Source organism: Rattus norvegicus, chromosome 15, assembly GCF_021556685.1.
Source record: "Rattus norvegicus strain SHRSP/BbbUtx chromosome 15, alternate assembly SHRSP_T2T, whole genome shotgun sequence".
NCBI classification, from domain to species: domain Eukaryota; kingdom Metazoa; phylum Chordata; class Mammalia; order Rodentia; family Muridae; genus Rattus; species Rattus norvegicus.
In genome coordinates, this window is record NC_141548.1 from 8,071,557 (window position 1) to 8,143,645 (window position 72,089).

The following is a 72,089-nucleotide window of genomic DNA, read 5'->3' on the forward strand; positions in this document are numbered from 1 at the left end:
TTGTCCTGCTGAATTGTGCTGCTGTGTATGGGATAAGTGACATGGCAGGTCCTCACCAGGTCTTTTTTACCCCTAGGTCTGAACACTGCAGCAGAAGTTTTCCCAGGGCCCAGACCAGGACTACAGCTCTCAGAGACAGGACTGTCCACCAGGAGCACTGAGGGTGCAAAGATTGACACCACCTCCCGCATCTCAGTCCTTGTAACCATAGCAATCCTGGGCTGAATTTGAAAGACCTTGAGATGTGGCCTGGAACACGCCTCACGTTTAACCTGTTGACGATTTGTCCATCAACAACCAACCACTCCGAGTGAGGCAGGTCTACATTCCTCTTGAGGAGATTTTTACCATCTTACCTGCCGTTCTGCTGTGTTTGCAAGGCCAGCAACAGGCTGGAGTTATATGTTGAAGAATCAGCAGGAATTGAATGCTGACTAATTTACTTGTTATATTTGTTTTTAGTTTGAAGTTTGGTTTTATGCATTTGGTTTTATTTGTTTACGTTTGAAGTTTTGTTATTTATTTGTTAACTTTAGTTTTTTAATTAGTATGCTATATTCCTAATGATATATACATTGAGCTCATTGACTCCCAACTTAAAAGTGTTCTTGAATAAATTAATGTTTGCCTAAAAATAACAATGTGACCTTTAACCCTTCACTCACAAGACCGTCCTGAGTCGTGTGTGGTTCTTCCTCCTGTAACAGCACAAGTGTAAGGCAACAGTGGTTTTCTGCAAGTCTCATGCAGCTTAGGCTTCACCATCAGTTCACAGCCAGCCAGAGCTGCACAGGAAACTGTGCTCTTGATATAGACAGTTTGTCATGCTCTGTGGAACCTACATACATGACGAAAATTATCCTTGCTTTATCCCTGTGCTCACAAATTTAGCTTCCTTTATAATGACAAACAAAGGAGACACACAGAAGTATTTCTCTAATACATTAGAGGAAATAAAACCATTCAGTATAGGAATATAAAAAGCGATCAGGACACACAGAGCTGTATGCCTCTGCATTCCTTGTAATATAGCATCGGTTATTACTGCACATTTATTGAATTCCACCAATTTTGGAGGAACGACATTTTTAAATTTTTTTATTAGATATATTTCTTTACTTACATTTCAAACGTTATTCCCCATCCTTGTTTCCTTCCTTAAGCCCCCATTCCCTTCCCTCTCCCTTCCCCATATGTGTATCCCCTATACATCCCCCTTATTGTTCACCCATATTCCCCTGCACTGCCCCTGGAACATTTTCTTTATTGTTTTGTTGGTTTGTTTGTTGTTATTCTTTTTCTCCCATTTTTATTAAATTGGGCATTTCTTATTTACATTTGATAGGTTATCCCTTTTCCCGGTTTCCTGTCCATCAGCCCCCTAACCCCTCCCCTCCCCTTCTATATGGGTGTCCCCTCCCCATCCAACCCCCATTACTGCCCTCTCCAACATTCCCTACACTGGGGGTTCAACCTTGGTAGTACCAAGGGCTTCCCCTTCCACTGCTGCCCCAACAATGCTATTTACTGCTACCTACGCAGGGTCAGTCCATGTGTAGTCTTTGGGTAGTGGTTTGGTCCCTGGAAGCTCTGGTTGGTTCTTATGGGGTTGCAAGCCCCTTCAGCTCCTTAGGTCCTTTCCCTAATTCCTCCAATAGGTGTCCCGTTCTCAGTTCAGTGGTTCGCTTCTGGCATTTGACTCTGTATTTGACATGTTCTGGCTGTGTCTTTCAGGAGAGATCTATATCCGGTTCATGTCAGCCTGCACTTCTTAGCTTCATCCATCTTATCTAGTTTTGGTGGAGATGATATAGATATAGATATAGATATAGATATAGATATAGATATAGATATAGATATAGATATAGATAGATATAGATATATATAGAGAGAGATGGACCACATGTTGGGCAGGCTCTGAATGACCGTTCCTTCATTCTCTGCTCTAAAATTTGCTTCCTTAGCCCCTCTTATGGATATTTTTGTTCCCCCTTTAAAGAAGGAGTGAAGCATCCACATTTTCGTCATCCTTCTTGAGTTTCATGTGGTCTGTGCCTTAGATCTTGTGTATTTCGGGAATAACGAAGAGGCGAGGATGCAAAAGAATCAAATGGATAGCTTGACGCCAGAGGTTGCTGGTGAACACCAGAGGGAAAGATCATTCTTCCAGAAACAATTGGCAGGTTTCTGGTAACTCAGCTTTACCAGACTACTTGTCTTGGGTCCACAGAACTCTCTGAGTTGCCAAGAACAAGGTATGTTATACCCACATACACTGGACAGTGTAGAAGATGTCAAAGCCAGATGTCACATTTACACCTATGTAAATAAAAAACAGAGATCATTTACCCAGAAAGGATTGCATACAGGTAGCTATGATAAATCATGGGAACCTGAATTAACTGACACTTGGACTCCTAGAGTAAGATAAAAGTACCTGCTTGTTTTTATTGATACCTTTTCTGGGTGAGTATAAGCTTACTACATTGGACTGAAACTGATCATAGAGCAACTAGAAAGCTCTGCTAGGAACTTTCCCCTAATTTTGCCACTCACTGGGAATTCTGTCATATAATAGCCCAGATCTCACTGCCAAAGCCTCTGAATAACAGTCAAAGATTTATGCATAGTTTGGAGTCTTTGTTGTGCAGAATTCTGGGCAGGTGGAAATAATGAACAAGACATTAAAGGAAACACTATGGAAACTCTCACTAGAGTCCAGGAAGGGTGGAAAGGCTCTTTTCTTATTTTGGGCCTGCTGTACTCCATACAAGGAGGGATTGAACCATATAATATTATGTTTAGAATATACTCCCCATTCCTTCTAAGTTTTAGAGATCAGCAGTTGGCAGAATTCTTCAACTATTTTATTCTTGAAATCTTGTCCTTCCAGTTCTCCGTAAAGTCTATTACTTTGACTATCAGAGAGACCCAGTGAACCTCTAAATCTAACAAAAATATCCCCTAATTTGGACCTGATGGTAGTGAAACTACATGAGCCAAGTGGGCATCGAAAAGGACAATGAAAGCAATTTGCAAAGGACCTACGTGGTGATGTTTTACACTCTTACAGTTATGAGGTTAGGTGGAATTTTAACATGGATTCCTCACAACTAGGTCAAGAACGTAGAAGCCACAGATGGCAATGCCAAATAGACTCCCTCCAGAACTTCTGGACCTATTAAAGTTGAGCTTTCACCTGACCTCAAGCCCTTCCACTCCCTGCCCAACCTCCTAAATCTTATGTTTGGCATGAATACAGGGTCATGGTCCAAACTCTAACACCCTCAGGCCTGGCCCTGGGAACTCAGGAAGGTGGACACTAGAGAAGTGATATCTAATGGACCCGCGGAAGAGCAATCTCTGTCCATGTTGCCCTTTGCTCACTGATATCTGGTTATTCTTTGGAGAAAGGATTTGGAAGTTTATCATTTGAAGTAGGTGCACAACATTTAAAGTTTTATATTCACTGTGTAACTGGGTTCACTATGTTACCAAGATCATTGCAACAGAGGGATGCAAAACAGAGACTTTGTGAGTACACATCCATGAATATATAAAAAGAAAGCCCGCTTTGAAGGAATGCACAATAAGAAAATGAAATCCAATATCCAATAAATTAAAAGTCTGGAGGGAAATACTGCCTTTTGGGAAACAGGAAAACCTAGGAAATTGGAATGTATGTCACAGGACTGGATCTGGGAATAAAATTATTATGCAGAAGAATCTTCCACCCCATGTCCCTTGATGTTTTCTCCCCATGCCAAGCCCCTGACGCAATCTGCCCTTTCAGAGCATGTAACTACTAATGGAGCAAAGCGAAATCTCTAGCTTTAGAGGGAGGAGATATGGAAAGGGTTCCAGTGTGTCACTGGAGAGCCTCCTGGAGATGGCACCTCAGAATCTGGTCACCATAAGGAAAGCTGGTTAGCAGGAGGCCCTGGCAGTTCCCAGTGACGTCGTCAGTAGACCCTTCCCTGAACAATCTCTTGTATCCAGGAGAGCCCTGGCATCTTCTATGATGCCACAAGTGTTGTGGTGGCACCAACTGCCTGTGGGATATTCCTTCAATGCCTCCAGATTTCACTAATCAACCTGTTGTCCAGGCTAAGCAGCCGTTTGGGAGAAAGAGCAAAGAGCATGAATCGGTGAGAGTTGGGGAGAAGGAAGCTGGCCTTCTGTCTTGTTGTAAAAAAGGAAGAAATAAATGGTCCTTGGGAAAGCTCAGTGAGCTCTGGGCGAAGGGTGAGAAGGTTCCTTGAGGAGATGGCCTTGAGCTGAGCCTTCCAGGTATGGAAACCCAGAGCCGGGAGCCTATAAGAAGCAGCTGGACTTCCCTGCTTGTTATGGTTCCTGGAAGTCAGAGACTTTACATCATTAATTTCTCTGTTTCAGAAGCCAGTTGTTGGGAAGGGCACCACTGTTTTCCTGAGAGATTAGGGCTTTTACTCCTTTTACTTAGAAGACAAAGGTCCTTAGGAAGAAGGGAGAGACTAGTGTGGTATCCTCAGGGTTGACTCTTCCCCCTTTGGATTGGTTCAGTTTGTGTCTGACACTAATATCTGGGAGAGAGAAGAACTTCTAGATGAGACCTCATCATCTCAGGCTTTCCACTAGAGTTATTCTGACTGCCATTCCCTGATAGTGGTTCCCTTAGATTTCTGAGTCAACACGTGTGAGTGTCATGCAGTTTTCTAGTGCAGTGAAGAACTGTTAGTCAGTGAACCAGAACCAGGACTGGCTCCTTCCTGACTTCTCTAGGTGTCCTGAGCAGTAAGTAGGGGAACTAAACGACTATGTTCTACCAATACAAGGCATCTATTACTACAGTCCTGGGATCTAGAGAGATCTATCCATGATTCTGGGCATCTCCATAGCAACTGAGTGCTGATGGAGTTTTCATCCTGGCTTCTATACCTCAGACTAGGGTGTTCTGAAGTCAAGTTCCATCCTGTGCAGCTGTGAATAGGCCTGAGGAGGCTGTCTCCTTGGTTTTCTGAAGCATTGCTAAGGGAGCCAGAGGAAATCAGCACCCACTGCTCAACAGAGCTCTGGGGATGTTGACATTCTCAGCCTCAGCTACATATTAAACTGGGTCAAAAGATCACCTATCAGGTCCATTCTTAAATATCCTTCAGGGTGCTAGGGGTGGACTGTAATGAAGTAGTATGCAAGAGAGGTGCTGGCCCTCAGCTGCTACATATCAGTGAGTGTGGGAAACACCTGAACGCTTCTATTACAGATCAGAGAGATGAGCTGCAATCTCATTCAATAGACTTGTGCATTCCTGGGGTTTGGCTTTGACCATGCAGGTCTGTTGTCTCATACTTCATTGTTCATGTGGCCAAGTTCTGGGAAAGCACCACTCACAATTGTTTCCCATCCTCCATCCTAGGGTCTTAGATTTTAGCACAACACTTCACATCTTACCTTCTAGATCCACTGTCCTAACTTTACTTCAACATGCGCGTCTCCATTATCCTTGCACCGGGTGTGTGTGTGCGTGTGTGTGCGTGTGTGTGCGTGTGTGTGTGTGTGTGTGTGTGTGTGTGTGTGTGTGTGGTTAGTTTGCATACAACTTTAGGGAAACTTGCCACTGAAATCCTCTAGGAGTCTATGTAAGTAATCTGTAAACTGTGGATGGGGCAAAATCCAAATTCTCTCCCGAAACGTGGCCTTCTAGAAAAAGTAGCATAAACTGCAATAAAAGGATACACTTGAAAGTAAAACTTGGAGGAAATGCCCTGGCATATCTACATTATCACTGTGAACTGTGACATGGCTCTCTTGGCTTCTGTGCCCAGACATGAGGGCTCTGAAGCTATGCTGCCTCCTGTGAACTGTGAATGAGCTTGTGTCACACGAAGCATATGAATGGAGTGAGAAGACAGTAGGAGGACATTGTGACACTGCCCTCCCAATGGAGACATGGAAGTGTTGACAATCACAGTGGGTGAGTCTCAAGCTGCACTTTGAGACCCAGCCAGGCTACGTTTCACCTGTCAGCTCACTTCCTGCACATCCACCACAGGCCAAGGGCAGGCTCAGATGAAGCCCTGTTGAAGACAGGTGCTGTCCCTTGTGAGCTGCGTCTCAGGGTATGCGGAAGACCATTCAGCCTCCTGTGATGTGGGAGAGCAGAGTAGTAAGAGGCAGACAAAGGGGACAGTTCTGTGTTTGCTTTTCTTGGCTACCATAACTACATCTTCCAGGCTAAGGGTTTGCTCATGGAAGTCTGCTGTGTCACTTTTGTAAAGGCCAAGCTGTCTGAAGTCTCAGTAACACAACTGGCTCCAGGCTGCTTTCTCAGTTACTGGAATTTACACACAGTCCTTCGTACCTTGTCTTCTAGAACCACAAATTCTTGTCTGGCCTCATATGGACAAGGCATATTTTCTCACTGTCTCTTTCTAGGGACCAGTAGGAACACACATATTGGATAGCCATGCTTATTGTCTAAACTGCCAGGCGTCCATGTAGGGCATTAGTGGATACAGCATCATATCTCAGCATCTCTTACTGTACGGGTTGGAACAGAACTCCCCCATCTCATCCTGGGTGACGATGTAGATTAGACCCATCAGATTAAGTAAAGAATTGAAAAATATTTCCTGGGGGGGTGAAGTGGTAAGGAAACCATGTTGCCGTCCCATAAATGCACTGCTATGAACAAGCTTCAGACAGCCTGGGGGGATGCAGCCTGCAGCAGAGACCACAGGCCTTTGGTGGAGAATGATTCAGTTCAACACTGGGAAGGGAGAAGGATGGTTGATATTGTTCCAGAAGATCTCACTGCCTATAAAAAGAGTTTCTTCCAGATCAGTGAATGATTCTTGTAAAGCAGCTCCTGGACTGGACTACTGAGACCAACTATGAGCCCTCCAGACCGGTGCTTTCCAACCAACAAACAAAAGTATCCACTCTACGAATGATACATAGATATATACACAGAATACGAGATGGATACAGAGTTTCTTCAGTTCCATGAATGAGGGATTCAGCAGGTGAGATGGCTCAACAGATAAAGGTAATTGTTGCCAACTCCCTACACCTGAGCTCCTTCCTAGGACCTACATGATTGAAGGAAAGAACAAACCTCTCACAACTTGTCCTCAGATTTTTATGTAGTTGGGTTTTTCCAGATCTCGGTCCACAGAAGCAAAGACATCAGGTTTTCCAATCCCATTTGACACGGGACCAGTACCTTCAACCGAATGTTCCTTCCTGGAAAGCTGCAGCCTGTCAGCGTGGCTCAGTGGTTTGTGAACTGCAAGTGTCCGTCTGGGAAGGTGGTCGTGTTCATCCAGCCCACCTGCCCCTATTGCAGAAAGACCCAAGAAATCCTCAGTCACCTGCCTTTCAAACCTGGTCTTCTGGATTCGTGAACATCACAGCCACTAACAACACCAATGAGATTCAAGATTATTTACAACAGCTCACTGGATGGAGAACAGTTCCTCGGGTCTTCATAGGTAAAGAAAGACAGCATAGGCAGACGCAGCGATCTGATCTCCATGCCACAGAATGGAGAGCTGATGACCCAGCTGAAGCAGATTTGAGCTCTGCAGTTAGGAAAGGGGTGCAGGCAGAGCCCATGCCGAGAGCCATCATCCAGCCATTCCGACGGCCAGTGCCCCTGAGAGATGATGTGCATCACAGAGGATGTCACTACTTTTTGGTGATGGGGATTTTCAAAAAATTGGCTTTTATTTCTTCTTTTCCTCAGTGCTAAAACCTGTTGCCGTTTGCCTTTAACCATGGGGGTGAGCAGCTTAACAGACAACACTGGCTTTTCCACTCTTCATGTGCTGACATGTCTCTGCCTCTAAGCCCATGTTTCCCATCCAGTTGATCTAAATCCCCATTGAATCTGTCTCTGGTTTCCTGCCATGCTGGTCAGCTGAAGTCATTTTGCAGAAGTCCACTTCCTGAATGGTTATTAAATCAATGGATATTGTGAATTTGTTTATGAGCCACACTCAGGCCTTTCCCTCCCTCCTGCATGCACCGTCCCACTTCTGCATTCACAGCTCTCAGCCAGTGTTGTCAACCTTGCCCTCCCACAACCCACAGAAGTCCACACTCGTATGAGGATGCTGTTTGGAAAATCAGATGAAGAGCTTTAGCATACTTGGTCCTCACTGTAGCCATAGTAACATAGATGACAGAGCAGATGGTACATTCATCTCTATTCGTAAAGGAGATTAAGAAAATCCCAAGAAGTTTTATGTTGGTCCTAGTCAGAGTACCAGCAAAGTCAAATATGACTTTAGTCAAGGTGACTTTGGATTCGCTCCTTAATGCCCATGGATTGCTCACATAGAACTCTGTAGAGTGTTGTTTCTACTGCCTCACTTTAAGCTCTAGGCAGACCAAGCTATCAGGTTTCTTTGGATTGCACATAAAAGACACAAACATTAAGATACTTTTGATGAGATGGCTCAGTGGCCAGGTTCTTCTAAGTCTCCTCCAAATAGGATGCCCTCCTTTTTACTCCCAGCTCAGCACCTCTAAATCTGCCCTCAGCTCAGTTGCTCAGGTGCCTTTAGTCATAGCTCAGCTCCCCAAATCAGCTTATTGTGTTTCTAACCTCCTGCCTGCTACACCAAGCCCAGTCTGGGAGGCCACCAATTGCCACTCAGCCCTAGATCTCAAATGGCTGGTAGTTTTTACTCCCTCTGAAGTATTAAATCCATTCTCCTCCCTTGTGTCTCCTAGCCTGCCTGGAGGAAAACTAGAAGACCTGCCTATGCCACCCAGCTGGTTGGCCAACAGCATCTTTATTGAACTCTCAAGAATCAGTGTTCACAGGAAGATTCCTGATCTAAGCATCAAAACCACACCCTACAGGACTCAATGCCTTTCTCTGGTTTGGAGTGGGAGATAGAGTAGTTAGAATTGGATAATTGAAATTCAAATAATAATGATATATATGTTACTAATTATGCCTTGATAAAAGGCTCCTAGATAGTGGAAATGGGTAACATTTAAGGCAAAAGGGAAAAAGCCCTAATGCAGCAAACACAGTGGACCTGCCAGAAATGCTGGGGGCTTTCTGCACATCTGAATTTGGACTTGAACTTCTTCAGACAACTTCTTGATCACTCCATGCATCCTGAGAAGAATAGAACAAATAGAAAAACAAAACAAAACAAAATAAAATAAAAAAATCACCAAAATGGAAAAAAAGCAAAAGCAAAAGCAAAAAACAAAACAAAACAAAAAACAAAAAACTTAAAACAGGAGGACTGAGGGAAGATTGCTTGAGGTCTTCATTGTTAACTACAACTACAAGCTACCAATGGCTTTCAATGCAAAAATTATTTATTATTTTACTTGAAGCTTCTGTCTGGGTCAAAGAAACAGTATTTGGAAGCAGCACCACCAGGAAACTGGAACAAATAATACTATAGAGCTCACCACTGATTATTACCGTGGTGACTGAGGGCACAGCAGAGAATACTGGTGTGAGACAATGGGTCTTTTGGTGTTCTAGATGCTTGCAATATCTATGACTCTGAAATGAGTTAGAGCCATCCTGAAATCATGACTAAATGGACTCTTCCATTTCTTTGGAGCACAAAATCTGTCATCCAATTGACTGACTATGATTAGTACTTGGGACCTGGCCTCTGTACTAAGGCTAAGGCTTCTGATGGAAAATCCTTCACCAAAACAGTGAATGGGCCATGGCAGTGCCAGCCAACAACCATGCCCTGCATCCACCCTGCAGCCTCCAGAAGAGGTTTGAAGAGGTCAAAGTTACCAACATTTTATTTGTGGCTTTGACTTGTTGTCACTTTTTATTTTAAATAAAGTTCGATTTCTGTCATAATTCCTTCTAATTTCTTCCTCACATGAAACTTCACTTGTGACCTCAAATTCTTTTTTTTTCCAAATCTATGAATTTATTTTCCTCCAAAGTACCTTCTTTTTTTAATTTAATTTTATTTTTTAAATTTAGAGAATACTTTATTAGTTTTTGTAATCAAACCCACGTAGATAAGACCTTACATATTTAATACAGTGTGTTACCCCTGTACAAATGGAAAAAACTTAAGTTCAACATTTCTAGACCAATATGGTTGTTAATTTCTGTACAGTGCCAACTCAACACAGTAAACGGGGATACTTTTTTCCAAAGTTGACAGCACAGCTAAAGTTTCAAAAAAATCAAATTATATATCTGTATATATATTTTTATATTTATATAAAAAGACCAATAATAGCAGTGTGTTATGCATCAACAGCAGCAACAGCTTTTCCAGGTTCTGCAGTCATCTGAACAAAACTGTAGAGACATCCAGCACACTCCATTAAAAAAAAAAAGTAAAAAAACAAAACCCGAGAAAACAGCACAGTTCTGTTACTCTTGTGGTACCTGGCACCATTTTTTTTAAATTAGCTTCTCAATCATCATCTGGAAAGAAAACATTCTGAGCAACATCATTAAAAACAGCTCTGATAAAGCACGTGACCTCAAATTCTATTCATGAAGTGTTACTTTTCTCTGGAGTAGGCTAAGGTTTGTATTTTCCTTTTATACCTTGCTGTGATGGCTAATTGTAGCTGTCTAAATGGTGCATTCTTGAGCAATTGACGCCATCAGAATGGCTGGCAGGCTGTGTCTTTGGCATTTTCTTGATGGCAATTGATGCATGGGGACTTAGCCCACTGTGGGTGGTACCAGCCCTAGTAAGGTGAGGAGAGGTCATAGAGAAAGGTAGCTGAGCAGATGAGTAAGCAGAGTTCCTCTCTGTTGTCAAGCTGCTACCTTGTGTTCTTATCTTGTATTCCATTGATGATGAACTGTAATTTATGGGGTGAATAAAACCTTCACTTTCCCACAGTGGCATTTTTATGTTTCCTATAACAATAGGAAACTAATTTGAACATTCGGAATTTTCTTGAGATCTGCTCTGATAGTCCCTCCTCCTGCAGGTTTTTAAATCAATACACACAGTTCCTGGACACTCTAATCTGTTGAAATATTCGCTCTGCCAACCACATCACACTGCTTAGGTAACTATCACATTTTTTTCTCATGACAATTTTTCCTTCCTCTTTTTTTCTCTTTAAAATTATCTTTCTAAACATGTTAGCTCTTTGTACTTTAAAAGTTGTCCTTTTTCCCATAGTAGAATATTTATATTCAAATTCATGCGTTTCAGAAAAGTGGGTGATTTATTGTAGTAAAATTTTCTGATCACTATTTATTGTATTAATTTTATTAATTCATCAAAAACTGACCTTATTATATTATCTACTTATCCATAAAGATATAAAACTTTGATTTATTCAAGTCTTTAAGGTCTTTCAGAACATCAGCTGGAAAGTTCTTATATGTGTTCAGGATGGATCATGGGTACTTCCTATGTCTTCTTACTAATAGTATGCTTTATAAGTGTGCTTATCCAGGGTGTTTTGTTATATATTTTAAGACTATTTTGATTAGAATATTTCCCTGATTTCTTTCCCATGGTTTGTTTTTGGTATACAGGAAAGATAATGAGTTTTGTGTGTTATTTTGCATTCTACTACTTTAATGAATGTATTTTCAGCTTTAAGAAACTTAATTTTTTAGAGACAACTTGTCTGTTTAGCATCACCTCTAGCTAATTCATAGTTGTCTTTGCATTAAATATTTTAATCCACATCATTTTATTTTATATTTTCAAATTATTATGAGGGGAATTTTCCCCAGATTTTTTCCTGGTATGATTTAGATTGGCATAAAGGAAGGCTAAGAAATTTTGTGTGTTCACATTGTATTGTGCTTTTATGAATGTATTTATCAGTCTTAAGAGACAGTGATACATTTTTAGAGTTTTTAAAATAGTATCAGGTCATCTGTAAATGAGGACATTTTGACTTCTTCATTTTTCATTTGGGTTACCCAAGTTCACCACCCACCACTGATGCTTATTGTTATTTATTCCACTTTTCCTCTGGGTTTCTCTCTTGTCTCTTTTCATTGAGGCTAATCCCCCCACCCCTTGTCCATCCTTCCCTGCCTCTACCTAGGTCCCTCCATCCCTCTGCCTCCCATGATTATTTTCTTCCCCCTTGTACGTGGGTTTCAAGCATCCACAATTTGGCCTTCTAACATGTTAACCTTCATGTGATCAATGAATTGTATAGTGGGTCTTCTGAACTTTTGGGCTAACATCCATTTGTCACTAAATACATCCCATGTTATGTCCTTTTCAATCTCTGCTACTTCACTATTTTCCAGTTCCATCCCTTTGCCTACAAAGGTCCTGCTGTATTCATCTTTGATACCCGAGTACTGTTCCTCTATTTGAATAGAGCACACTTTCTAAACTCATTGAGTTGAGGTCTATCGTGGTTGTTTCCAGCATTTGACTAATATAAGTAAGGCTGCTATGAACATATTCAACCACACGTCCTTGTCATATGTGGATCAGGTTTGAGTATATGCGCTGAAGTGAGTGGTAAAGCTGGGTCTTCAGGTAAAGCTATTTGCATTGTTCCCATTATCCTCCACATTGATATCCAGAGTGGCTATACAGCGAGTAATCACACAAACAATGGAGGAGTGTTCCACTTTCTCTACATCCTAGCCCAATCTGCTACTGCCTCAGTTTTCTATCTTAGCCATTCTGATTGGTGTAATGAAGGATCTCAGGTTCGTTTTGATTTGCCTTTTTCTGATAACTAAGGATGTCGAACGTTTCTTGATGAGTTTCTCAGGCATTGAGATACCTCAGGTGAGAATTCTTGGTTTAGCTCTCTATCCCAGTTTAAAAGTCGGGTTGTTTGGTTGTCTGGGAGTTTACCTATTTGAGTACTTTGTATATTTGGAATGTTGGCACTCTCTCAGATGTAGGGTTGGTAAAACTCTTTTCTGAATCTGTAGCTTGCTGATTTGTCCTATTGGTAGTGTCCTTTGCTTCAAAGAAAGTTTTCAGATTGTTGAGATTTTATACATTTACTGTTGATCTTAGAACCTGACCCTTTGGTATTCTGTCCTGACAACTTTCTCCTGTGCAAATGTGTTCTAGGCAATTTGTGACACTTTCCCTTCTATTAGCTTCTGCATGTTTGGTTTTATGTGGATTTCCTTGATTCACTTGGATTTGAACTGTGTAGAAAGAGATATTTATGGATCCATTGGCACTCAACTACATGCAGACCACCAGTTAGGGTAGCATCATTTCTTAAAATGCTTTCTGTTATGTTCAAAGTCCTCAGTCATCAGGGAAATGCAAATCAAAGCAACCCTGAGATTCCACTTCACACCAGTCAGAATGGCTAAGACCAAAAACTCAGGTGTTAGCAGATGCTGGCGAGAATGCGGAGAAAGAGGAACACTCCTCCACTGTTGGTAGGATTGCAAACTGGACAACCTCTCTGGAAATCAGTCTGGAGTTTCTTAAAAAATTGAACATTGCACTGCCTGAGCACCCAGTATACCCCTCCTGGGCATATAACCAAAAGATGCTCCAACATGCAATGAAGGCACATGGTCCACTAAGTTCATAGCAGCCACATTCATAACAGCCAGAAGCTGGGAAAAACGCAGATGCCCTTCAACAGAGGAATGGATACAGAAAATGGGGCACATCTACACAGTGGAGTACTACTCAGCTATTAAGAACAATGACTTCATGGAAATTTTACGTCAATGGAAGGAACTAGAAAATATAATCCTGAGTGAGGAAACCCAATCACAAGAAAACACACATCGTATGCACTCACTGATAAGTGGACATTAGCACAAATCTCAGATTACCCAAGATGCAATCCACAGACCACATGAAGCTCAAGAAGGATGACCAAAGTGTGGAAGCTTCAGTCCTTCTCAGAAGGGGAAACAAAAATATTCACATGAGGAAGTATGGAGATGAAGTTTGGAGCAGAGACTGAGGAAACTCTACCCAGGGACTGCCCTAACTGGGCATCCAGTCTATATACATCCACCAACCTCAGACAATATTGGTGATGCCAAGAAGTGTGAGCTGACAGGAGCCTGATATAGCTGTCTTCTGAAAGGCACTGCCAGAGCATGACAAATACAGAGGCGGATGTTTGGAGTCAACCATTGAACTGAGAACAATGGAGGAGGCAGAGAAAGGATTGAAGGAGCTGAAAGGGTTTGCAATCCCATAACAACAATAATACCAACCAACTATAGCTCCAAGAGACTAAACCACCATTCAAATGGTACACATGGACAGACCCAGGGCTCCAGCAGCATATGTAGAAAACGAGTGGCTTGTTGGGCTTCAATGAGAGAAGAAGCCCTTGTTCCTGCGAAGGCTCTATGCCCCAGTGTAGGAGAATGTCAGGGCAGGGTGGCAGGAAGGGTTGGGTGGGTAGAAAAACACCCTCAGAGAAACAGGGTGAGGGGGATGAGGTAGGGGGATATGTGTGTGAAACAGAGAAAGGCTTTAACATTTGTATGTAACTAAAAACAAATAAAGAATAAAAAATTTAAAAGGCATAACAAATGCAAAAGATTGGGGTGCCATTCCATAGTCGTGATGTGTTTCTTCTGTGAGAGCATACTGATTAACTCACTTCTCTATGACTGTCTTCTTATTTGAAAGGAAATAATGGGATCATCTGTGGAGTGGTTAGTAAGAATAAAAGCATCGCCTAACATGAATAGGTCCCTCCAGAGCGTGTGCTTAATATTCTAGGTATAGAGCAATTAGCTTGGGGGATTAAAAACAAAAAACAAACAAAAAACAACATCAACGATTAAAATAAATTTTGAATGCTGGGATTAAGGCGTGTGCCAACAAACACAGGTCCTGTCACAATTCTAGCAGTCGCCAGCAGAGAGAGCTGTGAGGTAGTGTGTGCTTCTTCCTTTCCAAGATACCCCGTGGCCTCAGGCCTGCATCCAGTGAGCTGGAATGTAGAGCAGCCTAGTTGAAAGTCCTGTTGTGGGCAGATCCCGGCCCGCAGCAGCTCTCTGCTCCCAGACCCGGTGAGAGAGAGACCCAACCGCCTGGTCAGGTGGGCACTCCTGAGGCTGCAGAGCGGAAGAGACCACCAACACTGCTCACCCCTGCCCACATCCCTGGCCCAAGAGGAAACTGTATAAGGCCTCTGGGCTCCCGTGGGGGAGGGCCCAGGAGCGGCAGGACCCCTGCCAGAGACACCGCCGGACCCTGAAGGAAACAGACCGGATAAACAGTTCTCTGCACCCAAATCCCGTGGGAGGGAGAGCTAAACCTTCAGAGAGGCAGACAGGCCTGGGAAACCAGAAGAGACTGCTCCCTGCACACACATCTCGGACGCCAGAGGAAAAAGCCAAAGACCATCTGGAACCCTGGTGCACTGAAGCTCCCGGAAGGGGCGGCACAGGTCTTCCTGGTTGCTGCCGCTGCAGAGAGCCCCTGGGCAGCACCCCACGAGCGAACTTGAGCCTCGGGACCACAGGTAAGACCAAATTTTCTGCTGCAAGAAAGCTGCCTGGTGAGCTTGGGACACACGGAAGCAGAATTTCTCTAGAACCGGGCACGTTCTGTGTTTACCGGAAGTCCCACACCCGCGGATCCCGGCCCGCAGCAGCTCTCTGCTCCCAGACCCGGTGAGAGAGAGACCCAACCGCCTGGTCAGGTGGGCACTCCTGAGGCTGCAGAGCGGAAGAGACCACCAACACTGCTCACCCCTGCCCACATCCCTGGCCCAAGAGGAAACTGTATAAGGCCTCTGGGCTCCCGTGGGGGAGGGCCCAGGAGCGGCAGGACCCCTGCCAGAGACACCGCCGGACCCTGAAGGAAACAGACCGGATAAACGGTTCTCTGCACCCAAATCCCGTGGGAGGGAGAGCTAAACCTTCAGAGAGGCAGACAAGCCTGGGAAACCAGAAGAGACTGCTCCCTGCACACACATCTCGGACGCCAGAGGAAAAAGCCAAAGACCATCTGGAACCCTGGTGCACTGAAGCTCCCGGAAGGGGCGGCACAGGTCTTCCTGGTTGCTGCCGCTGCAGAGAGCCCCTGGACAGCACCCCACGAGCAAACCTGAGCCTCGGGACCACAGGTAAGACCAAATTTTCTGCTGCAAGAAAGCTGCCTGGTGAACTCAAGACACAGGCCCACAGGAACAGCTGAAGACCTGTAGAGAGGAAAAACTACACGCCCGAAAGCAGAACACTCTGTCCCCATAACTGACTGAAAGAGAGGAAAACAGGTCTACAGCACTCCTGACACACAGGCTTATAGGACAGTCTAGCCACTGTCAGAAATAGCAGAACAAAGTAACACTAGAGATAATCTGATGGCGAGAGGCAAGCGCAGGAACCCAAGCAACAGAAACCAAGACTACATGCCATCATCGGAGCCCAATTCTCCCACCAAAACAAACATGGAATATCCAAACACACCAGAAAAGCAAGATCTAGTTTCAAAATCATATTTGATCATGATGCTGGAGGACTTCAGGAAAGACCTGAACACACTTAGGGAAGCACAGGAAAACATTAATAAACAAGTAAAAGCCTACAGAGAGGAATCGCAAAAATCCCTGAAAGAATTCCAGGAAAACACAATCAAACAGTTGAAGGAATTAAAAATGGAAATAGAAGCAATCAAGAAAGAACACATGGAAACAACCCTGGATATAGAAAACCAAAAGAAGAGACAAGGAGCTGTAGATACAAGCTTCACCAACAGAATACAAGAGATGGAAGAGAGAATCTCAGGAGCAGAAGATTCCATAGAAATCATTGACTCAACTGTCAAAGATAATGTAAAGCGGAAAAAGCTACTGGTCCAAAACATACAGGAAATCCAGGACTCAATGAGAAGATCAAACCTAAGGATAATAGGTATAGAAGAGAGTGAAGACTCCCAGCTCAAAGGACCAGTAAATATCTTCAACAAAATCATAGAAGAAAACTTCCCTAACCTAAAAAAAGAGATACCCATAGACATACAGGAAGCCTACAGAACTCCAAATAGATTGGACCAGAAAAGAAACACCTCCCGTCACATAATTGTCAAAACACCAAACGCACAAAATAAAGAAAGAATATTAAAAGCAGTAAGGGAAAAAGGTCAAGTAACATATAAAGGCAGACCTATCAGAATCACACCAGACTTCTCGCCAGAAACTATGAAGGCCAGAAGATCCTGGACTGATGTTATACAGACCCTAAGAGAACACAAATGCCAGCCCAGATTACTGTATCCAGCAAAACTCTCAATTAACATTGATGGAGAAACCAAGATATTCCATGACAAAACCAAATTTACACAATATCTTTCTACAAATCCAGCACTACAAAGGATAATAAATGGTAAAGCCCAACATAAGGAGGCAAGCTATACCCTAGAAGAAGCAAGAAACTAATCGTCTTGGCAACAAAACAAAGAGAATGAAAGCACACAAACATAACCTCACATCAAATATGAATATAACGGGAAGCAATAATCACTATTCCTTAATATCTCTCAATATCAATGGCCTCAACTCCCCAATAAAAAGACATAGATTAACAAACTGGATACGCAACGAGGACCCTGCATTCTGCTGCCTACAGGAAACACACCTCAGAGACAAAGACAGACACTACCTCAGAGTGAAAGGCTGGAAAACAACTTTCCAAGCAAATGGTCAGAAGAAGCAAGCTGGAGTAGCCATTCTAATATCAAATAAAATCAATTTCCAACTAAAAGTCATCAAAAAAGATAAGGAAGGACACTTCATATTCATCAAAGGAAAAATCAACCAAGATGAACTCTCAATCCTAAATATCTATGCCCCAAACACAAGGGCACCTACATACGTAAAAGAAACCTTACTAAAGCTCAAAACACACATTGCACCTCACACAATAATAGTGGGAAATTTCAACACCCCACTCTCATCAATGGACAGATCATGGAAACAGAAATTAAACAGTGATGTAGACAGACTAAGAGAAGTCATGAGCCAAATGGACTTAACGGATATTTATAGAACATTCTATCCTAAAGCAAAAGGATATACCTTCTTCTCAGCTCCTCATGGTACTTTCTCCAAAATTGACCATATAATTGGTCAAAAAACGGGCCTCAACAGGTACAGAAAGATAGAAATAATCCCATGCGTGCTATCGGACCACCACGGCCTAAAACTGGTCTTCAATAACAATAAGGGAAGAATGCCCACATATACGTGGAAATTGAACAATGCTCTACTCAATGATAACCTGGTCAAGGAAGAAATAAAGAAAGAAATTAAAAACTTTTTAGAATTTAATGAAAATGAAGATACAACATACTCAAACTTATGGGACACAATGAAAGCTGTGCTAAGAGGAAAACTCATAGCGCTGAGTGCCTGCAGAAAGAAACAGGAAAGAGCATATGTCAGCAGCTTGACAGCACACCTAAAAGCTCTAGAACAAAAAGAAGCAAATACACCCAGGAGGACTAGAAGGCAGGAAATAATCAAACTCAGAGCTGAAATCAACCAAGTAGAAACAAAAAGGACCATAGAAAGAATCAACAGAACCAAAAGTTGGTTCTTTGAGAAAATCAACACGATAGATAAACCCTTAGCCAGACTAACGAGAGGACACAGAGAGTGCGTCCAAATTAACAAAATCAGAAATGAAAAGGGAGACATAACTACAGATTCGGAGGAAATTCAAAAAATCATCAGATCTTACTATAAAAACCTATATTCAACAAAATTTGAAAATCTTCAGGAAATGGACAATTTCCTAGACAGATACCAGGTATCGAAGTTAAATCAGGAACAGTAAAACCAGTTAAACAACCCCATAACTCCTAAGGAAATAGAAGCAGTCATTAAAGGTCTCCCAACCAAAAAGAGCCCAGGTCCAGACGGGTTTAGTGCAGAATTCTATCAAACCTTCATAGAAGACCTCATACCAATATTATCCAAACTATTCCACAAAATTGAAACAGATGGAGCCCTACCGAATTCCTTCTACGAAGCCACAATTACTCTTATACCTAAACCACACAAAGACACAACAAAGAAAGAGAACTTCAGACCAATTTCCCTTATGAATATCGACGCAAAAATACTCAATAAAATTCTGGCAAACCGAATTCAAGAGCACATCAAAACAATCATCCACCATGATCAAGTAGGCTTCATCCCAGGCATGCAGGGATGGTTTAATATACGGAAAACCATCAACGTGATCCATTATATAAACAAACTGAAAGAACAGAACCACATGATCATTTCATTAGATGCTGAGAAAGCATTTGACAAAATTCAACACCCCTTCATGATAAAAGTCCTGGAAAGAATAGGAATTCAAGGCCCATACCTAAACATAGTAAAAGCCATATACAGCAAACCAGTTGCTAACATTAAACTAAATGGAGAGAAACTTGAAGCAATCCCACTAAAATCAGGGACTAGACAAGGCTGCCCACTCTCTCCCTACTTATTCAATATAGTTCTTGAAGTTCTAGCCAGAGCAATCAGACAACAAAAGGAGATCAAAGGGATACAGATCGGAAAAGAAGAGGTCAAAATATCACTATTTGCAGATGACATGATAGTATATTTAAGTGATCCCAAAAGTTCCACCAGAGAACTACTAAAGCTGATAAACAACTTCAGCAAAGTGGCTGGGTATAAAATTAACTCAAATAAATCAGTTGCCTTCCTCTATACAAAAGAGAAACAAGCCGAGAAAGAAATTAGGGAAACGACACCCTTCATAATAGACCCAAATAATATAAAGTACCTCGGTGTGACTTTAACCAAGCAAGTAAAAGATCTGTACAATAAGAACTTCAAGACACTGAGGAAAGAAATTGAAGAAGACCTCAGAAGATGGAAAGATCTCCCATGCTCATGGATTGGCAGGATTAATATGGTAAAAATGGCCATTTTACCAAAAGCAATCTACAGATTCAAAGCAATCCCCATCAAAATACCAATCCAATTCTTCAAAGAGTTAGACAGAACAATTTGCAAATTCATCTGGAATAACAAAAAACCCAGGATAGCTAAAGCTATCCTCAACAATAAAAGGACTTCAGGGGGAATCACTATCCCTGAACTCAAGCAGTATTACAGAGCAATAGTGATAAAAACTGCATGGTATTGGTATAGAGACAGACAGATAGACCAATGGAATAGAATTGAAGACCCAGAAATGAACCCACACACCTATGGTCACTTGATTTTTGACAAAGGAGCCAAAACCATCCAATGGAAAAAAGATAGCATTTTCAGCAAATGGTGCTGGTTCAACTGGAGGGCAACATGTAGAAGAATGCAGATCGATCCATCCTTATCACCCTGTACAAAGCTTAAGTCCAAGTGGATCAAGGACCTCCACATCAAACCAGACACACTCAAACTAATAGAAGAAAAACTAGGGAAGCATCTGGAACACATGGGCACTGGAAAAAATTTCCTGAACAAAACACCAATGGCTTATGCTCTAAGATCAAGAATCGACAAATGGGATCTCATAAAACTGCAAAGCTTCTGTAAGGCAAAGGACACTGTGGTTAGGACAAAATGGCAACCAACAGATTGGGAAAAGATCTTTACCAATCCTACAACAGATAGAGGCCTTATTTCCAAAATATACAAAGAACTCAAGAAGTTAGACCGCAGGGAAACAAATAACCCTATTAAAAAATGGGGTTCAGAGCTAAACAAAGAATTCACAGCTGAGGAATGCCGAATGGCTGAGAAACACCTAAAGAAATGTTCAACATCTTTAGTCATAAGGGAAATGCAAATCAAAACAACCCTGAGATTTCACCTCACACCAGTGCGATTGGCTAAGATCAAAAACTCAGGTGACAGCAGATGCTGGCGAGGATGTGGAGAAAGAGGAACACTCCTCCATTGTTGGTGGGATTGCAGACTGGTAAAACCATTCTGGAAATCAGTCTGGAGGTTCCTCAGAAAATTGGACATTGAACTGCCTGAGGATCCAGCTATACCTCTCTTGGGCATATACCCAAAAGATGCCTCAACATATAAAAGAGACACGTGCTCCACTATGTTCATCGCAGCCTTATTTATAATAGCCAGAAAATGGAAAGAACCCAGATGCCCTTCAACAGAGGAATGGATACAGAAAATGTGGTACATCTACACAATGGAATATTACTCAGCTATCAAAAACAACGAGTTTATGAAATTCGTAGGCAAATGGTTGGAACTGGAAAATATCATCCTGAGTGAGCTAACCCAATCACAGAAAGACATACATGGTATGCACTCATTGATAAGTGGCTATTAGCCCAAATGCTTGAATTACCCTAGATCCCTAGAACAAACGAAACTCAAGACGGATGATCAAAATGTGAATGCTTCACTCCTTCTTTAAATGAGGAAAAAGAATACCCTTGGCAGGGAAGGGAGAGGCAAAGATTAAAACAGAGACTGAAGGAACACCCATTCAGAGCCTGCCCCACATGTGGCCCATACATATACAGCCACCCAATTAGACAAGATGGATGAAGCAAAGAAGTGCAGACCGACAGGAGCCGGATGTAGATCGCTCCTGAGAGACACAGCCAGAATACAGCAAATATAGAGGCGAATGCCAGCAGCAAACCACTGAACTGAGAATAGGTCCCCTATTGAAGGAATCAGAGAAAGAACTGGAAGAGCTTGAAGGGGCTCGAGACCCCAAAAGTACAACAATGCCAAGCAACCAGATCTTCCAGGGACTAAGCCACTACCTAAAGACTATACATGGACTGACCCTGGACTCTGACCCCATAGGTAGCAATGAATATCCTAGTAAGAGCACCAGTGGAAGGGGAAGCCCTGGGTCCTGCTAAGACTGAACCCCCAGTGAACTAGTCTATGGGGGGAGGGCGGCAATGGGGGGAGGGTTGGGAAGGGAACACCCATAAGGAAGGGGAGGGGGGAGGGGGATGTTTGCCCGGAAACCGGGAAAGGGAATAACACTCGAAATGTATATAAGAAATACTCAAGTTAATAAAAAAATAAAAAAAAAATAAAAAATAAAAAAAAAATAAAAACCTGGTAAAATTCTGCACTAAAAAAAAAAAAAAAAAAAAAAGAAAGTCCTGTTGTGTTGATTACCTGAGACCATATGAGTTAACTCTCTTCTTCATGCCTTTTTTTCTTATTTGAAAGTAAATAATGTGATCATGTGTGGTGTGGGTGGTGAGAGTAAAATCTTTAACATGAAGAATAGGGCCATGAAGAGTGTGGGTAACATTCTAGGTACAGAGCAAATAGAGGGAATTACCAAAGAAAGCAATGGGAATTCTAACAACAATTACAAAAAAAGAAGAGAAAAAAAAGAGAAAAAAACCCTTATGGGTGCTGGGATTAAAGGCATGTCTCAACTCTGACCAGCATTGTAGGTATTTCCAATAAAATATTTAAAAAAACAAACAACCCTATTATTATTTTAGCAATTGCAGCAGAGAAGACTGAGAGATCGTGTGCTGCTGCTGCCATGCCATGATCCTGTAACAACAACTGCCTTGGTGATAGGAGCCTGTATGCAGCAGGCCCCTTGGTGGGCCTGTCATCTCAGACAGATGCTTCAGTCATCTAAAAGAGTGGACTCCAGTATACTTCAGGCCAGGAAAGAAGCCAGCCACCATGAGTGAAAGAACAAAGGAAAAATTACATTGGAAAAATGTGTGCCTTATTTGGAAGAAATGACCCTAAACTTCTGAGGCGTCCACCATCTCCACCCCTCTTTTCTGAGTTTTGCATAGCGATGTTGTACAACTCCAGGTGGGAGTCAAAGGCAGAGCCCTTCCCAGAGAAGACAGACGTGATTTTCACTCTTATGTCTGTGAGGTTAGGAGGCATCATAGCACAGATTGAGCGCACCTAGGAGAGAAGAACACAGAAGCCACACATGACAATGCCAAATGGACTTTCCCCTGAACTTAGGGACCCACTAAAATTGAGGTTTAACCTGACCTCAGGCCATTCGACTCCCTCCCCATCCTGCTGATTCTTATATTTGCTAGGAGTAAAGTATCAAGGGGCAACCCCCGATATCCTCGTGCCTGGACTTGGAAATGAAGGAAGACAGATATTGGAGAAGTGATGGCTGTTGGGCTACAATGTAGGAACACGCAGTCCAGGTTGACCTTTGCTCACTGATGACCAATTTAATTGTCTGGCTATATTTGAGAAAGGAAGATGTCCAACTTAATATGTAAAAGAAGGGACAGAAATTTATGATTTTGTATTTGCCCTGTAGTTAATCCCTCTATATTCCCAAGAAAAGGAAGTTTTTATTGCAAAAAGTAAGATTGTAAACCATTGACTTTGTGAAATACATGGACGTTTATGTGGAAATACTGCTGGCTATCAAGGAATACCCAGTAAGCAAATATTATTCAGGTTTTATAAAATTAAAAGTATAGGAGAAATATATTGGCCTCTAGGAAACAGGGAAACTTTGGGAATTGGACTGTATGTATGTGCATTGTCTCAGGTGTAGATTTATGATTAAGAGAAATCTCCCTCATTTATGGTCCCTAGGGATTTGGGTGCTAACAAAAATCTCTTATCCAATTCAGGGTTGTAACCAACTCTCCCCATCACGAGAATTGATGACACCCGATGAAGCAGAGAGAAATATCTAACTTTGGAGGAGAAGTTGCCAAAGGATATTCCCTGGGTCACAGGAGAGGCTGCAGAAAAGGGCCCCATAGAAATTGGTTGCTTTTGGGAGAGCTGGGTAGCAGGGAGGCCATAGAACTTCCCAGTGACGTCATCAGTAATCTCTTCCTTGGACAATCTCTTGTATCTAAGAGAGCACTAGAATCTTCTGTGACGTCACCAGTGTTGTGGTGACACCAACTGCCTGTGGGATTCCTTCAGTGCCTTTTGGGTTCACAAACAGGCATGTTTCACCAGCTGCTCAAGCTCATTCAGAAGGAGAGGGGAGACCAAGGAGAGACCAGACCGAGGCAGAAGAAAGCTGGCCTTCTGTCTTGTAAGTACGGAAGAATGAAATCATTCTGGGGAAGGCACAGTGAGTACTGGGTAGAGTCGGGGAACTTCCTCCAGGAGGCAGGTTTGAGCTGAGCCTTTCAGGAGTCGGCCTTACAAGCAGGAGCCTTGGAATTTGTCAATTGCAGACCAAGAGTCAAGAGTCCTGATGATTAATTTGACAGAGAGCCAGGAATTGGCAGCCCTGCAGTTTCTTTTCTATGAGCCTTTTAATTTCTACTGCCAAGGAATGGCAGGAGGAAGCCCTATGAGGATAACAATGTGCCCATTCATGGTTGGGTGCTGAAGCACTTCATCCTCTAGATTACTGTAGGTTACCTAAGTCTGTGGTGACAACAACAAGGAAGGATGAACCCCCTAGTCATAAATTGAGGTCGCAGACACTTTAAGCTTGAACACACGATTAGGGTTTGATGGTGCTGTGAACTCCAGGATTTACCTGCTCCACGTCTGATATCTGCTGACAATGTCCCAAATCTTTATGTCTGAGGTAGATTCTATCTTTCAGTATGAGGGATCATGTAATAGTGAGTGAGGCTTATGTATGGCAATGGAGGTTGGGAAGAGGGAAATAGCTTAAGAGTCCACATTAGAGATAGCTTTTCTTCTCTTTCAGGGATTCAACAAGTCTCCAGCCTTTCTTCTTCCTCAACCTCCTTTTTGAGATTCAGAATGGTCTTTTCTACCCATGGGCTATCAAATATGTACATTCACTTGTGTTTATCTATCTACAGGGTTTATTCGGAAGGCATCATCAGAAAATTTCATCAGTAACCATGAAAAACGTATAAAGAAATTAGAGGAACTAAAATCTGAAATCCAGAAGTGTAAAATCGAGCGGGATGAACTTTCTCAAATCCTGGACCTTTATGTCAATGATGGTTTGAACTACAGGTAGTCATTATGCCCTGTAACCTACTGACTGTCTTGTGCTCTCTCTGCTAAGCCAAGATTTCCTCACATCCAGAAAGTGTTTCACCTCTCATCCTGGACTTTAAGGAGCCTTGGCAGGTGCTGGCCTGTGAGAGAAGCTAGGTGCTGTGTGTTTAGGGTCAACCTCTCTTGTACTTGACCCTGAGCTCCTTGGAGTTGGATTGGATTTTTTTCAACAGCTGGAAGGACCTGGTCACACTTGCTGCATCTAAGTGTGTGAATGAAATGCCTGAATGTCATCACTCTTACTCTGATTTTGGTCGTTATACACTGATTCTATGGCACCTCCATGATAAAGTTGGCATTCTAATTATGTTTGTATATGGGTTGGTATGTATGGATGGATGTGAAAGTATTTGTGTGTGTTTTGCTCAGGATCAGGGAGTCTGGGACCTTTGATTGGGTCTGAGGATTTGTTTGATGAACAGTTTGCAGGTCATGATAGTGATGAGTCTGTGGAGGCCGTCATTGATCAACAGAGCACTTTGCTCCTTCTGTTTACCTTGCTGGCACATAGGGCTCTCCTGAGGGGAGGAGGTGTTATGAATCCTCTTCCCTGTAAAAAGTAGTTACGGCCTCTGGGAGTCATGTAACAAGGATTGAGAATCTCTGCTTTCAAAACAAGAGAAATGTCATCACACATCTTTCTGTTGGACCCAAGGCTGTGGCACAGACTGGAGGAAACATCTTATATTTCTTACACAACTGTTCAATTCCTTCATGCTGACCTGACCAGATCTTGAAAGTCGGCTCCATTTGGTCCCCTGGCTCTGCCGTCCAATGCCCAGGATAATGAGTTTAACCAGCACCAATAGGAAGGAGCAAGTTTGTGTTATATAAATGGGCCTAGGTAGTCCAGAGAACACTCTGATTTCATTTATTTATTTATTTATTATTTATTTATTTATTTATTTTCCTGCTTTGAACTTTATTTTCTTTTTTTTAATTATCCAAGGATGGTTTATTGTGACCTAGAAAAGGTCACTGTGGGAATAAATTCTTGGCACTTGTTATTCCCAAAGATGCAGCTCTCAGACTTTCCCTCCTCCTATACAGAGGGTCTTTATAGGACCATATCTCACCAGCCTTTTAAGGAGCCCTTATTTCAAAACAAATGTGTGCTGATTTGCAGAGAAATATTTTCTATGGGAGAGTGAGGGTTTGAGTCTCACTGTTGTGTTTTTGCTGTGGTCTTTGAGTTTTCCACTTTCTTCCCTAGCCCCCATTCCTTGAATTTGAATTTTTTATTGGCTATTTTTTATTTACACTTCATCTAATTCTGAAATCATGAGTTCAGACAGTTATTGTTCCTTGGGTCATGTTCTAACACAGGCTGAGTGTTGAATTGCCAATGCTTAAATCCCAACATGAGATGAGAATGATGGATATGCATAAGATGACCAACTGGATAAGTGATGCCATGGAGAAGTACAAGGAGCTCACACAAGAGAACAATTCCTACCGGTGAGTCACTGACAGAAAGGAGACCCCAGCACTAGGCAGGAAATACTTCTGTCCAGCTATGACTTTGAAAAAAGATCTGTGGTCCATGAGAAACACATGGAAAGTTTGTATAGCTGCTGGGTCTTCTATCATCCCTCAGAGGGGATTGGCCCTCCACCTGCCAATGGTTTTAGAATACCATGAACACATAAGCACCCATATGCACCATTTCCTCTTCTTTGATGTGCATATACCCTCTTAGTGTCAGGATTTTCTGAAGTACTTTGATTCCCATGGAGTGCGGACTCGGGATTTGACCTGCCTCTAATTGGTGCTATCATGCAAACTGTGGCTGTAGTCTGGAGATGCCTGGGGATGGGGCCCTTGAAGGGATGATTGTACTTGCAGGAGTGGCAGGCAAATAGAAACTGCCTGGGATTTACCATTATTTGTTTTTGATTCAGCATCAGAAACTTCCACCTCCTGAATGAACGCAATGAATTGAAGAAGAATATAAGGATTTTGATGAATGAGAACAGAAAACTGCTGGTGGAGCAGACTGAACTGCAAGCATCCTGTGAGGAGGGAAAGAGGTTGTGTGAGGAGGCCAGCAAGACCATCTACACCGCAGATATTGAATCCTTGTGTCCTGTTACTTTTGAGTAAATGGAATGTATCCTTGTGAATCAAACAGTGATCTCGAACTCGTCACTCTTAAGAACCTTCTTTATTGAAGTGTGATGTAACCATCTGAAATCCCACAGCTCTCAGGCAGAGATGGATCTCTGCATTCTCACAGGGATTGGGCATCATAATTACTTCCCAGTCAGACTGAGATACAAAGAAAATTGTACTTTCAGTGTAGATTGTGTGTCCAACTCTGAATACCAACTTCATGATGAAAAAATTATCAATGCTGTATCCTTATCAAGTATTTAGCCACCGCTAAAATATACTCTTTTGTGGATGAGAGTGTTGAATATATTAATGGGATATTCCTCAGGTTTTCTGTAGTATCTCCCAGGAAATAAAACAATATTATAGGGAGTATAGATGCAGTCATGAAACAGAATTGCTTGCTTTTGGTTTCCTTCAAACATGATATCAATTGTAACTGCACAGAAGAGATAATAAATTGCAAGAGCTTTCAGGGGATAGGGTTTTTATGGTTGGTTGTTTTCTTGTTCTTCTTGATTAGGATGGTGACTTTTGTTCTTGACAATGTACTATGTTCCATTTGGGATTTCAACTCAAGCAGACCACATAGTTTACAATTCAGTTTCTAGATTTCTTTAAAAGCTGGACAAAATATCCAGGCAAAGGTGTCCTATGAGTTTTCTCCTTTGTTTTTCCCTCCTTTTGGCGCTTTTGTTTTTGTTTGTTGTTGTTGTTGATTTATTTTATATTTATGAGTGTTTTGCCTTCTGTAGGTCTGTGCGTGCTGTTCCCCAAAGGCCAGAAGGGGTCATTGGGTTTCACCTGGAACTTAAGTGACAGAGGATTGTTAGGTGCCCTGCAGGTCTTTTGAGAAACAAATTCTCAAATGATGAGCCATCTCTCCAGCCCCTACCGTGGACGTTTGTCCTTCATCGTGTTCCATATTTGTGGCAATGGATCATACCTGAACAAAGTGTTTCTTGAGATATGTAGGGACACATTTATGGGGTCTGCATGCTAATTATCTAAACTTCCAGGCATCTATGTGAAGTTTTTAGTTAGGGTTTCACTGCCGAGAACAGATACCATGACTAAGACAAATGTTATAAAGGGCAGCATTTAATTGGAGCTACTTAAAGGTTCAGATCTTCAGTTCTTTATCATCAAGGTGGGAGCCTGGCAGCATCTAAGCAGATATGGTGTCGTAGGAGCTGAGAGTTCTACATCTTCATGTGATGTTTGCTAGCAGAATACTCAGTTTGAGGCAGCTATGATGAGGGTCTTAAAGGCCAGACCCACAGCGAAACACCTGACCCAACAAGCAAATACCTACTCCAAAGAGCCATACCTCATAATAGTACCACTCCCTGGGCCAAGCGTATACAAACCTGCACATTCCACTCTGAGGCTTCCAGAGGCTTGTTCAAACATATGAGACTATGGGGGCCACATCTAAACATAGCACAATGCAAAATCCATTAGGTCAACTTCCAGAATTCCTATAGTTCATAGCAGTCTTAAAAATGTTCAGTGTAAAGTTGAACGTCTCATCTGAGATTGATCCAAGCACTTACCTGTAACACCCACGCTAGAGAGGAACCCAGCTGGGTAAACTTTAAACTCTGCATCTCCATGTCTGATGTCAACGTGGTCTTCAGATCTCCAACTTTCTTTTGATCTTCGTTGATTGCAAGAAAAGTTTCCTGCTGTGCTCTTTGCACTCCCTGTTAGCAGCTTTCCTCAGTAGAGAGTCCATGGCTCTGGCGTCTCAAACATCTGTATGTCTCCAAGGCGACTTCAATGTTCCAGCTTCTTCCTTCAATATCTGGGACCCACACATGATCTGGGCTCCTCCGAAGAGTTGGGGTCACATCTCCAGCTCTGCCCTCTGTAGCACTCTAACCTCAGGTTGATCCATACCACTGATGCTTCTGTTCTTGGTGATCATCCAGTGGCACTGGAATTTCCAATGTACTGGGGTCTTTCACTGCAACTAAGCTTCACCAGAGCCTTCCATAGGCTCTTTTCATGGTGCCCAGTCCCAGATTCTTTGCATGACCTCTTAAGTCCTGGGCCATCAAGAAAAATGGAGTCATCACCTTCACTAATGGCCTTCCATGGCATCTCACAGTGTCAAGCCTCACCTCCTCTTCATGACCCTTTCGTGTCTTCAAAACCAGTACTAACTGGGTGACTGTTAGACTTTACCAAGGAGAGCTGTAGCACCAGCTTCAGCCTTGGCTCTTTCTATAACACAGCTTCTTTGTGCTCTCAAAAAGGACTCCCCGTAAGATTTTACCACTTTGATTCTGGTCTCATTTTAATCAGCACTAATTTCTTAGTTCCAGTGAACCAGCACCAATTGTCCAGTAGTCCCTTCTATTCTGTACACTAAAGTCAGGGCTTTGTGGGCAAATCTGCTGACTTCTGCTGCTCGGAGGTGCTGGAATTGCTCACCTCATTCTATTCCATTATCACTAGCTTCCTCTTTTCCACTCCTTCCCTGCCTCAGCTTGCCTGTCCTGGATCTTCCTGTGTAGATTGACCTTGAACTCAGATCTTCATGCCTGTCTCAACGCCCTGGCAGTCCCCTACATTGGGGAAATGATCCTTCAGAGGACGGTGAAGTTAGGGTTTTACTGCTGTGAACATATAGCATGACCAGTGAAAGTCTTATAAAGGACAGCATTTAATTGCAGTGGCTTACAGGTTAAGATGTTTAGTCCAATATCTTTAAGGTGGGGGCGTGTCACCCTCTAAGCAAGTATGGTCCAATAGGAGTTGTGAGTTCTACATCTTCATCAGAAGTCTGCTAGCAGAATACTATCATTCAGGCCTTTCTCTAACCCCAGATATCTTAATCAAGCAACTGGCTTTTGAAAATGCTAATACAGTAGAGAAATGCTGTCTCAAAAACCAACCAACCAACCAACCAACCAACCAACCAACCAACCAACCAACCAGACAAAGACATATTAAAAACAGCAACAACAAATGAAAGAAAGAAAACACCAATGCATACTCTTATGTGACCTTACCACCAAGTTATTTCTGAATTGTAAATAAAAATGCCTATAGTCAAAAGCTGTGCAGAATTAAGACAGGTGTTCCCTGGTGATCCCAACTTGGGGGTGGGAGGAGACCATTACAGACAGGGGTAGAAAGAAGAACGTAAATAGAGGAGAAGCCACCATGAGGTAAGAATCTTTAAATAATGGCCGTGTGAGTGGTCTAATTGGAGTGAAAAGCAGCCCAGACAAAACCATGGCAAATTATACAATGGAATTATTGGAGAAATATGCATAATAGTATAGAGGATAGCTATCTGCCCAGTTCTTGTGCTAATTAAGGATTATCATAGACCTTTTATCCAGAAACTAAATGGACAAAGGATGGGCAGAAATCCATGGTTGGGATCAAATACTCTCCACCACACAAAACCAGATCCAGCCCCTAGAATTACAATTTTCCCAAGCCCAGATACCTACAGACCAGCATAGAAACACAACCAGTCACAGCCATGACATTAAAATCTTTATTAGAGCCCATCAACACTATCACAGAAGGCCCTGAATATGTCAACATGACAGAAGAACAGGAATAAAAAAGACTGTAAAACAGAATTTGCACATATCATAGAGGTCTTTAAAGAGAAAAATAAAGAAATCTGTGAAAACACTAACTGTGAAAGGAAATGAATGAAGGAAACAGAAAGGGAGAGATGTGGATGAGTAAAATGTAGGAACTCAAATAGTCTCTCAGAGGCAGACCTTAATAACAGACTCCAACAGATGGAATAGAGAACCTCAGGCATTGAAGAGATGATAGAAGGAATGGATACGTAGATAGAGGGAATCTTAAATCCAAAGGGAGGAAAAGAGTGGAGGGGGGAAGGAATAAAGGAAAAGCAAAGGAAGAAAGGAAGGAAGGAAGGAAGGAAAGAGGGAAGGAAGGAAGTCAACCCTAGAAGAAAACATCCAAGAAATAAGATTTTTCTGCAAAATAACAAATATAATAATAAAATGATAAAGAGAATAAAGTATATAGGACGGATGAAAATACACTCGGGGCAAAGGCAAATAAAAGAAAAACAAAACAAAAAAACACCATTCTCAACAAAATCATAGAAGAAAATGTCCTTAGCTTAAATGAGAGACTTATGAAAGTAAAAGGAGCACACAGTATGAAATAGACTGTCCAAAAGAATTTCCCCTGGGCATATATTACCTAAGACAGTAAACATGGAGAAAAATAAGTGTAATAGAAGCTGTAAGGGAAAAAGGACTGTTCACATACACAGTCAGTCCTCCTATGAGAATTACACATGACTTCTCCCAGAGACTCTAAAAGCCAGAAGAGCCTGGATAGATGCACTGAAGACTAAGAGACCAGACTAATAAAGTTGGATTTTAGTTGACCCAAGTGCCTCTCTTCTTTTATCACATACGATATTTAGATACTTCCTAAAATTGCCTTCAGAGCTTCTTTGAGGAAGCCTGAGGAGCTTAAGACCTCTGATAAAGTATTCTGTACAAAAGGACCTGCTTGCTTTTTCCTTATTTCTACTACAGCAGGATGGAGGCAAAGTTTTTTGCAAACTACTTTTAATAAGTAGCCCACATCATAGTTAATGGAAGAGAAAAGTTATTAGGATGTGGGGAAACGAGCTTGTTTTCCTTTGGCAGCAGTTCAGTACACAGCAACAGCAAACATGACTCAGGAGGGGATTTCACAGGGGAGGAAAGCAGGAGTGAGGTAGAAACATTGTGGCAGCGGCTGTGCAGACTCAGGAGCTCCTGTTCAAGCTGCAACAAAGCACCCTGTGCTCTGAAGCACAGCAGCTTAGCCAGTTAGCTGGAGACCTGGCTCTCCCACTGCCCGCCTTACCTGGAATCTGCACAGAATACAAGAGGACAAACAACTGTGCCCAAGCTGAGCAGGTAGCGCAAAAGCACCTGTGAAGGACCTGCAGACACCGCCTTAGTCAGCTTCATCAGAGCAGAGAGTCTAAAGTCTTTTCCTCCTTCAAGCATGGCACCCCGCCCATTTTCTTTCATTCCCTGCCTTTATTTTGATGGCTTCTACTTCCCTTCATAAGTTTGTCATTTAGTTTCTTTTCTCTCTGTTTTTGCTTCGTTGTTTCTTTCTTTCTTTCAACTAATATAAAGGACCAGCAATTTGATATTTCTAACCTAATATTTGTTGTGGTTTATGCCATGCATACTTGCACATTAAAATTCTTTTTTCTTACATTTGCCACACTTTAATCGGACTCATTAGCTTTGCTCAATCTCGGTTCTTGGGTTTTCTGAGGTGAGTGAATGTTGGGGTGACCTCATTCCCAACTCCTGATCCTTGTGCCTCTGAAGTCAAATGCTTATGAATTTTCAAGGTTTTCTTTGCCTGTGGATATGTGCGTGTGTCTGGGCACATATGTGCCACAATTTTCAGTTCATGTTTCTTCTAGGAGTCCCAGGTATTGAACTCAGATAATCATACTAGGGCAGCAAGTCCTTTTACTGATAAGTACCTTGCTGCTATTGCACGTGTGTGTGTGTGTGTGTGTGTGTCTAATTTTCATATATGTATACATCATATATTGTGCCTATCTCTGCCTCTCAATACCATTGTCCTTCCTTTCCTCACCTCTTCTATCGTTTCTTTTTATCCCTCTGGACAGTTTCTCATTGTTCACATCAGTTTAAAATGTAGGAACACACACACACTGTTTGAAAGCAAATTAAAATGAAAAAATAAAAATATGCAGTCTTTTTGATCAGTACTCCTTAGCAATAGCTTTTCTTTGATTTTTTTATACAATTGATATATAATAATTAATGGGCAACCAGCTTGAAATTTTTCCTTAATGATTATATCCTTGGAATTTTCATAAATGTTTCATAAATGTTATACTATCTGCAGGTAAAAATGTCAACTTTTAATTCCTACTAGTTACAGGCCTTAAATTATCACGTTCCTCCATTCTGACCACCGCAGTCTGCTGTCTATAAGGGCGATCACCACTTAGTGCTCCATGAAAGGGGAACAGAAGAGTGGTGTTGTTCTGACCCCTTCTGGCCAGTGGCCCTTACATGGTTGTCCTGAAGAAATGCAGATATGGATTACTAGGTATGGGGTGCCACCTTGTGGAAGTGAGAATTTAGTGCACCTGAGCGATGTCTTCTCCCACAGTTGCCTTGGCTGGAGGATTCCTGAATCATCCTAGTCACAAGCACTCCTCTCTCAAAAGAAACTCAACCCAACTTTAAAGGAAACGGACACTTAATTTCCAGTGAGATTCGTGCACATCCCTCACTCTGGCATAAGTCCAAAGGACTTTCAGAAAAATGAAAGGGCACTTAGCGCCATTAGAAAATTCATGCCAGAGTCTTCTGTCCAGTCCAATGGGACAATGCCTCGAAATACCCAGCCATGCAGTGAACCATCTAAGGTGATAGCATATTTCATAATGCCCTCTTAGGCACTTAATTGCTTTTTTTTGTGGTTTTAGGACACAAAGAAGAAAGTGCCTTTCATGGTGGTGGTCCACTGTTAGTTCAAGAGTTGAAGCAGGAGGGCAGAGGCAGGGAGGAGAACATCCTTGTTTACATAGATAGTTCCATGCTAAATACAAACAAAAAGATCTTCGATTACAAAATACAAAACTCAAAATGAACATGTCGCTGCAGATGTGTGTCCCTTCTGAGTGCACAGGTGAAGATCAAACTTTATCATGCCGAGAGAACATTCATAAGAAAATTACTGGAGACACCAGGCAGATTAGAATAGAAGTAATGGGGGTTGGGGATTTAGCTCAGTGGTAGAGCGCTTGTCTAGCAAGCACAAGGCCCTGGGTTCGGTCCCCAGCTCCGAAAAAAAGAAAAGAAAAAAAAAAAAAAGAAGAAGTAATGGTGCTGGAGAGGTGGTTCCACAGTTAATACTGGCTACTGTTCCAGAGGTCCGAGTTCAATTCCCAGCAACCACATAGTGCCTCACAATCATCTATAGTGAGATCTGGCGCCCTCTTCTGGCCTGCAAGCATGCATGCAGGCAGAATGCTGTATACGTCATAAATCTTAAACAAACTAAATAAAAATAAATAGGTTTGGAAAACTATGTGTATAATTATATATAAGTATAAAAAGTGCAACTACATCTACTGCTATCCTGCATATATATCCAGTGGCCTGCAGCGTTCTTTTATTTCTGATAGTTTACCCATCACTTCAATACTGAGACCACTGTCACTTATGAAATAACTTCATCTAAGTTATAAATGTACCATTGTCATTCAAGCCTGGAAATAATAACCATTTGATGGAATGTACAAAGAGTTTTAGTCAGTATGTTGCCACAGGATCTGTCAAGGGTTGGAGAGATGGTTCAGTGATTAAGAGCACCAACCGCTCTCCCAGAGATCCTGAGTTCAAATCCCAACAACCACATGGCTACTTACAGCCCTCTGGAATGGGATCTGATGCCCTCTTCTGGTGTGTCTGAAGATAGCTGCAATGTACTCACACAAGTAAAAATTAAATATTAAAATAATAGAAAGAAAGAAACGCAGGACCTCTAAGTATAGTCAGGCAGACCTAAATGTCATGGACTTGGTGGGTGGGGCAGGGTGGCCTTGATCCTACAGGAATCTACCTACTTCTTTATCCCAAGTGCTGAAATTGGCACTTTGAGTCACTATGCCCAGTTGTGAAGAGTCCTTTCGTGGTTGTGGTGAGCAACTTTGCTTATCATTTCCCATCAGCCAATTCTTTCTATGTAAATGAGACTATTTCTGTAGTGTCTGGTTTCAGGTGAATTCTGATTGGCTGTGTGATTCTGACATTTTTGTGGCTCCAGTTGACTAAAGAGGAACCCATCCATGGTTTTCTAGGTCACTGAGTGTTTTTACCTCTTTTAAAAATATTAATCAATCATGTTTATTTAAAGTATTAACATCAGAAATTTTTAATGGGAATTTTTAAAAAAAAAACAGTAAACAACCAAATCGATTTTCCTATTCTAGCCATAAGAGCCAGCTGGAGTTTGTAAGAAAAATGATCTAAAGCATCGCTGTCAAGGACTACAGAAAACTGCCACCCATAGGTAAACTGTCAAAGTAAAGTGACTACAGCACTTCTCTGTCATTCATACCAGACAACCCAGAACAAATACCTTATGAAAAGAATTAAAATCTATCCAAACCACTTAAAATACTTAAATGCAGAAACCTTAATTTTCCTTCAGTTGGGCCAGAAACCACCGCACATAAACACACACACAGAACGCACAAAGACACACACACACACAGCCCAAGTCATCATATTCCTTAGTAATTCTATCCAGAGCAGAGTGGTTATAGGGATAGAAGAAAGTACAATTCCCAGCAATTTCAACTGAATATCATGGAATGCATATTTATGAAATACATATTTCGCAGAATTTTAGGATTAGAGTACATTATACTATCTATCCTTTATTTTCAAAATTATCGAAAGTTAGGAAGAGAATTCCAGCCTAGTATCAAACTTGTGGCCATCAGAATCAGAATAGATTGGTGTTTGAAACTTTCTTTTATTATAATTGTTTCCTAATGTCACATAGGAAAACCGGCTTCAGCCAGAAATGCCTGTAACTACCACATGCATCTGAATCTCACCCTGGGAAAACCATGAGAATCCATAAGAGAATGTGTGTGGCTCTTTGATGTCCAGCTTTCCTGTAGGTCTCTTCTGGCTTGCACGGACACCACTCCTTGATTCCTCCCTCTAAATGGCTGTGCTACCTTCTTGCCTTGCTCTGCTGCTGGTCACTGACAACTTGAGGAAGGTAAAAAGTGCCTAGTGTGTTAGTGAAGCACGCCTTTGAATGTCACTCTGAGGGGTTTGGGGGAGAGAATCGACGTAAAACTCACTCTGAATGGTGGTAACACCATAACTCTCAGGCCAGGTGCCTGCACTAAATGGCACAGAGAGGAAGCTAAGAGCTAGAATTTCCCTATTTCTGCTCCCTGCTCCACCCACATGGTAAGAGTCTCATTCACATCCTGCCAGCCAGTCTACTTCTACCAACTGCACCTCTCACGGCTACACTCACCCCTTCTAGGATGGAGTCTGTGCTTCCCGACTCTGAGCCAATGGAACCCTCCTTTCTTAAAATGCTTCTGTGACAGAATGGGAAACACGACCAGTGCAGTCACTGCTTCCTTCTGCCTTTTGCAGTCTCCTCCCACCTGGTTCCCTCACAGCCTTTCCAGTCCAATGTGTCTCCAAGAAAACAGGCTAAAGATTGCACATTAATTCTCCTTTGACTTGTCTCTGGAAAGAGCCTTTTGCTACATCAGCCCAGGTAGAAGAGTGAAAGAGAAAAAAGAGAAGAAAAGACAGTAGATGGTCTAGGTAAGGGATAACTGAAGTTCTCCTTGTAACACAAGCTACTTCCCAAGATATTATCATTAATCCAGTTTCTGTGTCAATATGGCCCCCAAAACCTAATCACCTATCATTAGAGCACATTTGCTGACACACTTTTATTGCAGTTAAAATTCTAATACATGCCTTTTGGAAACACATCTAAAAGTGGGGTGGGCTTTTCCAGCTAGATTCATGACCTCCTCTCTCCCACTCAGCACCCATACTCAAATCACCTGCGGACATCTTGTTTCCTAAACACAGGTGTGGCTGTCTCTTTTACTTTTCTCCATGGGATAGTTTAGTTAGAATGACCTTACCGCACCAGCCCATCAATGACTGGCTTTCTAGCTTTAATGACATAGGAGAATTTCTGTTTGTTGATAATGGAAATCGCCCACTGTATAAAGTCATTTGCTCCTGTTCTCAAACAGAGGAAAAGAAAGAGAGAAAAGGTCTGCCTGCTAGGCATAGTCAAGGTAGGTCAAGGCCTGTTGGCAGATTTTTCTGCCTGAGGTATGGAACCATAAGAGAAGGTGTACTTGAGGCTTAAATTTCTATTGACCTTGGTGGAAAAAAACGGAGAAGTTTGGGGAACGGGAACGAATGCATTGTTTATTTTAACAATTTGTTTCTGTTAGCTTGTGGTTATGCTTCCCACAGTACTACAGTAAAACAGGGCTTTGAGAAATATGCTTGTTGTTGCCTTGTACCCACCAGCATTCCTTTTATAGCTGTCTCTTTCCTCTTCTTTTGGCCTTTCATATTATGATCCTTATCTGCCCCTCAGAGGACCTTTCCACTTCCTACCACTCAGTGCACCAAAGTAGGGCCATGCCGTTTCAGGAAACTGGAATTTCTGAAAAGCCCATTGAATCTGGAAAGCAATATACCCCAGGATATGTCCTGTAGGTCAGAGTAAGATGTTGCAAAAAGAGGAAAACTGACTGATCTCCCACTTTGAGCTTTTAAAAAGAACAAATACTTCAAAAACTTAGTTTCTCCCTCCTCCCCATTACAGAATCTGATTTCAGCCCTGCACACTGTGCTCTCCTGGATCCATGGATGCTAAGCTGCAGGTTCTGGAGATGCCAACCCCTCAGATGAATTCAATGTCTGCTCAACTCAGTCCATTCATTCTCAGTTCCTGGAGTCATTGCGTCCACCGACCCAGACGCCCATCGCCGATCGAGAGTATTCCACGCAGCGGATCGAGTTCCAGCAAGCAGAAGGAATCTTCAGTCACAGAGCACATTGGGGAACTTACCTGACACGCTGGACAGAAGAACTAAGAGGTTAGTGAGAAACAAGTGTGTGTGAATACCATCCTATGTCGCCATCTTCTGGGCAAATATAGAATTACATCCTATTACCTTGGGAGTCCGAGGCTTCCTTCTACCCTCTCATGTTCAAGTCACAGATGCAGATATTCACAGCCAACCACTGGACTAAGCCTGGGGACCACAATGAAAGAGTCAGGGGAAAGCCTGAAGGAGATGAAGGGGTTTGGAACCCAATATGAAGAACAACAATATCAATTAACTGGAGCCTTCAGTGTCCCTCGGGACTAAACTACCAACTAAAGAGGATATATGGTCCTGGCCATGGCTCCTGCTAGAGCATGTGTAGCAACAACTGGCTCATCTGACATCTCTGGGAAGGGAGGCAACTGGCCCTGTAGAAACTTGATGTCCAAGAGAAGGGGGATGCTAGAGGGGTGAAGTGGAAGTGGGTGGGTAGATGGAGGAGTGCCCTCTTAGAAACAAAGACGATTGGGAGGGTATGGGGGTTCAAAGTGGAGAGATCAATGATGGGGATGACATTTGAAATGTAAACAAATAAAATGACTAGTGTATAATAGATGGTGACAGATGTCTCCAAAAGGACTAGATATTCATTATCTGTAGCAGGTTCATTAAAAGTCAAAATCCACAATTGTTGTGACTTACTTATTATTGAAATTTCACATAGATGAACCCAATCAACATTTATACTCCTCTGCTTGCACCTATAATAAATCATTAGTTACCTTTATAAAATAATTTAAAAAGCAATTAGGGTTTCTACTCTCTTAGGCTTCGATACAGTGCCTCATTTTAGCTGTCCCTCTCTATGTTCCCTCCATTGCTGCCCTCTCCCTGTCCCTTCACATTTGACATTCCTATCCCTGACAGTGTCCCTCAGCCATCCATGAGTGAACTTGTACTTCCCTAAATGAGGACAGTGTGGTCCATGTCCCTCGACCCTCACACTAAACTGATCATACATTTACACAGATTGAAGAATCAACAGCTAACATCCACATTTAAGTGAATATGTATCCCATTTGTCTTTTTCAGCCTGGATTACCGCATCCAGAATGACTTTTACTAGATCCATTCATTGTCCTGCATATTGCATGCTTCCCTTTGCCTTTTGTAATTGTTAAGCAGCAATGCAATCTGTAAATGCACCACATTTTCTTTGTGCATTCATCCGTTAAGGGACAACTTAAATATTTCCAAATTCTAAGTATTATAAACGAGCTTCACTGAGCATGGTTCAGCAAGGGTCTGTTCTGTGTTTCATGTTTAAAAGAAAAAATGGTGAAAACTTTAAATGCTGTTTGATTCACCCCTTGATTTAGTTTTAACTCCTTTCAAGAAAGGAACAAATAAATAAAAAAAGTTTAAATTGGCTTTTGGAGCCCTGCACCTGTAGCTTAGAGCCTAGGTCCTCTGTGGAAGCTCCTCAGGGGGCTGGCTAAATGTTTATACTGGCCCATCCTAAAGCCACCAGAAGCTTCACAGCTTCTATGGTAATGGAGCTGATGGCTGCTTCTCTTAGAAAAAGCTTTGAGTGTGATTATTGGATTCAACAGGGGACAAGGTGCTTTTCTTAAAATTACAGCTAGAAAATGTAAAGATAGTGTTTTAATATAAATATTAAAGATATATGTAGCCACTTCATTTTTTGTTTCTGATTGGTTTTAAATGTATAATATGCTCTACATGTCTTGGTTTATAGGTTAATGGTTTTTAAGTTATTGGGTATGGTTAAAAATATGTAACATTGGTAACATAAAGTTAGCTTAAAACTGATAATTTGGGTGGAGTCATTTTAGACAACACGTGGCATGAGCCAACCCAGGGAAACAGGTCTAGATTGGGATAATATTTTAATATAACTCTTATCATGGAAACAGGACTTATAAAAGAATTTAGGGCAATGTCTCTTTGGTGAGGTATTAGAGCCTGCACCATCGTTCGTTCATATGCAAGGCTTGGCCGCCATACTTTATAGCATGAGGAATGGACTTGGTGTTTTGGAGAGACTGGATTTTGGAGGATAGATAGTTTGGTGGAGGGTGGGTTTTGCTTTCCAAAGTTATGGCTGTGCTCTGGTGGTACAAGGGAAACTTAAAGATTGTGGTTAATGATTGCCAGTGTTACGTTGACTACAGTTTACAGTCTGATCCCAGACAGACTTGGGATTCTAACTCATACATATTTGTGCTTAAGAAAAAAAACAAACAGGTGGAGATTGTCACAAGGGTTGATGAGGCTATGGAACTTATAAGAGCATTACAGCCTGGTTGCTTACTCCAACTGCTATTTCAAGAAATACATATAGAATTATTATAGATTTAAGAGATTGTTTTTATGCTATTTCTTTACATCCTGGTGATTGTGAAAGATTTTCATTTAGTGAGCTTGCTTAAAATTTTGGAAAGCCCATGAAGTGATACCATTGGAAAATTTTTGGCCCTACATTATGACAAATAAAATTTTTGTCACTGCTTCAATACAAGAAGTTAAGACTTCGAATCTTTCAGTCTATATTATTCATTATATAGACATTTTAATTTTACCACAAGTCTTTACTCTTACAATGTGATTTAAATTTTGGGGAGTAGCTGCTGCTCCAGAAAAGATTCAATATTCCTTTTCAATATTTGAGATATCAGTTATATCCTAAACTGTGGCACAGAAACTTCAAGATAGTTTACTTTAAATTATTTTTTAAAACTTCTAAAATATGTTAATTGGCTAAGACCTCACATTAAGTTCACCACAGGAGGACTTAAGCCTTTGTTTGATATTCCCAGGGGAAATGCAAATTCTATTCACCTAGACAATTAACTGAAGAGTAACTGAATAGCTTTACAGAAAGTAAGAGAGCTAGATGTACAGAATTGTAAGATTGAGTCATGGAAGTATTTTAGAAAAGGAACCTGATAAACATACCTTATTCCAAACAGCAATCAAATTGGTTATCTAATGGGAAGGCAACACATGTAATTGGATCACATTTATTCTCTTGAGTTTCCTCCTGCTTCAACACAGATTATTGAATTACATGCTGTAGTCGCTGTTTTTAAGATGTTAAAAAAAAAATCAAGCTTTCAATTCCTATACTGATAGCCAATGTGTAGCTTATGGTTTGCAATTGATTAAAATTTTTCCTCTTAGATACTGTTCACCCTCGAATTTTATAACTATTTATGCTAATACAACTGACTTAAGAGAAGTGTACTGTTCCTTTATAAGCCACTTAAGAACTCAGACTGGATTGCCTGGAGGCGACTTTGCCTGGGCAAAGTCACAATAGACTTATATATCAGGCAGATTTGGGGCCTTGCATAGGAACAATTAGACAATCTCATTCTTTATATCATCAAAATAGTAATAGCTAGAGACAATAATCTGGTATTTCTAGATTTATTTGTGACTATTGACACTTTTTCAGACACTCTGGTTGCAACTGCTTTAACAGGAGAAGCAACTAAAAATGTAATTAGTCATTATGTACTTTACAAGGAATGGGGACAGCTACAGCTCCTCAAATTAGTAAAATACTTAAATGGAAAGATGAGGAAGGACATATGGGATATTTTCAACCCTTTATCATCGATAATATTCCTGTTAATCTATGGGGAGGGGATGTTCCTCATGATATGGGAGCTGTGTTGATTACACAACCTGCTCAAAGAATGATTATTTTACCTTATGATCAAGAACAGGTAAGTAATTTGATTAGAACTTTTGATGATTGGTCCATTTTTTCATGTTCCACTACTAGTCAATTTGATAACCATTATCCTGAAAATAAAATTTGTCAGTTTTTAAAGTTACATCCTGTGATCTTTCCCTCTATAGTAAAAAAAAAAAAAAATCAGCCTTTGAGTGAGGCTAGATTAGTTTTCACTGATGGTTCTTCTGAGGGATACGCTGTGGTCCTTTCAGAGGGCAAGGTGGAGAAAATGATGCTTGACTGCACCTCGGCACAGTTGGCTGAATTAAAGGACCTCCTTTTGGTGCTATCTTTGTTTCCTGAAAAGCCCTGCAATATTTATACAGATAGTGTTTATGTATCTAATATTATTTTACCTTTGCAAACTGCTGCAGATGTTGCTTCTGTATCTCCCATTTGCTCTTGTCTTTTGCAAGTGCAGGCGTTATTGTGGCAACGCAGAGAGCCTATTTATGTAGGGCACAGCAGAGGTCATTCTGGATTGCCTGTCCCCCTTGGCAGAAGGTAATGCTGCTGATGGTTTGGCCACAATTTGTAGCTATAGCTCTTGATTCTTATGATGTGGCCCTTCAATTACATAGAAAATTTCATGTAAATTCACAATCTTTAAGACATCGGACAGGATGCACCAAGGAGCAAGCTGTTCAGATAGTTACTCAATGTCCCTCGTGTGCTTCGTTAATTCCCTCACCTAGCCTAGGTGTTAATCCTAGAGGATTGATGCCCAGTGATATTTGGGAGATGGGTGTTACACATGTACCTTCTTTTGGGAAATTGAAATATGTCCATGTGTCCATAGATACCTATTCAGGATTGAGCTTTGCTTCTGCTCATAATGGAGAAAAGATCAAAGATGTGAAAAGCCATTGTTTACAAGCCTTTGCCTTTATGAATGTACCTACCTAGGCAAATAAAAACTGATAATGGACCAGCATATACCAGCAAAACATTTCAACAATTTTGTGATTATTTTGATACTCTTCATAAAACAGGTATCCTTTACAATTCTCAAGGTCAAGCAATTGTACAGCAAGCTCATTTGACCATGAAAAGCCAAATTGAAAGAATAAAAGAGGGAGAGTATACAGCCCTTCCTACTAAATTATCAACTATTCTTTATATCTTAAATTTTTTAATTGTGGATAAGACTGGTCTCTCAGCGGCTGACAGGTACTGGAGGAAGGACAGAGCACATAATGGTTTGGTTAAATGGAAAGACCTGGCCTCGGGAGCCTGGAGGGACCTGACCCCGTCTTAGTCAGGGTGAGAGGATCAGCTCGCATCTTTCCCAAGGATGCTGAGACCCCTGTTTGGGTTCCTGAGCGTTGTGTGCGTCCTGTGGACGACAGTCCACCTGGAGATATACTGAAAGTTCCTGAAGAATCCCCCGATCCTGATGCCAGTGGGAATGCCTAACACAGCATGGCCTGCCATTATTACAAGAAACCGCACAACAGGTAAATCGGCAGCTCGCATAAAGGTAAAACGAATAATTCTTAACCTTACTTTTCATCTTAAAGGATAGTCTATGTTTTGTTAAGATTTTTAAAGCCTCGTTAAACGGCTCCTCCTTTTTTCATTCATGTTTACTTTTAGTAATGTTTCCATAGCTGATTTTAGTATTAATGCTACTAATGCTAGTGTTGTAGGATTGAGAGATATTGTGTACCCCATTAGTCTTGCTAGAAATGATAATTATCTGCCTCCTAGACCAGCACATAGGTACTGGCCTGGACCTTTAAGTACTGCCTCTTGAAGTGTATCTGATATTTTTGAAACATCCCTACATTTTTGCCAAAATAAGGAGGGTAAAAATTTTCTGAAATCTGCACCATGCGTGTTGGCACCCTTTTTTTCTTTTTTGGTTTGGAATGGGACTGAGGCAGTGTCAAGGGAGGAGATTCTCAATTGTTCTTCCAGGTCCGGTCTACTGACCAATTGCTGGAAACAAGATTTTGCATTGATTGTTCGAGTTCCTGGTGTGATCCCCATACCTCTGGATGAAGGCTGATTCCCAGTGGTACTCTACAGGCATAAAAGAGACTTTGGCATTACTGCGACAGTCATTGCTGCCATTGCCATTTCAGCCACTGCTGCTTCAGTGGCCAGTGTGGCCATATCTCAATTGGCAGCTGTCGTTGGAACTGTGGATACATTGTCTGGAAAGGTCGCCACAGCATTGACTATGCAGAATACCATTAATACTCAGATTTAGTTGGTCATTCTTAATCTCAACCAACAAACAGCTCTCCTGCAGGAACAATTGGACTTTCTTTGGGAAACCCATGTTACATCTTCTTCTACTTTTTATTATTCTGTGTGTGTAACCCCTGTTATGGTCCTTAATAGCAGCAAGGCTGTTGGGGATTTGAAAGCTTATCTTGATTGCTCACTCTTAGCAGCTGTACTTGGGCTGTTTTGCTGTGCCGTTTTAAGAACCAACAGATCCAGTCTCAGGCTGAAACCAAACAGGTTTGGTTTTCATTGGCCGGGAATAATCGATCAGTCCAAATTAGGCTCGGTTTGTACAACAAGTAGTTAGCCAAAGACAGGCAACCTTCTGGGACCATACTTGCCTAAGAGAAACCCTGAGGACTGGCAGGGGATTCAGAGATGGGAAAGAGTTTTGGAACCCCAGATTGATCTTAACACATTGTTGGCCCCTACCTTGGGGTGTTTCCCTTCCCCCTCACTGAGCCTTTCAGCCTGCTATGGCAAGAAGTTGTTTACACCCTTGGCAGCTGCTCTCCGCCCCTGATTTGGGGCCAGGACCTTCCATGGTACCCATTCCTCTTGCTGAGCCTTTCAGCTTATTGTTGTTAAGAAGTTGTTTACGCCCCTGTGTTGGGGCCGGGACTTACCATGATGCAGATTTTTCCCGTTTTCCTATTTTCCTGGTTGGGGATTTTCACCTGCTTTATTGCTTTTCCACGGCTTTTGCCTGTGATATATATATGGAGATCTCAGTAAAGCCCGGATGGCATTCTTTTAACACGAATGACCTGAGCGTGTGTTTCTTCTTCTTGTGTGTGTGTGTGTGTGTGTGTGTGTGTGTGTGTTTCTTCTTAAATCTCGAAGGCCTACGCCCGATTTTCAGTGTTGTGACGATGCAGGCATAGTCATTAGATTATTGTTGGATATGTACCTGGAAATAATGTTTACTATTTTTGTAAATGGGCACTTTAAAAATTTATTAATGACAAATTATATAATGCTCTTTCATTCAACTCAGAAAATTGGCAGACCTGTTGTAGTTAAGAGAATTCAGTAAAGTCACTTAAAGAAAGAGCCCTTTATAATAAAACACTTTCTATATCCATTATATTAATGATGTTTTAAATTTTTTATTGTTGAGAGTTTCCACCAATATATTTTGATATTTCTCCCATTTCTTCCAGACACATCACTCTCTATCTCTTTGAATCATACATTTGTATCTCTTCTACATTAAATTATTGTTTAATCACCCCATAATAAATCCTTAGAGAATATTGTTCAACCATCCACCAGAAGACCCAAACTCTTCATAGTATTTTAGTTAGGAGTAGGAGCTCTCAGGCCTTCCCACTGCATTCGCGACTGTTGACTGGGGTGAAGCTGTGTGGTAACCACAGCTGCTATGTGTCACGAGGGCAGCGCTCCTGTCATTGATTTTCTCGGATCCTCCCTTACTTCAGGCACCTAGAGTCTCTCTGCCCCATCTTTCATGATGGACTTTGAGCCTTGGCCAAGGGGTATAACGCATAAAACAAGAACAAAAATATAAAGTATCAGTGAAAGGAAGAGTTGGTTCTTTGAAAATATTAACAAAATATTTATAACTTCTGGTCAAGTTAGGCAAACGAAAGAAAAGACTGGAGTTAATAATTCTAAAGAGAAGAAAGGAGGCATGGAGAGAAAACAAGACTTTTTAAACTTAACATTCCACCAAACTAGAATATTCTTTTAAAGTATTGATGATTTACTGGGTGTATAAGATATGCCAATATTAAATCAACACTATGTGCATAATTTAAATAGTACCATACTAACCAAGGACATAGAGGCAGGTATTTAAAAATCTCCCACCTAAAGGATCACAGGATGTCCTGTATTTAATTTTACACTTTGGTCAGACATTTAATGCACATTTAACACTTCTTAGACTATTACATAAAATAGAAAATAAAGATCTTATACAATAAAATTCTTTTATGAATCATGTATTACCCTACAATTGAGAGAGAGAGAGAGAGAGAGAGAGAGAGAGAGAGAATTACAGATGATAGACAGAGAAAGAGAGGAAGAGAGTATTACCAGCCAATTTCCACATATACACACATATTCTGAATAAAATCTGTGAAAAATTCAAGATCACACCAAAAAATAATCTTCAACCAGGTAAGTTTTCTGAAACGGAGACATACAGGTTGATTTAACACAGAAAAATAAAAAAAAATGCACAAAAGACACTATCATCTTATTAGGTGCAAAAATTGCCTCTAAGAAAATCCAACATCCATTCATGACAAAAGTCCTGGAGAAGCTGTGCATATTGAGGACATATTTCATCATAATAAAGGCAATGTACTACAAGCCCACAGCTAGGGTCGTGCAAAGCAGGGAAAAATTCAAAGCAATTCAATTACAATCATGAACAAGACAGGAATATGCACTGTTTTTATTCCTATTCAGTACAGTATTTGTATTCTTAGCTAGAACAGTAAGTCAACAGAAGAAGATCAAGGGAATATAAATGGAAAAGGGAGAAGTCAAAATGTTCTCATTTGAAGATGATATACTATCTTAATGACTCTAAAAATGTATCACAGCCTCTTAAGACTGATAAACACATTCATAAACGCAGAATACAATATGCACACATCAAAGTCAGTAGCCTTCCTTTGTACCAATAAAAACCATAATGTGAAAAAAAATCTAAGAAAAATTCCCTTTACAATAGTCTGAAAATACATAATAAAATATTGTGGATTAAAATATTTAAAATGCATTAGAACAACTATGAAGAACTCAGAAGTGATCTTAAATAGAGGCAAGGCTAATAAAGCCGATGTTCCGAAAAGCCTCAAAGGCTTAAACAAATGGAGGCTTTCTTGTTCTGTTTCCTAGTATTGCTACCTCTAACCCTGCTTCTCTGACACAAGGAGAAACTTCAAATCATAAAATAAAGCACTTTTTGCTTTGAAAGTAATCGGATGCTTCTAGCTGCTCTTTACAAACAGGAGCACACAGTGGTCTACCCTGGTTTCTCCTGTTTAAGGATAGAAGAATTTTACAAGTCACAATGCATGGAGTGACCAAGAGTTGATCTGGAGAAGTTCAAGACCAAAATCAAATGGCCTGGGAAAAAATTCTTTCTATCGGGTCCAATGTGTTTGATGTATTAGGCCCTTTTTTTTTATTTTTTTAAAGACTACTCATTTACCCTTTCTTATATTCATTTTAGTAGTAACTACTATTAGACATATTATAATTAATTGAATTTCAATTTCCACTGTTAAAGAAAGAACAGACTTTTTGAAATTGGTTTATTACTCCTCCTTGTGTCCCTCAAAATATGAGAAAAGTTATTAAGTCATATTTTGAGAAATTTATGGTCATAAAGAGCCCCTTAAAAGTCATCATGACCATGAAGTCTAGAGATAACTAGATGTGTCTTTTCATTATAGTCATTTATTTCTTTCGAGATTTCAGTGTAACATTTGCTAAAGAATATTATTGAAGCAGAGAATGTGATTAGGATTGCTATTCTTGGTTTTCAACTTGGACTTCATCTGGAATTAACTCAAACCAAAAATAGAGTGCACAACTGTGATGGATTTCTGCTTAATTCAGTCTGCATGTTTGAGGAAGGAAATTTCACTTTTAACACAGAAATTTAATCCAGATATAACCAGGACCATTCCTTCTTCTGGAAGGCTAACCAAGGACTGGAATAAAGAAGCTTTTATTTGTAGCCTGTTTGCACTCACCTTTCTAGTGTGTCCAATTTTTCAACCCCATCAGAGCCTGCTTATTGAGAATTCAAAATGTACTGAGGGCAAGTTGAGACATCAGTCTCCTCATGGACTGAGCACTCCCTGGATTATTGGACTTGCCATTCATAATTAGCCATTGTTTAATTAGCTGGTCCATAGCCTTTAATCATTCTAACAAATCCCTTTTATGTGGACAGAGAGGTTTCTCATATAAATTCTGTTAGGGATTGCTTACTACTGCACGAGATGTCTAGTGAGGACCACTTAGAGCACTGCTTGTCTCATAAGTCTCAGCTCATTAAAAACAATAACCATGAAATTCTTATTCAAATGGATGGAACTTGAAAAATGTCATACTGAGTGAGGTAGCCCAATCACAGAAGAAAAACTTAGTATACACTCACTGATCAGTGGATATTATCCCCAAAACCGTGGAATACCCAAGATACAATTCACAAACCACGTGAAGCTCAAGAAGAAGGAAGACCAATGTGTGGATGCCTTAGACCTTCTTAGAAGGGAGAACAAAAATAATCACAGGAGGAAATCCAGAGACAATGTGTGGAACAAAGAATGAAGTAGAAGCCATCCAAAGACTGCCCCACTTGGGGAATCCTTCCCATATACAGACACAAAACCCAGACAATATTGTGGATGCCAAGAAGTGCATGCTGACAGGAGCGTGATAGAGCTGTCTCCTGAAAGCCTCTGCCAGAGCTTGACAAATACAGAGGTTAATGCTCACAGTCAACCATTGAACTGAGATCAGGGTCCTCAATGGAGGAGTTAGAGAAGAAACTGAAGTAGCTGAAGGGGTTTGCAACCCCATAAGAAGGACATCAACATCAACCAAGCGGACCCCTCCCCGTGTTCCCAGGGACTAAGCAACAATCCCAAGAGTACATTGGGATGGCCCTAGGCTCCATCCACATATGTATCAGAGGATGGCCTTGTATCAATGGGAAGAGTGGCCCTTGGTCCTGTCAATATTCAATACCCCATTGCAAGAGAACGCCAGGGTGAGGAGGTGGGAGGGAATCTGTGGTGAGTGAGGGCCCACTGTCATAGATGCAGGGAGGGGGATGCGATATGAAGTTTCTTGAGGGGGAAACCAGGAAAGGGATAACATTTAAAATGTAAATTAAAAATCCAATTAAAAAAAAAAACAAAAAGCAACTCAGCTCAGTTAGACATTCGCAATGGCCATATTCCCTTAACCCATTTTTTCCTGAGATGCTCTGGAGTAGGCCTTCTTTGTTTCTACAGCTTCTGGGCGACAAATTTAAAATAGCCATAGAAGTCCTCTCAAATGAAACATACACTAATACATGTTCAAGTGTACATCAGATAAAGAAGTCATAGCATAGGTAAGAAATATTATCTAGATGTCTTACTTTCTGTGGGCTAAGACCTTGCATTTCCAACAACATTAAAATCAGAGGACGGTATGTGGCAAGTTTGTTCTTTCCTTAAACCACATACATGGTTCCTAGGGAAGGAGCTCTGGTTTGGAGAGTTGGAGGCAAGTACTTGTACTTGCTGAGGCAACTCACACTCCGATCCCCTCAGTCATGGTACTGAAGTAGCTCTGTGTCTACAATGAGGTTCTCTATGTATATCTCTCTGTCATTCACAGAGTAGATTCGTTTTGACCTTGGTTTGATGGCAGAAATCTGGAGACCCATGGGATTCCTTCCTCTAAGCGTTAAGTCTCTGTCACATAATCTTAGAAGTCACATGATTCAGGGGAGTGTCACAAGAATCACTTGTTCATTGGGAAGAAACACTTCCTATAAATGTGAGATTTACTGTAGTAAAAGAGCGGCATCATCCGCCCCTCTCCTTCCTAGTCTGGAAGAGAACAATTTCCACCAAGGATGTGTGGTCTCTGCTGCAGGCTCCGTACCTGGAGTCTAGTCTGAGGCTTGCCCTTAACATGGCTTTGATTGTTCATCAACATGATTTACTCACGAGCTCCACTCCCCGGAGAGCTCCTCAATTCTGCCTTTCATCTGATGGGTCTCAATCTGCATTGCCTTCCAGGATGAGATGTGAGAGATCTGCTCCAACCCTGACAATGCTGAGATACTGAGGCGTGATCCTGAACCCACTAATGCCCACATGGATGCCTGGCACTTTAGACCATTAGCATGACTACTCCTGTATGAGTCCCTACATGTCTCAAGAAACTTCTCCCTTTGTTTGGGTGTGATCCAATACAACTACTGCACTGCACAAAGAAGGATAAAAGTCCAGGACAGAGACAGGAGACACTATTTGAGTATTTGACCGGAATTGCATTGAATCTGTAGATTGCCTTTGGGGAAATTGCCATTTTTACAACATTAATCCTGCCAATCCCTGTGCATGGGAGATTGTTCCATCCTCTCAGACCTTCTTTAATTTCTTTTTAAGGGACTTCATAGAATTAGGAAGAGCAATTTGCAAATTCATTTGAAAAGGAAAAAAAATTCAGGATAGGGAAAACTATCCTCAAGAATAAAAGAACTTCTGGGGGAATCACCATCCCTGACCTCAAGGTGTATTTCAGAGCAATAGTGATAAAAACTGTATGGTGTTGGTACAGAGAGAGGCAGGTACCTCAATGGAATAGAACTGAAGACCTGGAAATGAATCCACACAAAATGGTCACTTGATATACAATGAGGCTGAAACCAGCCAGTGGATAAAAGATAGCATTTTCTTTTCTTTCGGGGCTGGGGATCGAACCCAGGACCTTGCACTTCCTAGGCAAGCGCTCTACCACTGAGCCAAGTCCCCAACCCCAAAAGATAGCATTTTCAACCAATGGTGCTGGTACAACTGTCAGTCAGCATGTAGAAGAATGCAGATCGATCCATTCTTATCACCCTGTACAAAGCTCAAGTCCAAGTGGAACAAGGGCCTCCACATCAAACCAGATACACGAAAACTATTAGAAGACAAACTGGGGAAGGTTTGAACCCATGGTTACTGGGGGAAATTTCCTGAACAGAACACCAATGTCTTATGCTCTAAGATCAAGAATCAACGAATGGAACCTCATAAAATTACAAAGCTCCTGTAAGTCAAAGGACACTGTTATTAGGACAAAATTTAACTAACAATCCAGGTCTCCCCTTCTTCAGTGTGTCAAAGCATTGGGCAGCTTCTCTTTACTAGAATGGAGATAACATCTGGCAGAGCCATGACCAGCCATGGTTCCGGGAATAGTGAAGGACATTTTCAGTGTATAATATGAAGTTTATATATGTGGAAGACACAATGGCATGGATAGGTAAGGTGCATTTTTTTTTTTTTAGAAAAAGCACATGGATTTAAAAACAGTCAATCAGGCCGAGGTGTACTTGCAGCACGGGTAGATTGAGCATATGGCACCCACAGGCCCTTGCCCTGAAAGCTCACCAAGAAGCAGCCTCATGGGCCCCAGGGCGCCATGCTCCCTGCAGTCCTGACTCTCATTGCTGTGCTTGGCGACTCCAGGCAGGGCAGTCAAGGCCAAGGCCAGTGACAGTGGCGGGGCTCCGCCTGCCGAGCGCTAGAGCTCAAATGGCAGTACTGAGAGCTGTCCGGGAAGATGGAGAACCCGCTGCGCAGTGCCTGCTGCTGAAGCTCCTTCTACTGCTGCAAGGAGCAGCAGTGCCAGGATGGAAGAAGCACAATCTGGTGTGCCAGGCCGCGAGGACACCAGAGCGCAGCCCCGTGTCATGCCCCCGCCGGATGGCGTCCCCGGAGTCGCGCGCACCTGCGAGGCTGTCATGGGAAGGAGGAGCCCAGCGGTCTGGTGAATTCCCAGCACATAGGACGCAGGCCAGGATGGTCCAGGCCCCGCACAGCCCAGCACCTAGGATCCTCCAACTAGCAGGTGTCTGGGTCTGAGCGAGCCAGCCTGTGCCCAGCAGGCTGCGGCCCCCGGGAGGTGCTGAGTCCTGGCAGAGAGCTGCAGCCCAATGGGCAGGGCAAGTATCTGACTGTGATGAAGCTGGCACTGGAGTGCATTGTGCTGTGTGCAAGTACAGCATCTGCATAGAGGAGGACTCCCTGGGCAGGGAGACCACGCAGCAAATCAGCGAAGAGGTGCGCGCCCTGCACGAGTTTGGCAAGTTCACGGACAGGCAGCTGGTCAGCTAGAAGAGTGACTCTTCCAAGGGCATCCAGGAGGAACAGGTCACCTGGATTGAGGGCAAAGAGACCATCCATTACCCTGCTCATGAGCAGCATGGACGACTGATCCCCCACAGCAGCGGGGAGCCGGGCAACTACAGGATAAACTGCAAAAAGAAACTTTGGCTCCCAATTCTTGTCCTTCTCCATTGGTCACTCTGGTGAGCACTATGGTTCACCCCGAGGAACTAAAATGAATTTCCTATGCTGACAGGATATTCAGATGTGATGTTGACTAGCAGCGGGTGAAGCTCTGCCTGTAGATGGGACACACCCTGCTATTGGTCAGGAGACCAAGGGATTCTGTTGACTCTCTATCCAGCATTAAACATACCCAGAGTACAGGGGCATTCTGCAACTCCGTGGACGTTATTTTCTTGGTGTATCAGGGTGACTGGTCTCCTGAGCCGAGACTTGGGGAGCTGAGCAGAACATGCTTTCCTTTCCCATAGGGCTTAGTCTTCATTGAGTCTGTTTCTCTTTCCTTCATTGACATGACATGGGGGGATATTTGGAGTTGGCCATGTATTATGTTCAACCAGTGTCGTTCAGAGCGGGGCAGCACCAGGCCATGGTTGCTTGTTACCCAGGCAACAGAACAGGCTACATCCGTCATGTCAAAACCCAAACGGAGGAGGAAGATGTGTGATCTGTTTATATTATCTAAATAAAAACTGGGACGCCAAACTAAGTGGAGGTATTCTTCAAATTTTTCCAGGAGGCAAAGCCCAGTTTGCTGGCATTGAACCCATATTCGATAGATTGCGCTTTTTCTGGTCTGACAGGCATAACCCTCATCAAGTAGAGCAAGGATGCACTACAAGCTGTGCAATAATTGTTTGGTATTTTGATCTAGAAGAGAAAGCAAAAGCTAAGGTAAAATATCTAACAAGTGAGAAAGGTGTGAGCATTGAACTCAAGCCCCAGTCAGTCAGCAAAGTTGTCTAGCAGGGCCTTGGATCTGGCAGTATCCCCGTCACCTATAGCCTCTCAGTTGACTTCTGTGGACTCAGGGACATGTGGACAGGATGAACAGAGACACCTGCCTGGTATTTCAGCTGGGAGCCAGGCAGGCAACTTCCGCCAGGTGTCATCCAACAGAGGGCTTCATCTGCCGGGACTGTGGGGTCAGCTTCAGATCTGACTGTCTTGGCTGCTGACTTAAGAGATGATGACATCGGTGGACAGAGAGTAGTTTTTCCATCTGGACAGGAAACAAGGGACCTTTGTAGGGTTTTCTTCAGTCTTCCATTTTGCCAGACCTGTCATCTAACTGAGTTCATTTCATCAACTTTTTAAATCAATTTCGAATTCAGGAAATTTTTGTATTAGGTACAGTTTATCAAAACTGAATTAAGAAAAAAATTACAGTATCATCCTCAAAATAAAAAAATAAAAATATAAATCTTAGTAAATATAATTTATACTTAAAATTCAAACTTCTACAGACTTTTAAAATATTTAAATAAGAACATAAGAAGGAGAAAAGTCAGTGGGTACAGTTACCTAGTGATTTAGGGCTTCCCACCTCTATATATTATTTTTTAATATTAGACAGTCCTGCTTCATTTCCTTAGAGTCATCTTATAAGCTATTAGAATTCATTTCAGAATCTCCTTGCCCATGCATGACTGTAGCTATTTTGTCTAGCAACTCCATTGTCAGGAATAAGTAAGTGGGACTATGTGAATGAATGAGTAAGGTCAACATAGTCTAAAAAAATGAGCTCCGAAGCAGGCAGTGCTACATAGATGAACCCTGTCTCAAAAAATGAAAAATATAAAAATGAAAGATTCAACACACCATGGAGATGTGACATAATTATGAAAGGGTAACACAATAGAGGTAAATCACATGAATGTATCACACGCAAAAATTGTCCCCATGATCGATGTTGTAATGTTATCTCAATATCTACAGAAAAAGGTATTGGACAAATTCATCATCACCTCATGATAAAAGTCCTGAGGAAAATAGGAAAAGGAAAAACGTCTCGGCATAATGAATGTTTTATTCAAGAAACATATGGCTCATGCTGAGAGCTGAAAGCCAGCCACCAGGAGCACCTACACACCTGAGAGAAGAGGTAAGACCAACTTTTCTGCTCCAAGTGACCTGCCTGGTATACTGAGGACACACAAAGGCAGAGGTCCTCTGGGACAAGACACTTCAAGTTTCTGGCTGTGCCCTGAACTGAATTGATCCCATCCCACAGCTCTCTGCTCCCAAATACCATGGGGGAGAAAGCGGAACACCCAGAAGTGCAGACAATCCTGAGACTGCAGGAAATACTGCCAGTTTTGCCCACCTTTGCCCACATCCTTGACCCAAGAGGAAATTGCATAGCACCTCTGGCCAAAGGAATATAGAAGCAGTCAACAGCTAGAACCCTCGGTCCAGGTCTGTGCCCAGAACTGAACTGAACTGGTCAAACAGATCCCTGTACCCTAGTCCCATGGGGGAGGGAGCTGGACCCTCAGAAGTGCAGACACTCCTGAGAAATCAGAAGAGAATACTCTCTGCCCACATTCCTCACCCAAGAGAAAACTACCATCTGTACCCATGGGCACAGAGACCTAGGAAAAGTCAGGGGCAGGACCCTTCTGGTTCCTGCCTGTGCCAAGAGCTGAAAGCAGCCGCCAGGAGCAGAGCACTCTGTTCCCAGAAACAGCTGTAAGAAAACAGGAAAAGAGGTCTATAAGAGTGCTGACACTCAGGCCTAAAGGAGGGTCAAGTCACTGTCAGAAACAGCAAGACAAACTAACACCAGAGACAACCTAATGGCAAGAGGTAATCCCCAGAACCTAAGCAACAGAAAACAAGACTACTTGGCATCATCAGAGTCCAGTTCTCCCACCAAAGAAAATCCTGGATATCCAAACACACCAGAAAAGCAAGATTTAGATTTAAAATCTCATTTTTTGATAATGATGGAGGACTTTAAGAAGGATATAATAAATTAAGAAGATACCATAGAAAACATTTATACAATAGTCAAGATAAGATGCAAAAACCCCCTAGCCCAAAACATGCCAGAAATCCAGGACACAATGAGAAGATCTAACCTAAGGATAATAGGTGTAGAAAAGAATGAAGACTCCCAAGTTAAAGGGCCAGTAAATATCTTCAACAAAATTATAGAAGAAAACTTCCCTAATGTAAAGAAAGAGACACCCATAAACATACAAGAAACATACAGAACTTCAAAAAGATTGGACCAGAAAAGAAATTCCTTCAGTCACATAATAGTCAAAACACAAAATGCACAAAACAAAGAAAGAATATTAAAAGCAGTAAGGGGAAAAGGTCAAGTAACATATTAAGGCAGACCTATCAGAATTACATCAGATTTCTGACCAGAGACTATGAAAGTCAAGAGTTCCTGGGCAGATGTCATACAGATCATAAGAGAACTCAAATGCCAGCCTGGGCTACTATATCCAGCAAAATTCTCAATTAACATACATGGAGAAACCAAGATATTCCTTGACAGAACCAAATATACGTAATATCTTTCTATGAATCCAGCCGTACAAGGCTATTAGATTTACAAATCCAACAAGGCTATTAGATTTACAAATCCAACAAGGATGCAACTGCACCCTAGAAAAATCAAGAAAGTAATCTCCTTGCAACAAAAGCAAAAGAAGAGAGACATACAAACATAATTCCACCTCAAAATGTGAAAATAACAGGAAGCAGCAATCAGTATTCCTTAATATCTCTCAACAAAATGGACACAATTACCCAATAAAAAGACATAAATTAACAGACTGGATGTGTAAAGAGGACCCAGCGTTTTGCTGCATACTGAAAACATACCTCAGAGAAAAAGTCAGACACTAACTAACTTAGAGTAAAAGGCTGGAAAACAACTTTCTAAGCAAATGGTCTGAAGAAAAACATTCTAATATCGAATAAAATTGACTTTCAACCAAAAATCATCAAAAAATTTAAGGAAGGATACTTCATACTCATCAAAGGACAAATCCACCAAGATGAACTCTCAATCCTAAATAGCTATGTTCCAAATGTAAGGACACCTATATTCATAAAAGAAACCTTACGCAAGCTCAAAGCAGACACTGCACCTCACACAATAATAGTAGGGGATTTCAACATCTCACTCTCATCAAGGAACAGATCTTAGAAACAGAAATTAAACAGAGACATAGAGAAACTAACAGAAGTTATGGACCAAATGGATTTAACAAATATTTATAGAGCATTCCGCCCTAAAACAAAAGATATATCTTCTTCTCAGCACCTCATAGTACCTTTGCCAAAATTGACCATATACAGTCACAAAACAGGCCTCAAAAGATACAGGAAGATAGAAATAATCCTATGCGTCCTATCAGATCACCACGGACTAAGGCTGGCTTTCAATAACAACAATAATGAAAGAAACAACAGTAATGACAGAACACCCATATATACATGGAAGTTGAATGCTCTACACAATGATAACTTGGTCAAGGAAGAAATAAAGAAAGAAATTAAAGACTTCTTAGAATTTAATGAAAATGAAGGTACAACATACCAAAACTTAGGGGATACAATGAAAGCTGTGCTAAGAGGAAAACTCATACCTCTGAGTGCCTGCAAAAAGAAACAGGAGAAAGCATACATCAGCAGCTTGACAGCACACCTAAAAGCTCTAGAACAAAAAGAAGCAAAAAACCCAAGAGGAGAAGAAGGCAGGAAATAATCAAACTCAGGGCTGAAATCAACCAAGTAGAAACAAAAGAGGACTATACAAAGAATCAACAAAACCAGGAGCTGGTTCTTTGAGAAAATTAACAAGACAGATAAACCCTTAGCCAGACTAACCCGAAGTCACAGAGAGAGAGTATCCAAATTAACAAAATCAGACATGAAAAGGGAGGATAACAAAAGAATCTGAGGAAATTCAAAAAAATTATCAGATCCTACTACAAAAGCCTATATTCAACAAAACTGGAAAATCTGGAGGATTCTAGACAAATACCAGGTACCAACGTTAAATCAGGAACAAATAAGCCATCTCAACAACTCCCAAAGAAATAGAAGCAGTTATTAAAAGTTATTAAAAGTCTCCCAACCAAAAAGAACCCAGTACCAGATGCCCTTAGTGCAGAATTCTATCTGATCTTCACAGAAGACCTCGTACCAATAGTGTCCAAATTATTCCACAAAGTAGAAACAGACAAAACACTACCAAATTCCTTCTTGAAGCCACAATTACTCTTATACCTAAACCATACAAAGACTCAACAAAGAGAACTCCAGACCAATTTCACTTATGAATATTGACACAAAAGTACTCAATAAAATTCTTGCAGACCTAATCCAAGAACACCCCAAAATGATCACCCATCATGATCAAGTAGGCTTCATCCCAGCGATGCAGGGATGGTTCAATATACAGAAATCCATCAATGTAATCCACTATATAAACAAACTCAAAGATAAAAACCACATGATCATATCACTAGATGATTTTTTTCACTGAAAAAGCATTTGACAAAATTCAACACCCCTTCATGGTAAAAGTCCTGGAAAGTTCAGGAATTCAAGGCCCATACCTGAACATAGTAAAAGCAATATACAGCAAACCAGTAGCTAACATTAAACTAAATGGAGAGAAACTTGAAGCAATTCCACTAAAATTAGGGACTAAACAAGGCTGCCCACTTCCTCCCTACTTATTCAATATAGTACTCGAAATCCTAGCCAGAGCAATCAGACAGCAAAAGGAGGTCAAAGGGATACGAATTGGAAAGGAAGAAATCAAAATATCACTATTTGTAGATGATATGATAGTATACTTAAGTGACCCCAAAAGTTCTACCAGAGAACTACTTAACTTGATAAACAACTTCAGCAAAGTGGCTGGTTATAAAATTAACTCAAACAAATCAGTAGCCTTCCCCTACTCAAAGGATAAACAGGCTGACAAAGAAATTAAGGAAATGACACCCTTCACAATAGTCCTTAAAGATCTCAGAAGATGGAAAGGTCTCCCATGCTCATGGATTGGCAGGATTAATATAGTAAAGATGGCCATTTTTCCAAAAGCAATCTACAGATTCAAGGCAATCCCCATCCAAATTTCTACTCCATTCTTTATAGAGATAGAAAGAGCAATTTGCAAATTCATTTGGAATATCATAAAACCCAGGATAGTGAAAACTATACTCAACAATAAAAGAACTTCTGGGGGGATTCACTGTCCCTGACTTCAAGCAGTATTACAGAGCAATAGTCATAAAAACTGTATGGTATTGGTACAGAGACAGGCAGATAGATAAGTGGAACAGAAATTGAAGACCCAGAAATGAACCCACATACCTATTGTCACTTGATCTTTGACAAAGGAGCTAAAACCATCCAATGGAAGAAAGATAGCATTTTCAACAAATGGTGCTGGTTCAACTGGAGGTCAACATGTAGAAGAATGCAAATTGATATATTCTTATCATCCAGCACAAAGCTTAAGTACAAGTAGATCAAGGACCTCCACATCAAACCAGATACACTCAAACTAGTAGAAGAAAAAGTGGGGAAGAGTCTTGAACACATGGGCACTGGGGAAATTTTCCTGAATAAAACACCAATGTCTTATGCTCTAAGATCAAGAATCAACAAATGGGACCTCATAAAACTGCAAAGCTTCTGTAAGGCAAAAGACACTGTCATTAGGACAAAATGGCAACCAACAGATTGGGAAAGGATCTTTACCAATCCTACATCCAATAGAGGGCTAATATACAGAACATACAAAGAACTCAAGAAATTAGACTCTAGAGAGCCAAATAGCCCTATTAAAAATGGGGTACAGACCTAAACAAAACATTCTCACCTGAGGGATAAGGAATGGCCAAAAAGCACCTAAAGAAACGTTCAACATCCTTAGTCATCAGGGAAATGCAAATCCAAACAACCCTGAGAGTCTACCTTACACCAGTCAGAATGGCTAAGATAAAATACTCAGGTGACAGCAGATGCTGGTGAGGATGTGGAGAAAGAGGAACACTTCTCCATTGCTGGTGGGATTGTAAACTGGTACAACCACTCTGGAAATCAGTCTGGAGGTTCTTCAGAAAATTGGACATACTACTACCTGAGGACCCAGCTATACCTCTCTTTGGCATATACCCAAAAGATGCCCCAACATACAACAAAGACACATGCTCCACTCTGTTCATAGCAACCTTATTTATAATAGCTAGAAGCTGGAAAGCACCCAGATGCCCTTCAACAGAGGAATGGATTAAAAAAATGTGGTACATCTACACAATGGAGTAGTATTCAGCTATCAAAAACAATGGCCTCTTGAAATTCGTAGGCAAATGGAATGAACTAGAAAGTATCATTCTGAGTAAGGTAACCCAATCACAGAAAAACACACTTGGTATGCACTCATTGATAAGTGGATATTATCCCAAACACTTGAATTACCCAAGATGCAATCTACAGACCACAGGAAGCTCAAGAATAGGGATGACCAAAATGTGGATGCTCCCACTCTGTCTTAAAAGGGGGAAAATCTCCATGGGAGGGGATATAAAAGCAAAGTTTAGAGAAACAATTGACAGAATGGCCATTCAGAGCCTGCCCCACATGTGGCCCATATGTATACAGCTAACAAAACTAGATAAGATCAATGAAGCTTAAAAATGCATGCTGAAAGGGATCAGATATAGATCTCTCCTGAGTGACAGATCCAGAGCATGTCCAATACAGAGGTCAATGCTGGCAGCAAATCCCCCAACTGAAAACAGGACCCCCTTGGGGGGAATTAGAGGAAGGATTGAAAGAGTTGAAGGAGCTTGAAACCCCTAAGAACAACAATGCCAATCAACCAGAGCTTCCAGGGACAAAACCACTACCCAAAGACTATACATGGACTGACCCAGGGCTCCAACTGCATATGTAGCAGAGAATAGCCTTGTTGGTGCACCAATGGAAGGGGAAGCCCTTGGTCCTGCTAAGGTTGGGCCCCTAGTGCTGGGAAATATGGAAGGAGCAGTAAGGGGGATGGATGTGGGGAATACCCGTGTGGGGGAAGGGGAGGTGATGGGGATTTACGGACATGAAACCGGGGAAGGGAATAACATTTGAAATGTAAGTAAGGAAATATATCTAATAAAAATTAATTAGTTAAAAAGGAAGTGGTGAAATTATTTTTATAGATATTTTAGTATTAATTATATGACATGAAGAAAAATAAGAAAATAGTATCTTTCTTCAATTCATTTCAATATATTTGTCTGGGGATCGTGGTTGTGGTAGGGCGTGAGTCAGTACTTGAAAGAATGTGTAGGCCTGGGAAACAGACTCTATATTTTCAATTTGGGAATCTTGCATTTTACTTCTCCTGGTAAATATTTATTTTATTACTTTAGTGTAGCACATTTCCATATTCTTCATTTTTGTATGTTTGTTATCTTTGAAGGTGATTTAAATTCTGAACTGAAGGATCAATACATTAAATAGTTGAAATCACGTGTCTTATCACTAGTCTCTTGGTTATGGCAAATCTGTCCTTTGCAGCCCTATGAATCTGAACTTACTCAAGCTACACTATAGACTGTTGATATGAAATGTTTGATTACTGCGTCTCACTTTCTGACTTAAGAAACTAAAGATTTTAATCCGCAGACTATGCACAGATTCAAGTAAGATTAGTACTTCCAACAATTGCGTGTGTGTGTGTGTGTGTGTGTGTGTGATTTATGAATGTACTCACATCATTTCACTAAACCACTCTACAACTTTGAAAATTAGAAAATGGATGACCTGAATGATGATTTTTAATTGAACATATTAATATAAGTTTATTTCATATTCTGTTTTATAAAACCATAGCGGCTATTAAAAACATGAATATACCGAAAATATTTTGCTGGTTCAAACAAGCCTGATATGATGAAGGTCATATCAGTGATTAAAATTAGGGTTATGCTGTCCCTATCCAAACTTCATATCAGTATGAATCCAGAAATTCTACTTTGTACATCATCAATTTCAAAAAATAATTCCAATAAATTTAAAAAAAAAGGCATAGCAAATGCAAAAGATTGCGGTGCCATTCCATAACTGTGATGTGTTTCTTATTTGAGAGAATACTGGTTAACTTACTTCTCTGTGACTGTTTTCTTATTTGATAATGAGATCATCTGTGGAGTGGTTGGTAAAAATAAAGCCATACCTTATAATAGTACCACTCCCTGGGCCACGCATATACAGACCTTCACGTTCCACTTCAAGGCTCCCAGAGGCTCGTTCAAACATATGAGACTATGGGGGTCACACCTAAACATAGCACAAAGCAAAACACATTGAGTCCAACTTCCAGAGTCCCCATCGTCTATAGCAGTCTTAAAAGTATTCAGTGTAAAGTTGAACGTCTCATCTGAGATCGATCCAAGCACTTAGCTGTAACACCCACGCTAGACAGGAACCCAGCTGGGTAAACTTTCAACTCTGCATCTCCATGTCTGATGTCAACGTGGTCTTCAGATCTCCAATTCCCTTTTGATCTTTGTTGATTGCAAGAAAAGTTTCCTGCTGTGCTGTTTGCACTCCCTGTTAGCAGCTTTCCTCAGTAGGTAGCCTATAGCTCTGGCATCTCAAACATCTTTAGGACTCCAACGGAATACACCTCCTTGCTTCAATGTTTGGGACCCACACATGATTTGCGCTCCTCCAACGTGTTGGGGTCACGTCTCCAGCTCTGCCCTCTGTAGCACTCTAACGTCAGGTTGATCCATACCACTGATGCTTCTGTTCTTGGTGATCATCCAGTGGCACTGGCATTTCCAATAAACTGGGGTCTTCCACTGCAACTAGGCTTCACCAAGAGCCTTACATAGGCTCTCTTCATGGTGCCCTGTACCAATTCCTTTTCATGACCTCTTATGTCCTGGGACATCCACTACAATGAGGCAGCACCTTCCCTAATGGCCTTCCATGGCATCTCACAGTGTCAAGCCTCACCTACTCTTCGTGACCCCTTCATGCCTTCAAAACCAGTACCACCTGGGTGACTACTAGACATTTCCAAGGAGAGCTGCAGAACCAGGTACAACCTTGGCTCTTTCTAGAACACAGCTTCTTTGTACTCTCAGAAAACACTTCCCGTAAGATTTCACCACTTTGATGCTGGTCTCTTTTTAATCGACACTAATTTCTTAGCTCCAACGAACCAGCACCCTTTATTGGTTACTTTTCTGTTGGCTAAGAATGTTGAACATTGGGGTTGGGGATTTAGCTCAGTGGTAGAGCGCTTGCCTAGCAAGCGCAAGGCCCTGGGTTCGGTCCCCAGCTCCAAAAAACAAACAAACAAACAAACAAACAAACAAACCCAAAAACAAAAACAAGAATGTTGAACATTCAGAGATATTTAGTTGTTTCTTTCTTCTTTTGAGAATTGTCTGCTTTATTCACTTGCCTGTGAACAATAACAAAACAAAAAACAATAACAAAAAAACTTCCCTTTGAATTCTTTTCTTTGCTCCTCCATTATTAGCATACAGAAAAGCTGATTTTTGGATGTTGAACTTGTACTGTGTTATTTTGTTGGAAATGTTTATTGGATCTGAATGTTTTGTGGTGGAGTGTTTATGAACATGAATATAGAAAACTTGACTTCCTTCTCTGGGTATACCTCTTTTACTTCTTCCTTTTTGTAGTCTAGCTAAGGCGTCAAGCACTATATTAAGTCAGAGTAGAGAGAAGACACTGTTGTATTATTACTGTCTTAATATTAGAAGAAATAATTCAGTTCTTTTCTGTATATGGGTTTGCTGTATGTACAGCCTTTATTATGCTGGGATATAGTACTTTCCAATTTCATTAAATCTTTTACCATGAAAAGATATCATAAAGCCTTCTACATTGTAGGAGATGATCATCTGGTTCTATTCTCATTCTGTACTGTCTTACCCTTGACTTTTTTTTTTTTTTACAGCGATGTAAAGTATTATGAAAGACCTAATTCTTGAATGATGTTTAGGAAGCAACTCAATTATGTATGTACAAAGAGAAGACTTGGGTACCATTCTTTGCTGAAGAGAACAAAACATGTAGTGACACTGATTTTTCTTTTTTTGCATTTTGTGGGGGCCATTTAACATTCTTACCTCTGAATTACAATTAAGAGCCTTTCAGACTATGCTTCTGATGCAGAATTCTTGGTATAGAGGAGTACATGCTTTGCATAAAATTGTTTTTCTTTTCTGTAGCACAATGGACAAAAATAGGACTTTAAGCCTTACCCCCAGGCCTTTTGGTGGTAGAAGAAATTATATCTTCTGAGGAGGAGAAAATGCTTTTGGAAAGTGTTAGTTGGACAGAAGTTATAGGCAATTAGAATTGAAGTAAAACCCTATGGTCCATAAGTTAGATTGCTGGAAACTATCCCGTTTCTGCTCTTGCTTTTGTTGTACACTATAGGTTTTCTGACATTCTACTATTTCCTCAAGATCACTGAAAGCAGCTTGGACCTAGCAGTGGGCAAGCTGCACTGACAATGATTATGTACAGTGTTATATATAACATTTGTAAAGCAACCAGTTCTAAATTCCAGTCTTTTATAAACCTCAGAGGAATAGCTTTTATCAGCCCTTCTATTGTTTCTTTTTAATTGCATTTTTAATTTACATTATAATGTCATCCCATTTCCCAGTTTCTCCTTCAGAAATTCGCTATCCCACCCCTCCACCCCCCACCCACTCAGCAACTCCCTTGCACCTCCCCCCTAACATTCCCCTACACTGGGGCATCAAGTCTTGAGAGGACCAAGGGCCACTCCTCCCACTGATGCCTGACAAAGCCATTCTCTGTTCCATATGCAGATGGAGCCATAGGTCCATCCCATATTCTCTTGAGATGGTGGTTTACTCCTTGGAAGCTCTTGGGGGTCTGGTTGGTTAATATTTTGTTGTTTCTTTGGCGTTGCAAGCCCTTTCAATTACTTCAGTCTATTCTCTAACTCCTCCTTTGGAGACCCCATTCCCAGTCCAAAGATTGACTGAAACCATCCAGCTGTTATTTGTCAGGATCTGGCAGAGACTCTCAGGAGACAGCTATAATAGACTCCTATCAGCACGTACCTCTTGGTATCAACAATAGTGTCTGGGTTTGGTGGTTGTTTATATATGTGCTCGATCCCCAGGTGGGGGAGTCTCTGGATGGCCTTTCCTTCAGTCTCTGCTCCAAACTTTGTCTCCTTATTTCCTCCCATGAGTATTTTTGTTCCCCCTTCTAAGAAAGACTAAAGCATCTGCACTTTGGCCATCCTTCTTCTTGAGCTTCATGTGATATGTGGATTGTATCTTGGGTAATTCGAGCTTTTGGGCTAATATTCACTTATCACTAAGTGCATACCATGTGTGCTCTTTTGTGACTGGGTTACCTCACTAAGGATGATATTTTTTAGTTCCATCCATTTGTCTAAGAGTTTCATGAAGTCATTGTTTTTGATAGCTAAGCAGTACTCTATTGTGTAGATGTACCACATTTTCAGTATCCATTCCTCTGTTGAAGGGGCTCTGGGTTGTTTCCAGCTTCTGGCTATTATAAATAGGGCTGCTATGAACATAGTGGAGCAAGTGTCCTTGTTATGTATTAGAGAATTTTGGGTATATGCCCAGGAGTGGAATAGCTGCATCCTCAGGTAGTGCAATGTCCAATTTTCTGAGAAACCACCAAAATGATTTCCACAGTGGTTATACCAGCTTGCAATCCCACCAACAATGTAAGAGTATTCCTATTTCTCCACATCCTCACCAGCATCTGTTGTCACCTGATTTTTTTTTTTTTGTTGTTGTTGTTTTAGCCATTCTGACTGGTGTGATGTGGAATTTCAGGGTTGTTTTGACTTGATGACTAAGAATGTTGAGCATTTCTTTAGGTGCTTCACTACCATTCAATATTCCTCAGTTGAGAATTTCTTGTTTGGATTTATCCTATTTCTTAAAATGGTTATTTGATTCTCCGGAGTCTAACTTCTTGAGGTCTTTTTATATATTGGATATTAGTCCTCTATAAAATGTAGGATTGGTAACAATCTTTTCCCAATCTGTTGCTTACTGTTTTGTTCGAATAACAGTGTCCTTTGCCTTACAGAAGCTTTGTGATTTTATAAAGTCTCATTTGTTGATTTTTGATCTTAGAGCATAAGCCATTGGTGTTCTGTTCAGAAAATTTTCACCAGTGCCCATGTGTTTGAAGCTCTTCCCCAATTTTTCTTCTATTAGTTTGAGTTCACCTGGTTTTATGTGGAGGTTCTTGATCCACTTGCACTTGAGCTTTGTACAGGGCGATAAGAATGGATCAACTTGCATTCTTCTACATGCTGACCTCCAGTGGAACTAGCACCATTTGTTGAAAATGCTCTTTTTTATCCACTGGATGATTTTAGCTCCTTTGTCAAAGATCAAGTGACCGCAGGCGTGTGGGCTCATTTCTGGGTCTTCAATTCTATTCCATTGATCTACTTGTTTGTCTCTCTACCAATACCAATCAGTTCTTATCACTATTGCTATGTAACACAGCTTGAGGTCAGGGATGGGGATTCCCTCAGAAGTTCCTTAATAGTTGAGGATAGTTTTCACTATCCTGGTTTTTTGTTATTCCAAATGAATTTGCAAATTGCTCTTTCTAACTCTATGCAGAATTGAGTTGGAATTTTGATGGGAATTGCATTTAATCTGTAGATTGCTTTAGCAAGAGGGCCATTTTTACTATGTTAATCTTTCTAATCCACAGGCATGGGAGGTCTTTCCGTCTTCTGAGATCTTCTTCAATTTCTTTCTTCAGAGATTTGAAGTTCTTGTCATACAGATCTTTCACTTGCTTGGTTAGAGTCCCAGCGAGCTATTTTATATTATTTGTGGCTATTGTACAGGGTGTCATTTCCCTAATTTCTTTCTCAGCCTGTTTATCCTTTGAGTAGAGGAAGGCTACTGATTTGTTTAAATTAATTTTATGTTCAGCTCCTTTGCTGAAGTTGTTTATCAGGCTTAGTAATTCTCTGATGGAACTTTTATGGTCAATTAAGTATACTGTCATATTGTCTGCAAACAGTGGTATTTTTGACATCTTTCTTTCCAGTTTGTATCTCTTTGACCTCTTTTTGTTGTCTGATTGCTCTGGCTAGGATTTCAAGTACTATACCGAATAAGTAGGGAGAGATTAGGCAGTTTTGATTTTAGTGGGGTTGCTTCAAGTTTCTCTCCATTTAGTTTAATGTTGGCTACTGGTTTACTGTGTAATGCTTTTATTATTTTTAGGTATAGGCCTTGAATTCCTGATCTTTCCAAGGCTTTTAATATGAAGGGGTGTTGAATTTTGTCAATTGCTTTCTCAGCATCTAATGAGATGATCATGTGACTTTTCTTCAAAGTTGTTTATATTGTGGAGTACATTGATGGATTTTCATATATCAGACCATCACTGCATCTCTGGGATGAAGCATAGATGGATTTTCATTTTGATGTGTTGTTGGATTCAGTTTGTGAGAATTTTATTGAGTATTTTTGCATTGCTATTCATGAGGGAAATTGGTCTGAAATTCTTTTGCTCTGTTGGGTCTTTGTGTGCTTTAGGTATAAGCATAATTATGGCTCCATAGAAGGATTGGGTAGTGTTCCTTTTGTTTCTATTTTGGGGAATAGTTTGGATAGTATTGGGATTAGGTGTCTATGACGATGTGATAGAATTCAGCACTAAACCCATTTGGTCTTGGGCTGTTTTTAGTAGGGAGACTTTTAATAACTGTCTCTATTTCTTTAGGGGTTATGGATTGTTTAGATGGTTTTTCTGATCCTGATTTAACTTTGGTACCTGGTATCTGTCTAGAAAATTGTCCATTTCGTCCAGATTTTCCAGTGTTGTTGAATATAGGCTTTTGTAGTAGGATCTGGTGATTTTTTTTGGATTTCCCCAGATTCTATTGTTATGTCTCCCTTTTCCTTTCTGATTTTGTTATTCTGGACTCTCTCTGTGCCCTGTGGTTAGTCTGGCTCTGGGTTTATCTATCTTGTTCAGTTAGTTCCTGGTTTTGTTGATTCTTTGTATAATTCTTTTTGTTTCTCCTTGGTTCCTGCTCTCTACTTCTCTTGGGTGTATTTGCTTCCTTTTTTTTTCTTCTAGAGTTTTAGGTGTGCTGTCCAGCTGCTAATGTATGCTCTCTCCAGTTTCTTTCTGCAGGCACTCAGAGCTATGAGTTTTCCTCTTAGTACAGCTTTCATTGTGTCCCATAAGTCTGGGTATGTTGTGCCTTCATTTTCATTAAATTCTAAGAAGTCTTTAATTTTTTATTTCTTCCTTGACCAAGTTATTATTGAGTAGAGTGCTCTTCAAGTTCCGTGTGTATGTGGGCTTTCTGTCATTTTTTATTGTTATTGAAGAACAGACTTTGTCCATGGTGATCTGATAGGAAGAATGGATCATTTCAGTCTTCTTGTATCTGTTGAGGCCTGTTTTGTGATGGATTATATGGTCAGTTTTGGAAAAAAGTACCATGAGCTGCTGAGAATAAGGTATATTCTTTTGTTCTAGGATGAAATATTCTATATATATCTGTTAAATCCTTTTGGTTCTTAACTTCTGTTAGTTTCTCTGTGTCTCTGTTTAGTTTCTGTTTCCACGATCTGCCCATTGCTGAAAGTGGGGTGTTGAAGTCTCTCACTATTATTGAATGAGGTGCAATGTGTTTTGAGCTTTGGTAAGTTTTATTTTATGAATGTAGGTGCCCTTGTATTTGGAGCTTAGATATTCAAGATTGAGAGTTCATCTTGGTGGATTTTTCCTTTGATAAATATGAAGTGTCCTTCCTTTACTTTTTTAATAACTTTTAGCTGATAGTTGATTTTATTTGATATTAGTATGGCTACTCCAGCTTGTTCCTTGGGACTGTTTGCTTGGAAAATTTTTTTTCCAGTCTTATACTCTGAGGTAGTGTCTTCTTTGTCACTGAGGTGTGCTTCCTGTATGCAGGGAAATGTTTGGTCCTTTTCATGTATGCAGTCTATCAGTCCATGTCTTTTTTATTGGGGAATTGAGTCCATTGATGTTAAGAGATATTAAGGAATAGTTATTGTTGTTTCCTGTTATTTTTGTTGCTAGAGATGGAATTATGTTTGTCTGGCTATCTTCTTTTTGTTTGTGGAAAGATGATTAATTCCTTGCTTTTTCTAAGGGGTAGTTTCCCCTTTTCTGCTGAAGTTTTCCATCTCTTATCTTTTGTAAGACTGTATTTGTGGAAAGATATTTTGTAAATTTGCTCTTGTCATGGTGTAATATCTTGGTTTCTCCATCCATGTTTGTTGAGAGTTTTGCTGGATATCATATTGTGGGCTGGCATTTGTTTTCTCTTAGGGTCTATATGACATCTGCCCAGGATCTTCTGGCATTCATAGTCTCTGTTGAGAAATACGGTATAATTCTGATAGGTCTGCCTTTATATGTTACTTGACCTTTTTCCTTACTGCTTTTAATATTCTTTCTTTGTTTTTTGCATTTGGTGTTTTGACTATTATGTGACAGGAGGAATGTCTTTTCTTGTTCAATCTCTTTGGAGTTCTGTAGGCTTCTTGTATGTTCGTGGACATCTCTTTCTTTAGGTTAGAAAAGTTTTCTTTTATAATTTTGTTGAAGATATTTTCTGGTCCTATCAGTTGGGAATCTTCACTCTCTTCTATACCTATTATCCTTAGGTTTGATCTTCTCATTGTGTCCTGGATTTCCTGGACATTTTAGGTTAGGAGCTTTTTTTTTTTTTTTTTTTTTTTGATGGTAGTGGTCTTACCTCTGCTCTCAGGTGTGTAGGCGCTCCTTATGACTGGCTTTCAGCTCTGGGCACAGATAGAGAGTAGAAAGATTCTATCCCTGACTGCTCCTAGGTTCCTGTGTCCAGAGGGCTCTAGTTGGGTTCCTGTTGGGCCAAGAATTTCAGCAGAATGGTGGGCTCCTCTGAGCTCTCATGATTGTCTGCACTTCAGGGAGTCCAGCTCTCTCCCCGATGAGATTTCGGTACAGAGAGCTGTGGGTGTAGCTCAGCTCTGGACCCAGGCAGAAACTGGAAGGGTCCTGTCCCAGACTGCCCCTGGGTTCATGTGTCCTGAGGGCACTAGGTGAGTCCCTCAGAGTAGAAGTGGTGTTCTTACCTCTGCCCTCGGGTGTGTCAGCGCTCCTGTCAACTGGTTTTCAGCTACATATATGGATTATTGATATAGAACTTTTCGGAAATAATTAGTATAGGAGACTAAACAAAAGTTCCTTTTCTATGTTACTCATTCTGGTTTGTAGTTTTAGAGGAACTTCCCTGAGTTTTCTTCCCAAACTTGAGAAATCAGAAAAAGGACAAGGACAGATCAATCTGTTTTCAACTCCCTACTGAGAAAAGCGATTGCAGACCTCACATTAGTCTGTGGTCAGGTGGACCTCTGAGTTACAGAGCACTCTCCTGGTTCCCAGCCCAGACTCTGCTCAAAGGAAGAGGCTTGCCCTTGCAGCATTGGACTGGCAGTATCCTGTTAGGTCCTACAAACTAGCTTGTTCTGAAAAAGATTAGAGAAGAGGGCAGGGACAAGTGAGCTTGGCTTCCGGCTACTGGGTAAGCCGGCATTGCTATTGTTGTGGCAAGCTATCAGCAAGGGGGTAAGTAAAATTAGGACTGTGCTGTCTGTTTCTCCTCGAAAAAGTTGCTTTGCTTCCCAGGAAATATGAAAATGAGGGGAACGCTGTGTCTTCCCAACACCTCCAAAGTCACTGAAATGGTTTAATTAAGAATTGTAAGATGCGAAAAATCTTATGCTTTCTTTGAGCTGAAATCACTTTGCTGATTATTTCCATTTGTTGTCTTTTGAGAAGTGGTTTTCAACTGTTGGCGGAATGATAGTTTTTGGTTAAAACGTTCTTTGTAATAGCTAGAAAACATACATGTTATAGTTATGACAGGAATAGATTTTTTTCCTTAAAAGATAGTTTGAGGGTAAGTAAATCTTTGACATTTTAAAAGTTTGAAAATTAACCTTTCGGATTATTATGCTATTTAAAATAAGGTTCTAATATGAGCTTTTAGTTACCAAGAGGGACTAATAACATTACTTTCTTAACCAAAGGAGTATGGTAGGAATAAAAAGTTAATCTTGTGAAAGTGGTTTTTGAACTTGGAGCCATTGATATAGTTAATGTGGTCCACTAGGAATACTTGTTTTAACCCTTCATTTTTGGCAGAAAGGGAAGGCCCTTGTTTTCCTGGCCCGGAAGCATATTTTCTCATTTTTGGCAACTGAGTTTTAAGACATTTTCTATAATTCCATTTGGTGTATCTTTGGAACCTGGTTGCTGTGGTGGCTTCCTTTTCTTTCTTTCTTTCTTTTTTTTTCTTTTTTTCTTTCTTTTTCTTTATTAACTTGAGTATTTCTTATTTACATTTCGAATGTTATTCCTCTTCCTGGTTTCCAGGCCAACATCCTCCTAACCCCTCCTCCTCCCCTTCTATATAGGCTTCCCTTCCCCATCCTCCCCCCATTAACACCCTTCCCCCAACAATCACGTTCACTCGGGGTTCTGTCTTGGTAGGACCAAGGGCTTCCCCTTCCACTGGTGCTCTTACTAGGCTATTCATTGCTACCTATGCAGTTGAAGCCCAGGGTGAGTCCATGTATAGTCTTTGGGTAGTGGCTTAGTCCCTGGAAGCTCTGGTTGGTTGGCATTGTTGTTTATATGGGGTCTCGAGCCCCTTCAAGCTCTTCCAGTCATGTCTCTAATTAATTCAACGGGGGTCTCATTCTCAGTTCAATGGTTTGTTCCTTTTCTAACCACAAAAGAGCAGATTCTTGTTTATTGTCAAAGCTGTCACTATTTAATTGGTATCAGATTATAACTTGCACAGTAACCTTCTTCACCGTGAGGAGATTCTGGGATGCTAGGTTCTTGGATGTGCTTCTCTAAACTAAGGAACATTTTCAGTACCTAATGTACACTGTACACCGCATGTAGAATAGTGTACAGGGTTCATAGCGAACCTATGGCTGCCTGTGTATATAGTATAATCTATAGCTGACTACTTTACAGTGTCTGCTTTCTCTCATTGGAATGAAATTTACAGCAGCATCTGTATTTTGTATTTTATGCCATTGTTCATTGTTTTGCCTTTTTTTCTCCTCACCTAAAAATCCAATTTTATATATATATGTATATATATATATATGTATATATATATATACATATATATATATATATATATCTTTTTCTCCTTTCCTGGGAAATTTCTAAGATCACTTTTAATATTTAAATTTCTCATTCAAGGTGTTTCCGGGGGGTTTTTCTTCATTTTGATCTAAGTCTTATTTCAATAACTTAATTTTATTACTATCCTAGGTATGCTTTACTGACTTAAAAGTCTTACGATATTTCTAAAAAAAGTAGCGTAAGTCAGAAAAATATTGTCAGACATGCTAGTTCATACATTAATCCAAGCACTCATGAATTTCTGGCCAGCCTGGCCTATAGAGACTCTTGCAATACCAAACTGAAAAACAGTAGTGCACACCTTATAGAAAGCCAAAATAGTTTTACTTTTTCTCATATATATTTGTGTTTGCTTTTACAGCTAAATTGTGGTAATCTTAAACGCTTTTGAACCTTTGAAAGTACCTCATGTATGTACAGTACATTTACTTATATGTATTCATGTGAGAATATTTTTAGCTGCAAGTAAGAAAAATTAGTTACACAGTAAATTAAGTTGATATCTCAGATAACAAGATGTCTGCTAGCTCATGCTCTATTTGCCCAAGGTGAGATACCAGCAAGGGGTAGGATGCCTCTGTACATGCGAGAATAATCGATACACGGTATAGTTTCATTTAAGTGTTCCTTCATCAATAGGTTTGTTCTGGTACAAACCTGTCTTTTCTGGTCATGTGTGTTTTGAGTAATGCTCTTACCATAAACTTCCTGGTGATAATGAGCTAGGAATGTTGGGTAGATAATCAGTTTGGCAAATGCCAAAAGGACTTAGTCAGCTGGAGATAACAATGATCATTTAATATGCAAGACATGTAGCAAGTTGTAACTAGAAGTTAAAATTTGACCAGAGCATAACTTGAAAAATGAAACTAAAAATTATGGAGATGGCTGATGTCTTTTCCTTTTAACAATGGTTAGTTTGTATAGTGACTACTACTTTTTAAACAATGAGTTATATGGGCTTTATCTTGATATTGCTTTCTGATTAAAATATGATGGCATAGTAAATAAAAAATTTACTTGACTTTTACAGTTTTATTGTAAAAAGAGCCTCTAGACCACATGCATTGAAGTTTTTCTCAAGGTCTTGCTTGCTGTTCGTTCGTTGAGATAAGGTCATGTGGGCTATCATGGAACTCCCTAGCCCAGGCTGGCTCTGATTTAGTAGTAATCCACCTGCCCTAGCACCTGAGTGCTTGGATTACAGGTGTGGGCCAGCATACTGTCTTTCCAGGAGTACGTCTTAGCTTTCTGATATTCATACCACATTCAGAAGCTCTAATTATGCCCTGATTGCTATATTTTCAAA

The 72,089-nt window shown here is 40.9% G+C and overlaps 1 protein-coding gene and 2 pseudogenes across 1 annotated transcript; all 3 read left to right on the forward strand.

Moving 5' to 3' along the window:
• Positions 1-23,829: 23,829 nt before the first annotated feature.
• Spetex2e (Spetex-2E protein) lies at positions 23,830-26,979 on the forward strand. The gene is made up of 4 exons (NM_001011702.1): positions 23,830-23,920; positions 24,672-24,831; positions 26,203-26,334; positions 26,778-26,979. Exons 1-4 carry the CDS (start codon positions 23,830-23,832, stop codon positions 26,977-26,979), a joined length of 585 nt encoding a protein of 194 aa, NP_001011702.1.
• Positions 26,980-42,809: 15,830 nt separating this feature from the next.
• Egln1-ps3 (egl-9 family hypoxia-inducible factor 1, pseudogene 3) lies at positions 42,810-51,707 on the forward strand (annotated as a pseudogene).
• Positions 51,708-70,330: 18,623 nt separating this feature from the next.
• Positions 70,331-70,429, forward strand: LOC120097220 (small nucleolar RNA SNORA24; annotated as a pseudogene).
• Positions 70,430-72,089: the final 1,660 nt, after the last annotated feature.

Excerpts from the sequence above, each read along its gene's own strand:
- Spetex2e (NM_001011702.1), top strand. The coding sequence starts at position 23,830 with ATGTTTCACCAGCTGCTCAAGCTCATTCAGAAGGAGAGGGGAGACCAA. Across the intron at positions 23,921-24,671 it reads GAAAGCTGGCCTTCTGTCTT|GGTTTATTCGGAAGGCATCA; the intron begins GTAAGTACGGAA and ends ATCTATCTACAG. Across the intron at positions 26,335-26,777 it reads CAAGAGAACAATTCCTACCG|CATCAGAAACTTCCACCTCC; the intron begins GTGAGTCACTGA and ends TTTTTGATTCAG.